This window comes from Hylobates moloch, unplaced genomic scaffold, assembly GCF_009828535.3.
Source record: "Hylobates moloch isolate HMO894 unplaced genomic scaffold, HMol_V3 SCAFFOLD_15, whole genome shotgun sequence".
In the NCBI taxonomy this organism is placed as follows: Eukaryota; Metazoa; Chordata; class Mammalia; order Primates; family Hylobatidae; genus Hylobates; species Hylobates moloch.
This window is the reverse complement of record NW_026652290.1, coordinates 45,856,739-45,925,165: the sequence shown is the minus strand read 5'-3', so window position 1 is coordinate 45,925,165 and position 68,427 is coordinate 45,856,739. Positions and strand designations below refer to the sequence as shown.

At 48.5% G+C, this 68,427-nt stretch overlaps 2 protein-coding genes, 1 long non-coding RNA gene and 1 pseudogene across 6 annotated transcripts in view; 2 read left to right on the top strand and 2 right to left on the bottom strand.

The window, feature by feature from the left end:
• Positions 1-12,343: 12,343 nt before the first annotated feature.
• NEURL3 (neuralized E3 ubiquitin protein ligase 3) lies at positions 12,344-36,637 on the bottom strand. 3 transcript variants are annotated; one of them, XM_032177513.1, is made up of 4 exons: positions 36,539-36,637; positions 31,837-32,322; positions 30,782-30,853; positions 29,052-29,850 (listed from the first exon to the last, which is right to left on the bottom strand). In XM_032177513.1, the coding sequence occupies exons 1-4, from the start codon at positions 36,564-36,566 to the stop codon at positions 29,648-29,650; spliced, it is 789 nt and encodes a 262-aa protein (XP_032033404.1). In that variant the 5' UTR covers positions 36,567-36,637; the 3' UTR covers positions 29,052-29,647. The 3 variants fall into 3 exon arrangements, 2 of the variants coding, with proteins under 2 accessions (XP_032033404.1, XP_058284130.1); XM_058428147.1 differs by lacking the exon at positions 36,539-36,637 and adding an exon at positions 30,594-30,678 and having other exon boundaries at positions 29,661-29,850; positions 31,837-32,012; XR_009209912.1 differs by lacking the exons at positions 29,052-29,850; positions 36,539-36,637 and adding an exon at positions 12,344-12,611 and having other exon boundaries at positions 31,837-31,862.
• Positions 36,638-58,333: 21,696 nt separating this feature from the next.
• On the bottom strand, positions 58,334-62,699 carry LOC116483174 (uncharacterized). Its single transcript, XR_004252202.1, has 3 exons — positions 62,620-62,699; positions 60,120-60,235; positions 58,334-58,577 (listed from the first exon to the last, which is right to left on the bottom strand). It is a non-coding gene; the product is annotated as an uncharacterized LOC116483174 (long non-coding RNA).
• A 4,432-nt stretch (positions 62,700-67,131) lies between these two features.
• Positions 67,132-68,427, top strand: part of ARID5A (AT-rich interaction domain 5A) — a 15,729-nt gene continuing 14,433 nt past the window's right edge. The window contains exon 1 of one of the 2 annotated variants that reach the window (XM_032177250.2): positions 67,132-67,210. In XM_032177250.2, the coding sequence (XP_032033141.1) occupies positions 67,207-67,210 (4 nt within the window). In that variant the 5' untranslated portion in view covers positions 67,132-67,206. The remainder of the gene's footprint in view (positions 67,211-68,427) is intronic. The other variant, XM_032177253.2, reaches the window with a different exon arrangement.
• LOC116483312 (collagen alpha-2(I) chain-like) overlaps positions 67,479-68,427 on the top strand; it is a 2,580-nt pseudogene continuing 1,631 nt past the window's right edge.

Here is a 68,427-nt window from a genome sequence, read left to right as displayed (position 1 = left end):
CTGGCTTATTTCACTTAGTATAATGTCCTCGAGGCTTACCCATGTTGTTGCTGCCAATGGCAAAATTTCCTGCTTTTTAATGCTGAATAACATTCTGCCTTATATTCTAGATATATCTCACATTAGCTTTATCCACTCACCTGTTGACAGACAGTTGGTTGTTTCCACATCTTGGCTCTTGTGAATAATGCTGCACTAAACATGGAGTGCAGATATTCCTTCACGATACTGATTTCATTTCCTTTGGGTATCTTCCGAGACGTGGGATTGCTGGATCATATGGTAGTTCTATTTTTACTTGTTTGAGAAACATTACATTCCCAAGAGCAGTGTACAAGGGTTCACTTTTCTCCACATTCTGACCAACCATTGTTATCTCCTGTCCTTTTGATAATAGCCATCCTAACAAGGGAAGCCTTGCTTCTCAGTGCTCTCTGCTCACAGTACAAGGAAACATGCATATTCTCACAAGGATACAGACTCCTGGAACATGTGTCTAAATTAAGGTAAGCATGAGTCTCACTGATGTCTTCGGCTCTAACCCATTAGCGTATGGATCATTCTAGCTTCTCTTCTCATCTGCGACTTCTCACTCCAGCAGTGAGAAACCAGGCTCACACCCATCTGCCACGTATTTAATTCATTGTGCAATTCCGCACTAGAGGTAGAGGGGCTTCAGAACTGTTAACTGTTACCCTTGTGGGAACTTTCTAAAAGAGACGGCACCATTTATGGACAGTTTCCTTTGCCTTTAGCTTTCTGGATCTCCGTCATTTCCAAAGTCACTTTGGTCAGCACCTTTCCCCCACCATCAGAGGTACGTTTGTTTCATACATTTGTGACACGGTTAGGTTCTTTGTCACGTTCTGCATTCCATCCGGACATCCTCTAACCTCCTCAGTGATTTATGTTAATTTGCATACCTTACTATATATTCTTTGGGTTGTAACCTTCTATGGGTTTTGATGAATGCATAATAGCAGGTGTCCACCATTAAAGCATCATAAAGAATGTTCCTTTTCAAGCTCCCTGCCCCCAAAACCCCTGGCAACCACTGATCTGTTTACCCTCTCTGCAGTTTTGCCTTTTCCAGACCGTCGTGTAAATAGGATCATACAGTGCATAGCCTCATCAGACCGACTCATTTACTTAGCGATATAGATAGAGTTGAGTTCATCCATATCTTTGCATGGGTTGATAACTGGTTTTTTTTCTATCGCTTCATTGCATGGATGTAGCCTGGTTTGCTTATCCATTCATCTATTGAAGTGCATCCTGATTTATTCCAGTCTTTGACCATTGTGAAGAGAGCTGCTGTATATATTTATGTGCTGCTTTTTGTGTGCACATAAGCTTTTTAAAAGTTGACTGAATAAGCAGGAGTGTGATTTGCTGGATCATAGAATGAGATTATATTTAGCTTTGGGGGGAGACTGTCAGAATGTCTTCCATAGTGTCTGTACTGCACTTCTAAGTATACATACATCCAAAAGAATTGAAAGCAGAGACTCAAACAAGTATTTGTACACTCATGTTCACAGCAGCGTCACTCATAATAGGCCAAATGTGGACATAACCCAAGGGTCTGTCTGCAGATGAGCGGGTAAACAAAACGTGGTACAGTAGTCCCCCTTATCGGCACATGACAGTTCCATGACCCCCGGTGGATGCCAGAAACCATGGATAGCATTGAACCCTACCTACATATGCCAAGGGTTTTTTTTCCCCCTTTTCCGTGTGTGTGTGTGTGTGTGTGTGTGTGTGAGACAGGGTTCTCACTCTATTGCCCAGACTGGTCTCAAACTCCTGGGCTCAAGAGGTCCTCCCACTTCCACCTCCCTAAGTGCTTTTCAGGATTACAGGCCTGAGCTACAAGGCCCAGCCCTGTTTATTTCATATACATACATCCCTATGATAAAGTTTGATTTATGAATTAGGCACAGTAAGACATTAACAATAACGAATCATAAATAGAACAGTTAAGTAAAATAAAGATTGCTTGTACACAAATGCTGCAATACTGAGATCGCCAATATGATAACCAAGCTGGGTACTAAGTGACTAACAGGCGGTGGCATAGATGCGGGAAATTTTGTCACACTACTCACAGCAGTGAGAAATTTAAAACTCAAGAATTGTTTATTTCTGGAATCTTCTGTTTAATATTTTCCGACTGCAGTTGACCCCAGGTAACTTAAACCATGGAAGAAGAAACCCCAAAAAAGGGGGAACTGTTGTATATACATACAGTGGAGTATTATTCAGCCTTAAAAAGGAATGAAATTCCGACACATGTTATAAACATGGACAGACCTTGAAGATATTATACTAAAAAATAAGCCAGACACAAAAGAACAAATATTGTATGACTTCACGTATATGAAATATCTAGAATAGGTAAATTCACAGAGACAGAATCATAGTTGCTAGGGATTGGGGGGTGGGGGGTATAGGGAATTATTTAATGGGTACAGGGTTTCAGTTTGGGGAGGTGAAAAAGTTCTAGAAACGGATCGTGGTGAACTACGATATGAATATATTCGTACTACAATATGAATATATTTAATGCCACTGAATTTTATACTTAGAAATGGTTAAAATGGTAATTTTTACATTATATATATTTTACCACAATAGAAAAGAGAACTAGCCATTTAAATAAAAATATTAACAGGTCGGGCACGGTGGCTCACACCTGTAATCCCAACACTTTGGGAGGCTGAGACAGGTGGCTCGCTTGAGCTCAGGAGCTCGAGACCAGCCTGGGCAACATAGTAAGACCTTGTTTCTACTAAAAATAAAAATAAAAAACTAGCCAGGTATGGTGGCACATGGCTGTAGTCCTAGCTTTTGGAGCAGGGGTGAATGTGTACATGGTGCCCAGGGCTGCACACGTACAAGGTGCCTGTCTTGCAGCTGGCTGCCACCCGAGGGTGCACACACGCAGCAGTGGATCCCACCATGGGGCTTCAGAGAGGAGGCAGGGGGCTGAGAGTGGCATCAAGACCCTGCTCAGGGTATCAGCTCATTTCATCCACAGGAGGGCTGTTTCTGCCTTAAGAGAGGCCAGGCCGTGCGCGGTGGCTCACACCTGTAATTCCAGCACTCTAGGAGGCCAAGGCAGGTGGATCACTTGAGCTCAGGGGTTGGAGACCAGCATGGGCAACATAGCAAAAGATGTGGTGGCGCTGTGGTCGCAGCTCCTTGGGAGGCTGAAGTAGGAGGATCATCGAGCCCAGGAGGTTGAGGCTGCAGTAAGCGGTGATTGTGCCATTGCACTCCAGCCTGGACAACAAAGCGAGACACTGTCTCAAAAAAAAAAAAAAAAGATACTAACAATGAAAAGAAGCCATTTTTATTGCCTTTTCTGTGTCTTAGTGTCATGAAAGAGATTTTGCATTGCAGATTAAATGATTTCTAAAATTTACATAAACTTCTGCAAAAAAGAAATGATTTATTGACTCCTGGAGTCTACATTTTATTATACATTGGTTGGGTTAATCATATCAGTCAATGGTGTCATAGTCACTAGGTTAAATATTATGAACTGTAACAATTATAGTTAACTCCAAAATACAAACAGTTTTCTATAACATGTTAACCCTTACCTTTTCCTTTTATAAACCTACATTATAAACACCTTAAGATAACTGTTTTGGGTTAAGCGTGTCAAAAGACAAAATTACAACTAACTTAGTTATGGATCTAATTGGCTTTTTGAGATTCATGAATTGCAGCAGCCTACATTCTACAAACTAGTATGAGAGCTCCCACTGGGTGATGGCGGGTGGAACGGTGGGTTTTGTAAGATGGGAACAAGGAAATAGGATTTTAAAAAGCTAATTGGTTATCAGGTTACTTTTTTGTGAGAGTTAAAACAGAGGAGACTCCCTTATTAGCCTGGCTCAGGTAGACTGAAATCTCCTGTTTTCAGAAAAAACTGTTCTGGTTGGTGATCTATCTATCTGCTTCCTTAAAGTTTCGATTAGATTATGTGACATTTAGCATGAGTGACTCCATTTTGGTTAAGTTTGGCCTTTTAGGGCCTAGTGCAGCAGCTCAGTCCAAAACAATAGCTTCCCATAATATTTGTTTAACAGAGGTTACATCTGATAAGAGATTAACAATAAATCTTTCTTATTGACCAATTTATCATTGTTGTCCAATGCAAAGTTCTTCCCTTGTTTTATTTATATTTTAAATTATATATATATATATATATATATATTTTTTTTTTTTTTTTTTTTTTGAGTGGTGCAATCATGGCTCACTGCAGCCTCTGCCTCTTGGGTTCCAGCAATCCTCCCACCTCAGCCTCCTGAGGAGCTAGAACTACAGGTGCCCACCACCACACCCAGATAATTTTTATATTTTTTGTAGAGACAGTCTTTTGCCATATTGCCTGGGCTGGTCTCGAACTCCTGTACTCAAACAATCCATCCTCCTCAGCCTCCAAAGTGTTGGGATTATAGGCATGAGACACCATGCCTGGCCCTTTATTAATATATTTATTTGCATTTACCCCAACTCCTTTTCCATCCTCCCCATAGGCAACTGCTCCAGTGTCTTTAATGTGCATCCTTTTGCATGTTTTCTAGCCAGTGTTTTGTGTACATGCATTTTTAATTTATGACAATAACATTGCACTATATAACTCTGCTTCTTTTTTTTTTCCTCCAGCAGCATGTTTTCAAGACCCATTTATGTTTTTCTGTGCATGTCTAATCTGGGGGCTGTCCACCCTCCCCCAGCAATGCCTAGAGATTCCTACATCCCTACAACCCCAACAATAATTTCATGATTCAGCTTTCTAATTTTTGCCAGTTTGTAGGTGTAGGGTAATTTCCTCATTGTTATTTTAATTTGCCCTTTTCTGGCCAGGCGCGGTGGCTCATGCCTGTAATCCCAGCACTTTGGGAGGCTGAGGCAGGCAGATCACCTGAGGTCAGGGGTTCAAGACCAGCCTGGCCAACATGGTGAAATCCCGTCTCTACTAAAAATACAAAACTGTGCTGGGCGTGGTGGCACATACCTGTAATCCCAGCTACTTGGGAGGCTGAGGAAGGAGGATTGCTTGAACCCTGGAGGCAGAGGTTGCAATGAGCCAAGATTGTGCCATTGCACTCCAGCTTGGGCAACAGGAGTGAAACTCTGTCTCAAAAAAAAAAAAAGAAGATGAAGAAGAGGAGGAGGAGGAGGAGGAAGAGGAAAAGGAAGAAGAAGAAGAAGAAAGCAAAGAAGAAGAGGAGGAAGAAATTGCCCTTTTCTGATTAAACTAGTGAGTTTGAGCATATCTTTTTATATTTACTAGTCTTTAGAGTTTTCTCTTGGATTGCTGGATATATCCTTTGCCTATCTTTCTGTTGTGATTTCTATCGTGTTCTTGATGATTTGTAAGAGTTCCTTTATGTTCTAGACCTGCACTGTCCAATAGGGTAATCACTAGGCAAATATGGCTATTTATGGTTAAATTAATAAAAATGTAGTTCCTAGTTCACAGTAGCCACATTTCACGTGCTCAGTAGCTGCATGCAGCTGGTGGACCGAGCAGCCATAGAACACTTCCCTCACTGCAGAGAGCTCCACCAGACAGCACTGGTCTAGACTAATGTTCTAGATATCAGCCACTAGAAATTACAAATATCTTCCCCCAGTCTGCACCAATCTTAAATTTGTCCATAGAGCCCTTGGTTGAACATAAATTTTTATATTTGATGTAACCAAAATTATCATTTTTTCCTTATAACTTCTGCTTCTGAAAGTTTGGTTAAGTCCTTCCATAGCCTTAAGTCTCAAAAGATGTTCTTTTACATTTCTATTAGTTTTATAGCTTTAAATCTTTATTCCGTGTGAAGTACAGCATTTTTCCATGGTGTTAGGTAGAGATTTGACTTTTTTTTCTTTTCTTTTTTTTTTTTTTTCCATTTTCTGAGTCCCTTTCTCAACACCAAATACTAGACAGTCAGTGCTGAATGCTCATGAATATAGAGGTCTGCCTCCAGTGTCTCTATTCTGGTCCATGCCCTGGTTGACTGTTCTTGTTCCAGCACTGCACTCTTCTTAGTTGTATATTTGGTAGGGTGTTTTAGATACTTGTGGATCTTTCATCTCCTAGATAAATTTCAGAGGGAGAGCCCTAGTGCTGCTGTAATGAGCTACCACAAACGTGGTGGCTCAAACCAATGGAAATGTATTCTCTGCATTCCAGAGGCCAGAATTCTGAAATCAAGGTGTTGGCAGGGCCATGCTCTCTCCAGCCCCAGGAAGAACCCTTCCCCACCTCCTCCTGGCTTCTGGGGACCTTGGCATTCCTTGGCATTTTTTAGGTTGCAGCTGTATTGCTTCCATCTCTGCCTCGGTCTTCACACAGCTTTCTTAGAAGGACACCAGCAGCAGTATGACCTCATCTTAACTAATTACATCTGCAAAGACCCTATTTCTTAAAAAGGTCACATACCCATGTTTTGGGTCTGCATGAATTTCAGGGGGAAACTACTTAACCTAACACAGCAAGTTTATCAACTTAAAAAAAATTCAACTCAAATTTGCTTTGGAATTGTATTGAATTTACAGATTAATTGGTAAGAATTGATATCTTGTCATATTAAACCATCCCATTCAAGAGTATGTCTGTCTCTTCATTCATTGAGATCATCCTTATTACAGTCTCCGACTTATAATGGTTTGACTTATAATTTCTCAACTTTATGATGGCGGAAAAGCTATATGCACCCAGTGTAACCTATACTTTGAATTTTGAGTTTTGATCTTTCCCTGGGCTAGCAAATTGCAGCGTGATACTCTCTAGTGACGCTGGGCAGCAGCCGTGGGCACAGCTCCCAGTCAGCCTCGCAATCACAAGGGTGAACACCGATGCTGTGCTCTCCAGTGTACATATTCAGTGAATTATACAAGATATTCAACACTTTATTATAAATAGGCTTAGTAGGCTTTGTGTTACATGATTTTGTCCAACTATAGGCTAATGTAAGTGTTCTGAGCACATTTAAGGTAGACTAGGCTACCTTATGATAGCCTAGTCTATCTTATGATAGACTTATGATAGCCTAGATGATGATATTCAGTAGGTTGGGTGTATTAAATGCATATTTTCGACTTATGATGGGTTTATAAGGACATAACCCCAGCATAAGTCAGGGAGCATGTGCAAATGTCTTTTATTAAAGTTTTATTTTCCATACACATCTCATATATTCTTAGTTAATTCTTTGATACTTCATGGTTTTGTAAATGTTAAAAATTGTATCTTGTTTTTTATTAAAACTTTTAATTGACTATTGCCAGCACTGGTTGATCTTGAATCCAGCAAACTTAATAGCTGCTAAAGATTCTTCCTGATCTGAAAGTTTGTCTGTTGATTTTTTTTCCCTAGGGAGATGTCATACCATTTAAAAATAATGATAGTTTATTCTCTTTCCCTTCAATTCTTATCAATTTTATTTATTTTACTTTTCTTATTAATGCTGTTGGTCAAAATAGTTTCCGATCCTTATGAAAATCCATGTAAAATTTCTCTACTACGTATATTAATCTATGTCTTGTTATTTCTTCCTATATTTTATTTGTATCTTCTGTTTTTCTTGGTCAGTCTTGCCAAAAACATTATTAGTCTTTCTAAAGACTAATAATGTTTTAAATTTGTACTATCCTTCCCTATTTCATTGTTTTCAGCCCCTATTTTTATTATTTCCATCATTTTTCTTTCTTTAGTATGCTTTGATGTTCTTTTCCAATTTATTGAATTGAACATTTAGCTCACTTTTTTTAACCTTTCCTACTTCCTAATGAACATATTTTAAAGTTACTATTGCCTTCTGTGCACAGCTTTAGCGGTGTCCCATAAACTTTGAAACGCAGTGTATGATTTCTTTCTGTTCGTTTCATTCAGTTCTAATACTTCTTTTATAATTTCCTTTCTAACCTAAAGGTTATTTAGAAATATGTCGTTTAGTTTCCAAATAGAGAGATCCCACCATAACTATTTTGAACATTTTTAAACATGCAGAAAAGTTGAAACAATGGGACAATGAATGCTTATACAGCTTACACTTTCAAAAATTGTCCATATTTTCCCACTTTTACTTTGTCACTATTCCTATCTCTCTCTTTTCCCTTCCCTTTCCTTCGTCTCTTATATTATCTCCCTCCCACTTTCTATCCTTTGTTTGTTAGTGAGCCTTTAAAGGTTAGTTGCAGACATGATGACATTTCACCTCAAAATATACTGGCATGAATCTCCTAAGAATAAGGATATTCATTTAGGAATTTTTAAAGCTAACCTTTCCCCCCAATTACATTGCAGTCTAGCTGGGTGCTGTCCTCTAAATCAGGTAATCCTTCTATCTGATGGAAATGTCTGCAATGATGAAAATGCTCTTCACTTCCTAATGTGGTAACTGGTGGATACAAATAGTTATTGAGCATGTAAAATTCAACTAGTGTCACCCAGGAACTGGATTGTGATTTGTAATTAATTTTAATTTAATTTAGACAACAACATGCAGCTAGTGGCTACTATAGTGGATGGCACAGTTCTGAAGGGTATTGATCTTTTGGAATTTATTGAACCTTCGTTTATGGCCTAACACGGTCTATTCTTGTAAATGTTCTACAAATGCTTCAAAGAATGTAAATTTTCGGCCTGGCACCGTGGCTCACGCTTGTAATCCCAGCACTTTGGGAGGCTGAGGGGGGCGGATCACGAGGTCAGGAGATCGAGACCACGGTGAAACCCTGTCTCTACTAAAAATACAAAAAAAAAAAAAAAAAAATAGCTGGGCGTGGTGGCGGGCGCCTGTAGTCCCAGCTACTTGGAGAGTCTGAGGCAGGAGAATGGGGTGAGCCGGGGAGGCGGAGCTTGCAGTGAGCCGAGATCACACCACTGCACTCCAGCCTGGGCGACAGAGACTCTGTCTCAAAAAAAAAAAAAAAGAATGTAAATTTTCTTAGTGGCTGTTGAATAATAAGAGTTACCTACATATGACAGCTTGAGCTTATTAGTAAAATTGTTTCAATCTTGTGTTCTTTGATTTTTGTTTGTTTGCTCTGCCAGTTTCTGAGAGGGGTGTGTTAAAATCTCTAATCATAGATACTGATCTCCTTGCTATGGTTCTTTCACTTGTCGCTTGGTATATTTTAAGAGTATATTCTTAGGTGTATTTAGGTTTATAATGGTTTGGCTTCTTGTTCTAATGCTTTTATTTTCTACCATTATATAACTTCCTTATTTGCCTCAAATTCTATTTTATTATATATTAAGATTGCTACCTCAGCTTCTTACTTATCTGGTGTATATTTTTCTACCATTTTACTTTAAAATTTTTCATGTCTTTTTGTTTTAATTGTGTTGTTTGTAGTTCATCCTTCCTTTTTCTGGGTGAATTATCTTCAATTGTCTATACCACATCTTCTTGATCCATTCATCAGTTGACGGACATTTGTGTTGTTTCCATCTTTTGGCTGCTGTGGGTGGTGCTGCTATGAACATTCATCTACAAGTATTAGTTTGAGTACCTGTTTCCAATTCCTTGGAGTAGCTATCTAGGAGTAGAATTGCCAGGTCATAGGGTAATTTTTAATTTTTGAGGAGCCACCGTACTATTTTCCACAATGGCTGTACCATTTTACATTTCCACCAGTAATGCATAAGGGTTCCAATTTCTCCGCATCCTCACCAACACTTGTTATTTCATTTTTGTTTTGTTTTGTTATGGCCAAGCTAGTGTATATAAAATGATATCTCATTGTGGCTTTGCTTTTCTCTAATGACTAACAAGGTTGAACATCTTTTCATGTCCTTTGCCCATTTGTGTGTGTGTGTGTGTGTGTGTGTGTGTGTAGTTTCACTCTCTGTTGCCCAGGCTGGAGTGCAGTGGCACAATCTCGGCTCACTGCAACCTCCACCTCCCGGGTTCAAGCGATTCTCCTGTCTCAGCCTCCTGAGTAGCTGGGATTACAGGCACCTGCCACCAAGTCCAGCTAATTTTTGTATTTTTAGTAGAGATAGGGTTTCACCATGTTGGCCAGGCTGGTCTTGAACTCCTGACCTCAGGTGATCCACCCGCCTCGGCCTCCCAAAGTGCTGGGATTACAAGCGTGAGCCACTGCGCCCCGCACCCGTTTTTTATTTTTTTAAGAGACGGTATCTTGCTCTGTCACCCAGGCTGGTGCACAGTGATGTCATCATAGCTCATTGCAACCTTGAACTCCTGGACTCAAGTAGTCGTCCCCCACAGTCTTGTCAGTAGCTAGGACTGCAGGGACACAACATCAAAACCAGCTTCCTTTGCCCATTTTAAAACTGGGTTGTTTGGCTTTTTTTTTTTTTTAATTGAGTTGTAGGAGTTCTTAATATATTATTGACACTAGACTCTTATCAGATATATAATTTGCAAATATTTTCCCTCATTTTGTGGGTTTATCTCTTCACTATATGGGTAGTGTCTTTTGGTGATCAAAAATGTTTAATTTTGATGAAATCCAGTTTATCTTGTCTTTTTTTTCTGTTGTTTTTGCTTTTGTTGTCATACACACACACACACACACACACACACACACACACATATATATATATATTTTTTTTTAATCCTGAGACAGGGCCTCGCTCTGTCACCCAGGCTGGAGTGCAGTGGTGTGATCTCGGGCTCACTGCAACCTCTGTCTCCTGAGTTCAAACTATTCTCCTGCCTCAGCCTCCAAGTAGCTGAGACTACAGGCATGGGCCACCACACCCAGCTAATTTTGTGTCATATCTAAGAAACCATTCTCTAATCCAAGTCATGAAGATTTACCCCCATGCTTTTTCTAAGAGTTTCATAGTTTTAGCTCTTACACTGAAGTCTTTGATTTATTTTGAGTTAATTTTTGTATGTGTTTTTGCGTATGTACGGCTCCAAATTCATTCTTTTGTATGTGGCTATCCAGTTGTCCCAGCACCATTTGAAGAGACCCTTCCTTTCTCTATTGAATTGTTTTGGCACCCTTGTCAAAAATCAATTGATCATAAACGTAACAGTTTATTTCTGGATTCTCAATTTTATTCCATCAGACAATATGACTATCCTTGTGCCATTACCATGCAGTTGTGATTACTATAGCTTTATAATAAGTTTTGAAATCAAGAAGTGTGAGTACTCTAACTTAGTTTTTTCTTCTCAAGATTATTTCAGCTATTTTGGATCACTTGAATATCTATTTGAATTTTAGAATCAACTTCTTGATTTCTGCAAAATAGACAGGTGGGAAATTTGGTGAATCTGTAGATCAATTTTGGGGAATATTGCCATCGTAGCAATATTAGGTTTTCCAATTCATAAACACAGATATCTCTCCACTTATTTAGCTTTTCTTTAATTTATTTTAGTTATTTTTTGGGTAGTTTTTAGAGTATAATTCTTGCACTTTTTTGTTAAATTTATTCCTAAATATTTTATTCTTTGATGCTATTGTAAATGGAATTTTTTAAAATATCATATTCAGATAGTTCACTGCTAGTGTATACAAATACAAATGATTTTTATTACAACCAATTTTTTATATTGAGCTTATATCCTGTGACTTTGCTGAATTCTCATATTAGTTTTTAAGAGCTTTTTTGGTAGATTCCTTAGGATTTTATACATAATCAGGTTGTCTGAGGAAAAAAGACAGTTTTGTTATTTTTCCAATATCTCTGCTTTTCCTTTGTTTTCTCTTTCTTTTCTCTTTTTCTATTTTTCCTTTGCTGGGAGGACCTTCTTGCATAAGTTAGGACTCTCCCAGAACAATGTTGAATAGAAGTGATCTTTTAATCTTTAACTATTCACTGGGATGTTAGCTATAGATTTTTTTCAGAGATATCCTTATCCAATTGAAGTTTCTCTTTCTAATATTCTGAGAGTTGTTTTTTTTTTTTTTAATTATGAACGCAGCCAGGCATGGTGGCTCATGCCTGTAATCCTAGCACTTTGGGAGGCTGAGGCGGGCTGATCACTTGAGGTCAGGAATTCGAGACTAGCGTGGTCAACATGGTGAAACCCTGTCTCTACTAAAAATACAAAAATTAGCCGGGCTTGGTGGCACATGCCTTTAATCCCAGCTACTTGGGAGGCTGAGGCCGGAGAATCTCTTGAACCTAGGAAGCAGAGGTTGCAGTGAGCTGAGATCATGCCACTGCACTCCAGCCTGGGCGACAGAGCAAGATTCTGTCTCAAAAAAAAAGAAAAAATTATGAACACACATTGGAATTTGTGAAGCATGTTTTGTGCATGTATTGAGATGACCACTGCTGCTTATGAAAGTGCTGCTCTAGGTAACTGGGCATCCTTGTTTGTTTGGTAGGGAGATGGATGTGGTGACAAAACTGTGCGTGAGAGAGAAGGGATACTGAGGTTAGTGGAGGGAAAACCATGGTGCCGCAGCCTGGAGCCGGCAAAAGTGATGGATGCCTGGGGGAAAGGGAAGAGATAGATCCCCTAGAGGGTGGCACAGCCAAGCAGAGGGACATGACAGCGCCATGGGGCGAGGTGAAGGGCGTGCAGAACGCTCCACGCGTGCCGGCCTCTCCAATCGCATGTGCTCCTCTCACCGACGCTCTGGGGCCGGATTTTTTTCTGGAAGAATAAGAAAAAGTTATGAATCCTGCTTCAAAGTAGGTGTGGAATAAAAACAGAGGTTACCTGAGGGACACCCACTTGTTTCACAGATATGGGACCCTCCCTCCTCACAAGTATTTTAAGTGAAATGGCACCCAATACAGATGTGCGTTGTTGCTCAGGATAAAGCATCTCACCTGCTTCCCCGCTGACCTTCCATCTGGGCTTCATTTATATTTTATCAGAACTTGGTTAAGGTTGGATCTGGGAATTTCTTGAGATAAGGATATAAAGCAAATAACGTTTTTACTCTAAAGTAATGTGCTAAATTTCTGCTATTCCAGAGTGAACACACAGACCCAGGAAGCCTTACGGAAGTGGCCCTGCTGATTTCCAGAAGATAGCCTTCTTCTTGGTCTTTCCAGTCAGTGCAGCACATTCGATCAAGAAGGGCTGTCGTGAACGTCCCCAGGGAGTGCCCCAAAGACAGATGGCCTGGTTTCTAGTCACCAGGCAGGAATCAAAATTTCATCTGGAAGGCTGGGCCCACTGGCTCACACCTGTGATCCCAGCACTTTGGGAGGCCAAGGTGAATGGATCACTTGAGGCCAGGAGTTCGAGATCAGCCTGGCCAACATGGTGAAACCCCATCTCCAGGCCGGGTGCCGTGGCTCACGCCTGTAATCTCAGCACTTCCGGAGGCTGAGGCAGGCGGATCACTTGAGGTCAGGAGTTTGAGACCAGCCTGGTTAACATGGTGAAACTCTGACTCTACAAAAGATACAAAAATTAGCTGGGCGTGATGGCGCATGCCTGTAATCCCAGCTACTTGGGAGGCTGAGGCAGGAGAATTCCTTGAACCTGGGAGGCGGAGGCTGCAGTGAGCCGAGATTGTGCCACTGCACTCCAGTCTGGGCAACAGAGCGAGACTCTGTCTCGAAAGAAAGAAAGAAAGAGAGAAAGAGAGAAGGAAGGAAGGAGAGAAGGAAGGAAGGAAGGAAGGAAGGAAGGAAGGAAGGAAGGAAGGAAGGAAAAGAGAAAGAACGAAAGAGAAGAAAGAAGAAAGAAGGAAAGAAAGAAAGAGAGAGAGAAAGAAAAAGAAAGAAAGAAAAGGAAGGAAGAAAGGAAGGAAAGGAAGGAAAGAGAAAGAAAGAGAGGAAAGAAAGAAAGAAAGAAAGAAAGAAAGAAAGAAAGAAAGAAAGAAAGAAAGAAAGAAAGAAACCCATCTCTACTAAACATACAAAAATTAGCTGGGCGTGGTGGCATGCGCCTGTAGTCCCACCTACTCAGGAAGCAGCTGAGGCATAAGAATCACTTGAACCCGGAAGGCAGAGGTCGCAGTGAGCCAAGATCGCACCACTGCACTCCAGTCAGGGCGAGAGAGCGAGACTCGGTTTCAAAGAAAAAAACTTTTCACCTAGAGCCAGATGGACCTGAGTTCCGTGGTGGCTCCTCCTCTTCCAGTAACCTCGGTTTTCCTCCAGAAAAGGGGACAGTTGTGAGGATGAAACAAGAGCTTGAATGGAAAGGGCCCAGCACACAGTAGCTGCTGTGTTGCCATTTCTCCCTGTTGGCTCCCAGCCTCGAGGATAGGCACAGGTGGTCCTCAGCCCACCTGGCAGCCTCGCCTCCTGGCCCTGGGCAGCCTCTTCATTCCCCACCCAGAAAGCACACAAACAAGCCCTCCTGGCCACTGGGAGGCCTGGTGCCTCTAATGTAACTCAGCTAAAGAATTCATGACTAGGTTATGCCCCTCCCAGACACTCCATCTCTTCCCATGACCCTTTCCCAGCTTTTGTTGGCATGAAGGACCTTAAAGCCAGAGAAAACCATGAGCAAGATACGGACACTACAACAATAGCAATTAAATATCTAAGGAAGATGTGGCCTTCCAGACAGGAAAATAAAATCAACCAGGAAATACAAATAACGGCGATGAAAGAAGCTAGCGATACAGCAGGAGCGACACTCAATGTTTTGCACTTGTTTAATGCTCACAGTATCATCCGATGAAGGAGGCATTATTGTCATCCCCATCTTACAGATGAGGAAATCAAGGCACAGTGAGGTGATTTATCTCGATATTTTCATCTGCAAAGTGGGGATGATGCTGAGTGTTGGTGTGTGCATCAAATGCATAACTACACGTAAAGTGCTTAGAGCAGCTGGTGGGTTGGCAGCAGGGATCTATCTGAAGCCCCCTTCTGTGATGTGGTTTTTCCAGTTAAACATGATATTTTTGAGATTTGTCTATGTGACACTCATAGCTCTAGCTTATTCACTGCATGACCACACAGCACTTCATCCATTCTTTTGTTGGACACTGTAGAAGTTGGGTCTTCCCAGAAGCAGATACCAAGACAAAGTTGGACATATGAGACACTGACTGGGGGAAATGCCTTTGAAGGAGACAGGGGGGTGAGCTGGAGAATGTTGCACTCAGATGCCTGGGAAAGGAGAGGGGAAGGAAAGAGGCTGGACAGGAAGAGTCTAGGGCTGCAGGGCCATTCTGGGAATTGCTGGCCCAGGCTGATAAGGAGTCCTCTAAACAATGTCACCATTACAGGCATCCCACATCCCCCAGGAAAGGGGATGCCCAGCTACCGCCTCCCTGTACTTCTATCTGGTGCTCCCACATCAAAGACTGGAAGCAGCACCGGGAAGCATGGCGTCAGGAAGGATGAAGCGGAGGGAAGCTCACGACAGGCTGAGTCTGTCAACTGCCCTCCTTACGGCAGGAGTCTGAGCAGGGCCTTTCTACAGCTGCCATGGGCATGTGGGCTGTTTCACACTTCTCTCGGCTTTACCCCAAGGAGTAGGGGTGACAGCTGCTCTCACTGCGTGCTGACAGCATCGAATTTCTGGGCCTCATACATTCACTGGGGGTGAAAAAGCCAGCCTCGGGCCTCTCAGAGGCCAGGCCCCAGTCTATTCCCCAGGAGGACACACACTTCCTGACATCTCCTTGTGACTGGGAGAACATACATTTGCTACACAGGTATGGGACCCTCTCTCCTCACAAATGTTTTAAAAGGGTTCTACCTTAGGGTAACCCAAGGGCCTGCCTCCTCCCGTTTTAGCCAATGGTCATATCCTCTTAGTCTCCATTTAGGGAAAGGATGGGCAGTCTATTCCCTCCAATATAATACTTGCTGCTATGGTTGAATGTCCCCTCCAAAACTCATGTTGAAATGTAATTACCATTGTGAAGACCTTAAGAGATGGGTGATTAGGCCATGAAGACTCTGCCCTCGTGAGTGAAATAATATTGTTATTGCAGGAGTGAGCTAGTCACTGAGGGAGTGGGTTCCTGATAAAAGGGTGAAGTTCAGTCTCCATCTTCCCTCCAGCACTCTGCCTTCCACCTTGGGATAACTCAATATGAAGGCTCTCGCTAGATGCCAGTGCCATGGCCTTGGACTTCACAGAGCTATGAACCAAATAAATCCTTCTCTTTATAAATTGCCCAGTCTGTGGTGTTCTAACAGTAAAAAAACAAAACAAACAAACAAAGAAAAAAACGGAATAAGACACTTGGGCTCCTCCTTCCAAGTCCCTGTCAGCCCCAGGACTGCACATGCTCTTGGGGGGAGACAGGCAAGGAACCAAAATGTATTTGATCTTTTAAGTCAGCGGAATCCAAGAGCATTTGAGGGAGTCAGGAGGGGTCCTGAACAGAAAGCCAGGAAGACTTTTAGGGCCAGAAACGGGGATTAGGAGGTGCGCTCCTCTCGTGGTCGGTCTCCATCTCAATCACTGTGTCCAAGTTGGCCCTTTTTTTGTTGAGAACTTTGTGGGGAATGGGGACTATTCAGGTGATCTGCCTCCATGTCAAGCCATAAATGGCTCATCTTGAGGCAGAAGGGAGTCTTGGCTGGGATTCAGCGATTCCAGATCTGGTCCCAACCATACCATGGGCTGCTGTGTGGCTGCAGGCAAGTCACACAAAGCCTCTGAGCCTCAGTTTCCTGGCTGTAAGATGAGAATGTCACCCCCTGCTGTGCCCCTCCCACTTCACGCAGATCTGAGAAAAACAGCCTGGCTGCGCCAGAAAACCACAGAGGCACCACCTCCAGATTTATGTGGGGACCCTACCACCCATTCCTTCAAAGGAAGGGACTGGGGAGCAGGGCAGCTGGCAGCAGACGCTAATCTGCTGTGCAGGTCTGTGGAGGAAGGGACCGTGCGCGGTTCTCTTCCCTCTGCCTCCAGGCTTTAGGAGTCATCCCCCACACGGGAGACTCCCAGTCCCCACTGTAGACTTCTTCCAAGTGGAATTTCTTCAACAGTTGATCAGCAGGCAGGAGGTCAGGGCGTGCAGTGCAGGGGTGGGGGTGGGGGTTGCGAGAGGAGTGCAATCAGGGAGTAATGCTGGCGAGGCCTCATGAGGACAGCACGCTGGGGCCCTGTGTGCGATGGGGGCCAGGGGCAGGTGACATGGTGGACCCGGTCTCCCCCGTCCCTCTCCAGTTGATCTAACAGAAACCCTGATGTGAAAGTCTGGACAAGGGAATTTTCCCATGTCTCCAGGAAAGCCCCGTAGCAGGTCCCTGGAGCCAGCCCGGGCAGGCCTCCGCTTACAGGGTGCTAAAGATCCCTGGTTGCAGTTCTACTTTCCTTTTACTGAGTGTATTCTGCCCCTGTGATAATGATTCATTACACGCTTCCTACATTGTTTTACTCCAGTGACCTCACGTCAAGGGAACCTGTGATCTCAGGCTTCTAGGAAAGCGAAACTTAGCCACAGCCTGCCTCTCTCCCAGCCTGCCTTACAAGCACTGTGCGCTGCTGGCTGACGGGGGCCCTGGCAGATCAGCCCTCCTGCAGCCCCAGGGCTGGGACGGGCACCGCCACTTACGCAGCCGGTAGAGCGCTCCTGGGGCAGGCCCACCTCTCTTCCCCTTCGCCTCTGCCCTCTCCTTTTGCTTGGGCCAATCCGACCTCCTCATAGCTCCCCCAGCACACCCTGCCTTTGCCATCTCTGCATGTGCCGCGCCTGCTGTCTGGAAGACCCGCATCCGTTCCCCTCTGCCTTCCAAACTCTCCCTGTAGGACCAGCTCAAAAGGCATCTCCTCTTCAGCTGTCCCTGCTCCCAGGGCTAATATCGCCTTCCTCTTTTTCCCCCACTAGCAATTCTTTGTCTATTTCGGAGAGGTTTTGTTTTGGATCACTTTTTAATTGAGATGTAACTCACATTATCATAATATTCATCTTTTTAAAATGCACAGTTCAATGGTTTTTAGTACTCTATTCACAAAGTTGTGCAACTATCAGCATAATTAATTTTATGATATTTTCCTCACCCTAAAAAGAAACTCCGTACCCCTTAGTTGTCACTCCCCATTCCTGCCTCTCCCCAGCTCCTGAAACCCACTAATCTACTCTCTGTTTCTGGATTTGCCTATTGTGGACATTTCATATGTATGGAATCATGCATATATGGCCTTCGGTGACTAGTTTCCTTCTCTTAGCATAACGTTTTCAAGGCTCATCATGATGTAGCCTGAATCAGTATTTCATTCCTTTTTAAGGATCAAATAATATTCGTTTCCACCTTGGGGCCATTATGAATAATTCTTCTATCAACATTTGTGTACAAATTGTGTGTGGAAGTGTTTCCAATCCCCTTGGGTATATATGTAGGAGTGGAATCTCTGGCTCATACAGTCCTTCTGTGTTTAAGTTTTTGAGGAGCCACCACTGTTTTCCAAAGCAACTGTTTCTGGCTTTTTAACCAATATATAAGCTCATTCTCTTGTTAGAAAAAAAAAAAAAAAAGTCCCCACATGCCAGTGAAATGTTCAAGTCCTCCCAATCACATCCCCATCCCAGTCCTTTTCCAGGGTCACTTCTCTTACCTTCCTGGACCCTTTGCCATTCATATACCAACACACACACACATTATTTTATGCATTTTTAGATTCATGACGTTTACTGTATGCTACATCCTGTATGTCAGAAACATAATGATAACATATTCCTTGGGCTGGATGCAGTGGCTCACACCTGCCATCCCAGCACTTTGGGAGGCTGAAGTAGGAGGATTGATTGAGCCCAAGGAGTTCAGGACCAGCCTGGGCAACACAGCAAGACCCTGTCTCTACAAAAAATTTAAAAAATTACCCGGGTGTGGTGATGCCCACCTGTGGTCCCAGCTACTTGGGAGGCTGAGGTGGGAGGATTGTGTGAGCCCAGGAGGTGGAGGCTATAGTGAGCTATAATCACGCCACTGCACTCCAGTCTGGGTGACAGAGTGAGACCCTAGTTCCAGACAAAATGAAGTAAAAAAATCAAAAAACAAAAACTTATTCCTTGGAACCACAGCACAGTGTTCTGTAATACTGATAAACCATGGTTGATATGACCACTTTCCTGCTGTTAAATATATAAAGTCTGTTTCCAAGTGTTTTCCTGTCACAAGAATTGCTGCCAGGTCATTCTTGCAAGCAGTGAGTGACTTTCTGGAGTAGACACTGGTGGGCAATAGTGTATGAATAGTTTAAATTTTAGTAGATAATGCCTCCAATGTTTTGTGTAATTGATTTCTTTTTTGTTTGTTTTTATTTTGTTTTGAACAAGGTCTCACTCTGCCATCCAGGCTGGAGTGCAGTGGCATGATCATAGCTCTCTGCAGCCTCAATCTCCTAGGCTCAGGCGATCCTCCCACCTCAGCCTCCCCAGTAGCTGGGACCACAGGCACAGGCCACCACACCTGGCCAATTTTTATAATTTTTTTTATAGACACAAGGTCTCCCTATGTTGCCCAGATTGGACTTGAACTCCTGGGCTTAAGTAATCCTCCTGTCTCAGCCTCCCAAAGTGCTGGGATTATAGGCCTGTGCCACCTTGCCAGGCAGTGGAAAAGCTTTCTAACTGAAATGTTGTACCCTTTCACCATTTCACCATCCAACCAAGTTCTATTTTGTTGGCATCTTGTTGCTGTCTTAATTTGCACTTCGCAGGCTCTCGCAAAGTTTATTCTCATGTTTATTGACCCCATAAGTGATTGGATTGATTTCTCCATATGTGATCTTGGACACTCACTGTGAGCTATCCGTGCTTTTCTTATTGATTGAGGAGTAAGTGTTTTGTAAGTTTCAACATCACTCCATTCTGTTATATGTGTTGAAAGTCTCTACTTCCCAACTATTATCTTGCTTCTTAGTTTTATTCATGGTATCTTTTGTCACACAGAAGCTTTCAAAAAACATCCTGTGTAATCAAATTTATCAATCTCTCCTTTATGGCTTTAAAAAATACATGTGGCCAGCCGGGCGCGGTGTCTCACGCTTGTAATCCCAGCACTTTGGGAGGCCGAGGCGGGCGGATCACGAGGTCAGGAGATCGAGACCACGGTGAAACCCCGTCTCTATTTAAAAATACAAAAAATTAGCCGGGCGTGGTGGCGGGCGCCTGTAGTCCCAGCTACTCGGAGAGGCTGAGGCAGGAGAATGGCATGAACCCGGGAGGCGGAGCTTGCAGTGAGCCGAGATCGCGCCACTGCACTCCAGCCTGGGCAACAGAGCGAGACTCCGTCTCAAAAAAAAAAAAAAAAAATACATGTGGCCAGGCGTGGTGTCTCACACCTGTAATCCTAGGATTTTGGGAGGCTGAGGCAGGAGGATCACCTGAGGTCAGGAGTTCAAGACCAGCCTGGCCAACATGGTGAAACCCTGTCTCTACCAAAAATACAAAAATTAGCCAGATGTGGTGGCAGGCGCCTGCAATCCCAGCTACTCAGGAGGCTGAGGCAGGAGAATCGCTTGAACCCAGGAGACAGAGGTTGCAGCGAGCCGAGATCATGCCACTGCACTCCAGCCTGGCCAACAGAGCAAGACTTTGACTAAAAAAATATATATATATATGTGTGTGTGTGTGTGTGTATATATATGTGTGTGTGTGTATATGTGTGTGTGTGTATATGTGTGTGTGTGTGTCTTTACTTCATTCTGCTCTGTTGAGCTATGATTGACAGATAAATTGTATATACTTAAGGTATACGATATGTTTTGATAAATGTATATATGATATATGTGTATATTGTGAAGTGATTACCATAATCAAGCTAATTAACACATCCGTCATCTCATATAGTTACAATTTTGGAGGTGTGGTGAGAACATTTAAGATCCACTGTCCTAGCAAATTTCAAGTATACAATACCTTATTATTATTTACTATAGTGGCCATGTTATACATTTAGGTCTTCAGAACTTATTCATCTTATAACTGAAAGTTTGTGCCCTTTGACCAGCATCTCCCCATTTTCCCCACCACCATCTCCTAGTAACCACCCTTCTACTCTGTTTCTATGAGTTCAGCTTTTTCTGTGTCTAGCTTATTTCTTTTGGCCTAATGTCCTCTGAGTTCAACCATGTTGTTGTAAATGATGGGATTTCCTTTTTTTAAGGCTGAAAAATAAATACATATATATAACATTTTCTTTATCCATTCATCTATCAATGGACACTTAGGTTGTTTCCATATCTTGACTATTGTGAATAATGCTAGAGTGAACACAGCAGGGCAGCCATCTCTTCAAGATCCTGCTTCTATTTCCTTCAGATACATACTCAGAAGTGAGACCGTTGGATCATATGATAGCTCTATTCTTAATTTTTTGAGGAACCTGCATACTGTTTTCCTATTTTTTAAGCTATGCAATTGGAAATGCACCGTTTTTCACAATGACTGTACCAGTCTGTATCCCCACCAGCAGTATAGAAGGGTTCTTGTTTCTTCATATCCTCACAACCACTTGTTATCTTTTGACTTTCTGACATTAGACATTCTAACAGGTGTGAGGTGATATCTCATTGTGGTTTTTATTTGCAGTTTTCCTGATGATTAGTGTTATTGAGCACCTTTTAATATATGCATTGGCCATTGTTATGTATTTTTTGGAGAAATGTCTGTTCAGGTCTTTTGCCCAGTTTTAAATCAAGTTGGTTTTCTAATATTGAGTTGTATGAGTCCCTTATATATTTTGGATATTAACCCCTTATTGTATATATGGCTTGCAAATATTATCTACTGTGGCCTTTTCATTTTGTTGATTGCTTCCTTTGCTATGCAGAAGCTTTTTAGTTTGATGCAGTCCCACTTGCTTTTGCTTTTGTTACTTGTGTTTTGGATGTCATATCCATAAAACGATTCTTTTAGGAGTTTTACAGTTTCAGGTCTTACATTTAAGGCTAATCCATTTTCTGTTGACTTTTGTGCATAGTGTAAGACAGGGTCCAATTTTATTCTTTTTCATGTGGATATCCAGTTTTCTCCATACCATTGATTGAAAAGACTGTTGTTTCTCTATTGTGTATTCTTGGTGCTTTGTCGAAGATAAGTTGATCATATATGCATGGGTTTATTTCTGGGATCCTTATTCTGTTTTATGGAACTATTTTTCTGTTTTTATGCCAGTACCATACTATATTGATTACTATAGCTTTGTAGTATAATTTGAAATCAGAAAGTGTGCTGTTTCAGCAGGTGCAGTGGCTTACACCTATAATCCTAGCTATTTGGGAGGCTGAAGTCAAAGGATCACTTGAGGTTAAGAGTTTGAGACCAGCCTAGGCAACATATTGAGACTCAGTCTCTACAAATAAAAATAAAAAATAAAATAAAATAAAAAGCCAGGCATGGTAGCACATGCCTGGATTACCAGCTACTTGGGAGGCTGAGGCAAGAGCATAGCTCAAGCCCAGGAATTTGAGGCTGCAGTGAGCTATGATTGTGCCAGCCTGGATGACAGGGCTAGACTATATACATCTTTAAAAATCCTTTTATCGTCTTTCCTGACTTTTGTTGGGCTGCAGGAATTGAAGTTCTATTATTTTTCGCATGATTTTGAATGTATATATTTTATTTGTAGTTCTACATTTTGTTTGTATGTTCTTCACCATACAAACTAAACTTATTTTTTTCTCATTTCTATTGTTAAAAATAACTTCTTCCTGGCCAGGTGTGGTAGCTCACACCTGTAATCCCTGCACTTTGGGAGGCTGAGGCGGACAAATCACCTGAGGTCAGGAGTTCAAGACTAGCCTGGCCAACATGGTGAAACCTTGTCTGCTAAAGATACAAAAATTAGCCAGGCATGGTGGCAGGCACCTGTAGTCCTAGCTACTCAGGAGGCTGAGGCAGGAGAATCGCTTGAACCCAGGAGGCAGAGGTTGCAGTGAGCCAAGATCGTAACATTACACTCCAGCCTGGGCAACAAGAGCAAGACTCTGTCTCAAAAAAATTTTAAAAATTGTGAAAACCCTCTTCCTGATGAGAAAAGAACCTTAGCATGTTTTTATTTTTGTCACTCCACCCATGTTGATATCATCTGTGGTTTTCATTTCAAATTATTATTAATTTTTTACAATTAACATTTACTTCGATTCAACTTTTTTTTGCCTTTAATGGTTACAATCATACTAATTTTTCTTGTTTTTTTCTTTTTTCTGAAGTGATTCTTCTAATAATTTGTTTGTAAAGTATCTGTTAAATGATAAACTTTGAGTCTTTTTATATCTGAATATTTCTTCGTTTTACTCTCACATTTGAATGAGAGAGTTGCTGCCTGTAGAATTTTAGATTTCAAAATTATTTCCTCATCAAAATGGGGACTTAAGATCTGTGCATAGGCCAGGCACCGTGGCTCGTGCCTATAATCTCGGTACTTTGGGAAGCCAACACAAGTGGATCACTTGGGCCCAGGAGTTCAAGACCACCCTGGACAACATTGCAAGATCTCATCTGTACTAAATATTGAAAAATTAGTCAGGTGTGGTGGCATGTGCCTGTAGTCCCGGCTTACTCTGAAGGCTGAGGTGGGAGGATCACCTGAGGCCAGGGAGGTGGAGGCTGCAGTGAGCCATGATCGTGCCACTGCACTCCAGTCTGGACGACAGAGTGAGACCTTGTCTCAAAAAGAAAAGAAAAGATATGTGCATATCATTATAGTAAATATGCTTCAATTAAAGAAAATCCCCCTGAACTTTGAAGATACTGTTCTATTGTCATTCTGTACCAAGTATTGCTGAGAAAGAGCCTATTGATAATGTGATTCTAATTCTTTTGTGTGTGATCTGTTTTGGGGTGTTTTTTTTTTTCTTCTTCGGTTTTCTCTTTATCCCTGGTACTCTGAAATGTCACCAGTATGTGTCAAAATGAAAGTCTTTTTTTCACTTATTCTATTTGGCAACTGGGGGGCTTTTTCAATCTGAAAAGCTATATCATTATTCAATTCTGAGAAACTGTTCTTTTATTTTTATTTTTGGTAGAGATGGGAGTCTTATATGTTGGCCAGGCTGGTCTTGAACTCCTGGCCACAAGGGATCCTCCCACCTTGGCCTCCCAAAGCACTGGGATTATAGGCATGAGCCACCATGCCCAGCTCTAATCTTTCTTTGAGTATTCTCTTTTGTCCATTTTCTCTATTTTTTTCTTCCGGAATTCATATTGGATGGTTATTTGAACTTCATCTATTCTGTTTATTCTCTTTTTATGTATTTCATCTCTTGTTAATTTTGGAATGCATTTTGGTTGATTCCAGATCATTAATACATTTTTCAGCTACATACTTTCTGCTACTCACTCTATCAAATACATTTTTTAAATTTTAATAGTCAAGCTTCTAATTCCAAAGGTATCTAGGTTTTTCAGTACAATATCATTTCATATCTGATTATAGTTATCCTAAAGCCCAGGTTTGTATGCTTTATTAACCCTATTTTTTCAGGTATGAACTCCTTTCGTTGTCAGTCCTTTCCCTCATGATACTCACTTTTTTCAAATATTTGGCTTTTCTTGGCTGTGAGTTCACCTTTGGATCTGAAATTCCTCGTTAGCCTAAGTGGCCTGCTTACAGAAAGGTGTAGGACATGCAGCCATGACTTGGTGCACCTGTGTAAAGTGGAATGAAGGGATGGGATGTGCTGCTGGGCAGGATGAGCCAACGGTGGACCTTCTAGATGTGGAAGCTTCCTGTTATCCTTGGGAGCTGTTAATCTCTGGGGCTTTGTCTTGCCTCACACCCACTTGTCCATCTCTCACTTCTCCTGCCCATGGGAAGACACCTCTGTGACTCACTGTATGGCCTGAGGTGAACATTCCTGGCTGTCTATTCTGCGAGCCTCTACCTGTCATGGTCAGTTGATCATGGACCACCTCTGGTTCCCAGTTCTCAAGTTCTGAGTTTGAAGCATTCCTAGAGCTGCTCTCACCTTTTGCGGCAGTCCTCTCCTCTGGCACGGTTTCCATATTTAGTCTGATCCCACCTGTTTTCCACCTTTTATTGTGGTTTTGGTTCACCAGATTTTCCCTATATTGTTTTATAGGGAAGAAATATATTTGTTTAAATCATTCTGAGCAATGTATAGAGACTTGGAATAAAAGGAAACAACTACATGTGCTCAGTCTATCATCTTGAAACGGAAGTTGAAAAGCTCTTAGTATAGGCTATTTTTTTTTTTTTTTTTGACAGAGTCTCACTCTTTTGCCCAGGCTGGAGTGCAATGGCATGATCTCGGCTCACTGCAACCTCTGCCTCTCAGGTTCAAGCGAGTCTTCTGCCTCAGCTTCCCGAGTAGCTGGGACTACAGGTGTGCGCCACCACACCTGGCTAATTTTTGTATTTTTAGTAGAGACAGGGTTTCACCATATTGGCCAGGCTGGTCTCACACTCCTGACCTTGTGATCTGCCCGCCTCAGCCTCCCAAAGTGCTGAGATTACAGGCGTGAACCACCGCACCAGGCCAGTATAGGCTGTTCTAACACTTACCCCATTGAATATAATTATTTATTCCCCAGTGTTGCTCCCAAGGACATAGGCAAGTCTGTGCTCATACTAAGATGCCTTCTAGAATCAGATGTTTCAGTGTTCTTGGAATTAATTTGATGAACGAAGAAAGGATTGCATCAGTGTGGTTATAACGAGGATCTAATTCTTATCCCATCATTTATAAGATTATTCCTTCTACCTGCCCCGAGTTTTCATATCTATAAAATTAGAGAGATGTTAGAGATCATTCCTTTCATTTCAGTCTTAAAGAATCCCATATTTCTTGTAGAGCACATGTACTAGTAAAGAATTCTCTGTTTTTGTTTATCTGGGAATATCTTAATTTCTTCTTCACTTTTGAAGGACAATTTTGCTGGATACAGAATTTTTGGTTCACAGTCCTTTTCCTCCAGTACTTATATCATTCCACTGTCTTCTGGTCCCCATGATTTCTGATGAGAAGTTAGTTGTTATTGAGGATAACTTGTGTGCAATTAAGAGTTTTTGTTTGTTTGTTTGTTTTTGTTTTGTTTTGTTTTTTGCTGCTTTAAAGATACCATTGTCTTTGGTTTTTGACAATTTGACTACGATATACCTCAGTGTGGATCTCTTTCAGTTTATCCTTCTTAGGGTGGAGGCAGAGTAGCACATTAGAGTGAGGACCAGCCTTTAAGTAATCCAACTTGGAATTCATTGAGCTTCTTGGATGTATAGATTAATATTTTTGGAAAATTGGCCAGGCGCGGTGGCTAATGCCTGTAATTCCAACACTTTGGGAGGCTGAGGTTGGTGAATTACCTGAGGTCAGGAGTTCAAGACCAGCTGGGCCAACATGGTGAAACCCCATCTCTACTAAAAATACAAAAATTAACTGGGCCTGGTGGTGCACACCTGTAATCCCAGCTACTTGGGAGGCTGAGGCAGGAGAATTGCTTGAACCCGGGAGGCAGAGGATGCAGTAAGCTGAGCTCTCACTACTGCACTCCCACTTGGGTGACAGAGTGAGATTCTGTCTCAAATATATATATATATATATATATTTTTTTTTTCTAGAAAATTTGAAAACTCTTTGGACTTTACTTATAATTTCTTTCTTCCCCCTTATCTTCCTGTTCTCCTTCTGGTACTCCCTTTACATGTATGTTGGTGCATTTGACAATGTCTCATAGGTCTCTGGGGCTTTGCTCATTCTTCTTTTTTTCCTTCTATACCTCAGACTAAATCATAATCATCTCTGTTAACCTGTCTTCAAGTTCATTGATCCTTTCTTCTGCCAGCCTAAATCTGCTATTGGACCCTGCTAGTATTAGTGAATTTTTTTTCAAGTATTGTACTTTCCAACTCCAGAATTTCTATTTGGTTGGTTTTTTAATAATTTTTATCTTTCTGATAGATTGATATTCTGTATTTGGTGAGACATCATTGACATACTTAAAAAAATTTTTTTAGACATGGCTTCCTTTAGCTCTCAGAACATATTCATAATAGCTGATTTAAAGGTTTTGTCTAGAAAAACTAACGTCAAGGGTCTCTCAGGGACAGTTTCTAGTGACTGGCTTTTTCCTGTGCATAGGCCATACTTTCTTATTTCTTTGCAGATCTCATAATTTTTCTTTAAAAACTAGAGCTTTTTAGGTAATATAATTTGGAAGCCCTGATCATCAGACACTCACTCTTCCAGGGCTTGTTGTCATTGCCAGTTTGTTGCTGCTGTTTCTGTGGGGCTTTTGTTGTTGTTGTTTTTCTGTGTTTTTTGCTCACTTTCCTGGACTAATTCTGTAAAGTCTACATTCCTTGTAATGTGTAGCCAACTGAAGTCTCTGCTCAGTTAGATTAGTGGTCAGCTAATGATCAGACAGAGATTTCCTTAAATGCCTTGAGCTAGTAAATCTTCCACCTTTTGACAAAGAGCTCTGTTTGTGGGTTGGGGCATACCTTCAGTGCTCAGGAAGTTTCTAACTCTGTCTTACCCTTCACTTCCTACTTTCAGAGGGCGTCAAGGTCAGCCAAAGTGAGAGATTAGGGTCCTCTTAGTCTTTCCTGAGTGTGTACACAGCCTTGTAGATCCCCAGGAGTATATCGTAACTTTTCAAAGTTCCCTACGGACGTCTCACTTCACAGATCTTCCTTTTAAATCTCTGGCCAGGCTCTTGTTTAACTTGGCTAGTATCACAGACTTAGGCAGCTGTAATGTTAAACAATTGAAACTGATTGTGCTTGGCAAATGTCCCAGGGATAGGGGTTTCCCATGGAGAGGGCCCCAAGTAGGGTTAAAGAAAGACAACACCCTGTAAATGAAACTTTTCCGGAGAACGAAGATGTAGGTCAGATAGTGACAATAGTCTAGGGATGGAGCTTCCCAAGGAGCTCCCAACTGAGTCTGTCCATCCACCCTGAGTGGCTTCAAGGCTGCTGGTTTTCAAGACTATGGTGGAGCTACAGGCAGAGGGATGGGTGGAGTTAATACCACAAACACCACTGTTCTTACCAAAGTACAGCAGTTTATCTCAGATAAGCACCCTTCAGATTATTGTTAGCCTCTGGTTAATTTCTAGAGTTCCGAAAAAGTTGATTTTGGTAATTTTCCCAGTATTTTTGTTGTTTTTACGGAAGAATGGGTTTACAGAGGTCCCTACTCCACCACTCCAGAAGGCCCACCTCTGGTTAGAGATCTTTTCTAAAATCAGGCTTTCTAGATGTTACCTAATAAGGTAGTGTTCGCTGGGATTAGGATTAAAGTACTGCCCTCACCCTGAAGCTATCTGGGCATAGAGGAGAAAAATAAGACATTTAAAGGATGAAAATGCTTGCTTTAGGATCCATAGAAATCATTCCAAAGTATTGGGGTGATTGGAGGCCCTTGGTAAAAGTCAGTGGGCTACTGGGACTCACCCGAGGCCCCTGACAACCATTCCAGTGCACTCTTGGGAACTTCCCCTGGGAGATGCCTTTTCCAGGGAAAGGGAGCTGCCATTTTTGAGTCCTTCTTCTAAGTTAGAAGTTGCATATTCATGCTCCTCACAACATGCCAACAAGAAAATTATCCTATTTCCATTTTACAGATGATGAAACTGAGGCTCACAGAGGTCAACTCACATGCTCCAGGTCAGAGCACTTGTGGGTGGTAGTGAGGGGATCCCACTCCAGAGTGAAAGGTACTCAGGTGTCATCAAATCCAGCATCCTGACCCTCTGTTTGGCTATGCGGTGGGCAGAAAGGCAGTGTGTGGAGGTGCCCATACTTTCCATTTTGGGCACAATAGATTCGGATTCCCTTCATATAACCCTCTCCGCCAGGAGTGGCCTCCCCAGCAGCCACAGAGCAGGGAACAACAGCAAAGTCACAGGCACAGCTTGGCCCTGCCAGACACCTGCTGAGGTGGGCTCCCAGGCCGGCCAACTCCTGCCTTCAGTTGGGGCCAGAGCCTCCAGGCAGTGCCCCAAAATCAAAGGTGGCAAGGGCAAAAAGTCTGGTTGGGACTTGAGGACTGGGATTATAAGACTACCCCCTTCATGTGCTCAGTCCGTGGGCCCGAGTGCCCAGAGGCCCACCCAGGCCACCTACAAGCCCAGATTGTGGGGAAGACGGAATGGCATGTCTCCAAATGCTGCATCATCCTGAGCAGCCCACAGCTCCTACCCCACTCCCAGACTGCAAGCAAGAGGATACAGGCACTACGAAATCATTCAGGAAACACAAACTTTATTTTGATATCTCAGAAACTGGCAAGGAAATTACCACAGTAACAACAATACACTTTCATGTTTTAAATCATCTTCAGATGCATGGTCTCGCTGGGACCTCGTGACCACCCTGAAAGGGAGGCAGGGCGGGTAACTACAGATCCACTCTACTGGGGACTTGTGGGAGGCAACCCAGCCTCCATGTGGAACTTTACACATTCCATGCAGATACCTCCTGCTTCGAGTCCAGGTTCTTCAATACCCAGGAGGTACAGGGCTTCACCAGACACAACAGATACCTGAACTCCCTCAGCTGTAAAGCTGATTGGGGATTGGGCCACCCCATCTCTAAACAAAGCACCCCATCAGAAGGATAGTTCTGGCATGGACAGAAAGAGGGATTTTTCCTTGCTATCCTGTCAGGGAACAGGTGGAGGCAGCAGACAGCACCTCCCTGCCTTCCTCTCTCTGCCGCACCTCTTGCTAATCAGCCCTTCTGACTCTTCCCCAGAAAGAAGGTAGGGCTGCACCTCCTTCCTCTGCAGAGGCCAGACTCAGATCTAGGCCCGGGCTGCCACTCATACTGGGAAGCCTCCTCTCATGAGCCTTCCTCAACCCTCAGAGCAGGAGGGCCCTGCACAGGGGCTACCGCCTCTATCTGCCAGCGGCACACAGGGCACTTGGCCGTATCGCTGAAGACCCGCCAGGCACAGTATCTGCAGAAGTATGTGTGGCCGCAGGGCACAAGGCGGGTGTTGGCAGCGTGATAGAAGCAGATGGCACACTCCTCTCCTGGTGTGGCTGGAAGAGGGAACAACACAGGTCAGGGCACATTAGGGAAGGGGTGGGCAACCCGCTCACAATGTGACCACAGAGAATGACAGAGAAACATGTAGCTCTATTTTGAAGAATGTTACCTAGTGAGGAAATGCTTACAGTGTAATCAAGTGAAAAAAAGGGGGGAAGAAAACATATATATATATATATATATTCAAATTCCAATTTAGAGAGAAGGAAAACAAAGCACAGACAAGTCCCTATATATACACGTCTATATCAATGACCGAAAATACTGGGAGGAAATCCACCCAAGAGGTAATGGGTGATTTTTTTTAACTTTCCTCTTTATCCTTTAATCTTTTTTTTTTTTTAGAGACAGTCTCACTCTGTCATCCAGGCTGGAGTGCAGTGGTGTGATCACAGCTCACTGCAGCCTCAGCCAGCTGGGCTCAAGCGATCCTTCCACCTCAGCCTCCTGAGTAGCTGGGACCACAGGCATGCACCACCACACTCAGCTAATTTTTGTACTTTTTGTAGAGACAGGGTTTCGCCATGTTGCCCAGGCTGGTCTCAAACTCCTGGGTTCAAGCGATCCTCCTACTTTGGCCTCCCAAAGTATAGGGATTACAGGTGTGAGCCAATGCACCCCACCTATCCTTTCATCTTTATTTCCATCAGCAAAGCATTTACAATGAATGTGGACGACTTTTTAAAGCAAGAACAAAATAACACTGACTGTTCATAAAAGTGCTCTTATAACTGACAGAGTAGGCCAATGCTCTCGAAGGCAGAGATGCCAGGTTGCTTTTAGGTTTCCAGTAGGCAGAGCCAAATCTTTTGGCCCAAAGCCTGTGAGAGACTTGAATGAACAACCAGTAGGACGTGGGGCTTCTCCCTCCACTCCCAGGTGCTGGATTCCCGGGGAGTCCCTGGTGCTTTGGAAGGTACTCACCTTTGGGCTCAGGCACAGCCTTGTCGCTGAGGTCCCATGGCATGGCTGTTGGGAGCCGGCTGGCTGTGGGATCTGAGGCAGAGAGAGAAACTCAGGTCCAGGACGGCAAGCCCAGGTGCCCCTATCTCCCCTCCTGGCCCCGCAGCAAAGTGTCCGGTCTCCTTTCTTTCCTGGGTTACAATGCTGAGCCTCCATCCCCAAATTTTAAGACCCTGTCCTGGCCATCCCTTCCCCAGCTTAACTCAGCTGAGAATCCGAGAATCCCTGGGGCTGGAGATTCCTCCTCCTGAGCCACCTTCCTTCAGGCCCCTCTTCTTTGCCCTCCAGCTGCTGCCTGAGTGGAGACCCTCGGCCAAGCCACATTCCCAACCCAGATGAGCATCAACATCTCCCAAGAGCCTGGACAAACACAGGTTCAGGGCTCCACTCCAAACCCAGCAAATGAGGCGCTTCAGGTGTGAGGCGCTGGCAGCTGTGACAAACGGTTTTAACAAATGTGCTGGCAGGAGGTGGGGAGTGGATCATCACCCAGCCCAGGAATGCCAGTATTTCTTGTTATGGGTATTACTGCCTCTCTGTGCTCCCCTGAAATCTTCTGGGGTGGCTAAAGGGCCGGCTTTCTTTTCCCCACCCACTGACTGAGAGGCTCAGCTTTCTCCCTGCAGGCACTCTCCATGCGCACCTCTAGCCTCACCTGTGTGTTCCCTTTGCTTGCCACCTTTGTATCTAGTGAACTCCTATTTAGAGCTGCAAAGCCAGCCCAAATGTTTCTTCCTTTGTAAAAGGAGATGGGCACTCTAACAGGTGTTTGGGTCAACAGATGGTGTGAGTGCTGGTCCTAACTGCTTATCATTCTTTAGGGACAAGACTGCCCTCCCTACGACTGAGCCTTGTCTATCTGGCGTCTCCACTGCCCATTTTCACAGCTAACACTGGGCAAGGGCTGTTGGAATAACTGAATGTGAACGTTCTTCCTGTGGCTCTGGATCGGTGCGGGGTGCCACTGGAGCCCCCATCTCCCCACCTCCCCTGCGGGGTCCCCATGGTCGCCTTACCCAGCAGCTCGATGGCCTTAGTGGTCCCGTACACGTCCATCACAGCCCAGAGCGGGGCGCCGACGGGCACGCCCTCACGCAGCAGAAGCCGGCAGCCGGCGTTGACCTTGGCAAAGAGGCGGCCTCGGCGGTCCACCCAGAAGCGGACCACGTCCCCCGTGAGCGCGCAGCCCTCAGGCAGCACAGCCGCCCACGTCGGGCTCTGCTCCTCCAGGTCGGGGCACACGAAGGGCGGCAGGCAGGGCACGGACACGCACGCGGGGTCCAGGCGCGTGAAGCCCACGCGGAGGCCGCCGCACCAGCCGCTCTCCTGCCGCAGCACTCGCAGCGCCACGCGCTCGCCCAGGCGCACCGGCCGCTGGCTGAACACGATGCCGTCGTGGAACGTGGCGCGCCTGTGCGCGATGCAGCCACGCGTGTCCAGACGCACCTGTGAGCCCTTGGCCTCGGCATGGAAGCGAAGTGCCTCTCGGGGCGCCTTGGCGTCTGTGGGTTGAGGATGGGGAGTGTCAGTGCTAGCCGGATCTGGACCCACCAGCTCCCCAAAGACCCCCCAGTATCCCAGAGTCCCTCACACCTGGGAGCCACCTTGACCTTCCCCTAGGGACAATTTCCACCTCTCTCGGTTCCGGCAGGGGTGTTATGAAAACTACAGGAACTGATGTCTCTTTGTGCTCTTCCTGCGACCAATCTAGTAATGGTTATTATTGTTCAAGAGAAAGTAGAGTTAGTCAGGCATAAATATCTATACGTTTGTTATACACGGTTTTTTTGTTTGTTTTGTTTTATTTTGTTTTCAGAGATGAGTTCTTGCTGTGTTGCCCAGGCTGGTCTTGAAGTCTTGGCCTCAAGTGATCCTCCTGCCTCTGCCTCCCAAAGTGCTAGGATTACAGGCATGAGCCACTGCACCCAGCCCATACATTTATTCTATATGCACCTGAAAATGACGGAAGAGGAGACAGACAGATTCGCTGACTGTGGTCTGCTCCAGGAGGCCGTCTGCTATTCCCTCTCTGCTTGTCTCACTCGTTTTCCCATGGGGAACTGCATCACTTGTAAAGACCATGGCACCCAGCAATGGTGACATCCTTGTCCTGGGAGAGAAAGGGGCCTGGCTGCTCCCCACAGGGTATGGGTGCAGGCTGGAGAGGGAGTCCCAGGTTAGCCCCTCAGAATCCTGGGTGGGGTCCAGCCTGGCTCTGGCGTGGGCTCTGAAACCAGGGGACTTCCCACAGGACTCTGCCTGGTGGTCAGGAGGGGAAAGCACCTCACTGGGCAGCCCTTCCTCTCCACTCAGCCTGCAGGAAGCTGGTGGGGCTTCCTACCCCAGAACTGCCTTAGCCGGCCTTGCCCCTCCCCTCCTGGTCCTGCTCTTTCTGAGCTGGGGGAGGGAGGCTGGCTGGCTGTTTGCCGTTGAAGATAAAAGGTGAATTCAATCAGAACTTAAGCCAGACTCCATCCTAAGGAGCAATGCCACTCCCCTCCCAGATCAGGTCACACTCCCCTGGCAAGGCAGGTACTCTGACCACACACAGGTTTACACCCTCTAGCGAAGCCCAGGGCCAGGAGGCTCCATCTGGTCAGGCACCAGGACACCTCTGCGGTGACAGTGACTCTGTCCCTGACTTCCACAGGCCAAAGGTAAGCCTACCTGCAGTGATCTTTCCCCAGCATTAAGGACCAGTGCTCACCGTGGCCTTGGGGCTCTCACAGAGCCCTGTGTATCCGCATTCACCCCTCGCCCACGCCCCGCCCGTGCCTTCCCATGATGCACTCATCCCTTCCTGTGAATCCCGGCAGGACTGCCCAGCTCCCCGTGCCTCAAGGCTGCACCTAAGCAAGGAGAAGTCCCAGAGCCAGCACACATGGAGAGCCGGAGCTGGGCTGGGGGCCCTGACATCAGTGAACCTGACCTCGTGCCCATGGTTGAGGCTGCTCCATGGAGTGCAGTGGGACACCGGCTGGGCCATGGCTAACACCCCCATTCCAGACCTGCCCTGCTGCTGGCCCAGACAGGTCACTGTCCTCCAGGGCCCAGCCTCCTCACCCTCAAACGGCAGTGAGGTGCATGTCCAGCAAGGCCAGGAGTCTCGGGACACCTGTCTGGAGTCCTGTTTACTGCCTACCTGGCCAAGCATGGGGCTGGGGGTGCCAGGGCAAGCAGGGGCTCTTGGCACAACCAGCCACAATCTAGCAGGGCAGAGGCCAGCGCTTCGGCTGGGTCACTGCCCATCCCTGAGGTGGGAACTGGAGAGAAACCCTGGAGTGGGTTCGGCAAGAGGCTGGAGCAACGGCCCTGGATGAGGGGCAGTGCCGGAGATGGTGGCCGGCATCTGAGCCCTCTCTACAAACTGCCACACCCAATCCTGCTGCCATCCTAAGAGGCAGAGAGTGGCTAAGAGGCAAGTGGCTGGCCCCGCCCCACAGCAATCAGGGCCAGAACTAGGGTTGATGAGGAGTTCTCCCAGCCTCACCCAGTGCAGCCCCCACAGGGAAAAGGGAACCCCTGGCATCAGGGGAGCTGGAGCCCTGTCACGCTCTGCTCAGCACCATGAGCCTAGATGAGAACCAGCAGAGATGAGCCCATCCTCGTTGGGGATGGAGTTTCCATCCCACCCTCTAGGCAAGTGCCTGGGACAGAGGCTGGCTCCATGCAGGACTGGCTCTGGGGGCAGGCAGGGGTGGAGGACGGGAGGTGACCTCACTGCTCCATCCACTTCCTGGAGGGAGTAGGGAACTGGCTGGCTGGAGGCAGTCCAGGGAGGAGGGGAACTCCCCGGAATGGCCTTGAGGGTGCATAAGGCCCTGGGAGCCCATGAGAAGCAGGCCTTGCCCTGGAGGATAATTTGACAGTTTGCAAAGCTCCCCGATCCCTGCCTCAGGAGCCTTCTCAGCAGCCCTGTATGGAGCTAAGTCCTCATGTCACCAGGGCTAGTGGGTGCCGAGGGGACGTGGTGGCTGCACAGGTCACTCGGCAGCCGGGGCACCTAAGCAGCCTCCTCTGTGCTGCTCACTCAGGCTCCGCCCCCTACCTCGGGCAGCCCCCTGGGACCTGGCAGGGCAGCAAAAGGTCCCTTAGCGCACAGCCTCTCATCTATGAAGACTCTTGGTCTGTCTGCATGGTCATGTCAGCTATTCACTGTGCACCACCAAGGCTGAGTGGGGCTGAAACCCACCCCCACCCTGCCAGCCTGGCAAGGGCCCACAGATCGTGTCCACCTACTTCACACAGGGCTCTGTGCCTGGGTCTGGAGCAGGGTCGGGGTGGCCTGATGGGTGTGATCACCACCTCCACTCCACCTGCCTCCTCCCACGAGGCCTGCAGGGGTCCTCCCACACTTTGACCCAGGCAGCCCAGGACACCCTACTCCCAGGGTGGGAAGTGGCAGAGGTGGGCATAGGCTACATGTGGCTCTACAAGCAGACCTGTCCCCAGTGGCTGGGCTGGCACAGGGTTCAGATCATCCCGGTGCCCAAGCACCCTCACACCTAGAGGCAGCTGCTCTTTCTATAGGTCATGTTTTCCGGCAGGACCCTGAGCTCAGAGAAGATGTGTGCCCTGCCCATGGGCGATCTCTCCAATTACACCACCTGCCCCGAGGTCCCCACTGCTGAGGGGGTGGACTGCCTGCGGGCAAAGCAGGGCCTCTGGGGTGTCTCTACTCCAGGACAGGTAGAGTCAGATTCCAGATCCTCTAAGGTCTTGGAATTTGAGTGGGGCAGGGGCGGCCCCTTGCTCAGCGAGATCCTCCAGGGATCTCCATCCTCACCACTCCTCCAGGTGTCAAGCCTTTCGGGGTGTCAAGCACCCATAAGCACTTTGCAGCCTCTTTTTCTCCTCACCCCGCCTCGGGGGAAGCCCTCAGAGCTTGAGAAGGCTGTGCTAGTCATCTCTGTTTTTGCAGCCAGAAAGTGGGGGATCCCAGCCCTGCTCCTGGCCACGGCACTCCCATGCCACCTCCTTTAAGGCCCGTCATTTCCCTGCCAAACACCATTACTGTGACAGCAGCAGTGGCTCTTGGCACAGCCAACTACTAGTCTGTGAGCCTGTGGTGCCACCAGGGGACCGAGGGCCCTGAGCCCAGGCTCCCAGCTCTTTACCCGGAAGGGTAGGTCCAGAGATGCACAACCCCAATCGCTGGTGCTAAAAGACCAGGTCCTGAAGGCCAGGCTCAGTGGCTCATGCCTGTAATCCCAGCACTTTATGAGGCTGAGGCGGGTGGATCACGAGGTCAGGAGATCGCGACCATCCTACTGTACTAAAAAACCAAAAAAAAATTACCGGCATGGTGACGGGCCTATATCCCACTACTCGGAGGCTGAGGCAGGAGAAGGCTGAACCAAAAAAAAAGACCAGGTCCTCTATCTCCCCCGCATATAGCCCTTCTACTACTAGACACCTGTGGCCTCAGGTGAGGCTTGCAGGGAATCTTTGTGCCTGTCACTCTTTTGATTTGTGTGTTTGAGTTTATAAAGTAAGCCAGCAGGCATTGTCCCCAACCTGGAGATGTAGAAACTGAGGCTCAGGGACAAAGTGACTTACTCAAGGTCCCACAGCTCAACTCGGCAGAACCGGGACCCCACCAGCCCTCTAAACTTTACACTGACCACATCTCTACTCCAGCAATGACACAGAGCACCCTCCGCTACCTGTACCCCCAGTCCAGAGACCAAGCTCAGGGCTTGCAGGAGGTCTACTTACTGGCCTCAAAGCAGAGCTGGGCACCCATCAGTCTAAGGTCCTCGGGCACAGGTCCCCAGGTCTAGAAGGAACTGCCTGGAGAAGGCCAGTGAACAGGTTACCAAAGATTCAGCAGGTCTGCTTTTTATGGGCCAGAGATCACGTTACAAAGTTGATGATTAATTCGATGGTGCTGTCATGTGTTACTATATCCAGGGGATTTCCCAGTGATTTCTCCTGACTTGCAGCCTGACCTGCTGGAGCTGGCTGGCCTAAAAGAAGGAAGCAGGAATGGGGGACTGGCCTGGGTAGGTCTTATGGTAGCCTTCTTTCTCACTTCTGACCAATCTCAAGCTGGCTGTGCATTGTAATGGTCCAAGCATGTTAATAAATACCTATGTCCAGCCCCGCCCCCAAAGACCCCAGTTCCACTGGCCTGGGGTGGAACCCAGGCATCGGGAGTTTACAGAGCAACCCAGATGATTCTAATGTACAGCCGGGGTGGAGATTCACTGCAGCAGACCCTGGCACACAGAAGGAACTCAATCTATGTTGCTGAAGCAGGTTGAATTGCATTTTCTGTATCCCAGGGCCTGTGAAATTGTGCACATCCAACAGAGAGGAGGGGTAAAGCAGACAGAAGAGGAGAGAAGCTGATGATCCCTCCAGCCTTTCCCACTGGAATTTCTGGGAATTCCACTTCCCCAGAACTGCCACAAAATGCAAATAGCCCTACAGACGGTCACTCCAAAGGTCTGGCTCCCAATGTGTTAGCACTGGAAAAGAAGCCAAAGGTATTCTAGCCCCTCAATATTTATTTCGGTTAGGAAAACTGAGGCTTATGGAGGGAAGGTGGCTTACTCTAACCTAGTGCTTCTCACTCACATTGCAACATACTCTCAAATCTCCTGGGGATCTTGTTAAAATGCAGATTGACTCAGAAAGCCTGAGGCCCTACCTGAGATATGTGGACTCAACTTTTTTTTTTTCTTTTTGGACAGGGTCTCACTGTCATTCAGGCTGGAGTGCAGTGGTGTGATCATGGCTCACTACAACCTCAAACTCCCAAGCTTAAGTGATCCTCCCACCTCAGCCTCCTGAGTAGCTGGGACCACAGTCGCACCCCACCATGCCCAGCTAATATTTTTGATATTGTGAAGACAGTTCTAGCTATGTGGCCCAGGCTGGTCTCTAACTTCTGGCCTCAAGCAATCCTCCCATCTTGGCATCCCCAAGTGCTGAGATTACAGGCATGAGCCACCACACCTGGCCAAGTGGACCCCACTTTAGGTGGCAAGGGCCCCACTTTAGGTGGTTTGGAGCCTTGTGAATGCCCTGACCCTCAACCTGTGGGCTAAGCCCCTCCCAAGACCCCAGATCAAGGCCACAATCAGTGACTGGTCGGCTAAGGGATGGCTAGCGCCAGGTACGTGCTCCACCCTAGTGCAGGCTGCCTTGGGTGGTTCCCCAGAGCGCTGGAGCCGTGCACCTTGTTAATAAATCACACTCTCATGAGAGGTATGTATGGCATCTTATCAGGGAAGTCAACTCTGAGCTTCAGACTGTCTGGAAAGTTACCTGGCAAGCTATGGCCCTCAGGCCACCCAAAGCCGGCAGGCTGGGGTGGTATAGTCGCATCAGCGGGACCTTGGGCCATGAGGCAGCTGGGGGGCAGAGGGGGTCATTCTGAGGAGCTAAAGCCTGCCTAAAGCCTCCCATCCAGGGGACAGGCATACCCGCCACACACTCTGTGTTTGTTTATTGAAGAAACTGCCAGGGTTCAGGACATGCCACCCCAAAATATGGCACCTTGGCATTTAAGAAAACAGCAGAAGCAGGAAGGCCTCGCTCACCTTCCCTTTGCCCTAATCCCCTGAAGTAGGGCCATGAGGCCATAAGACCCATCCTTACCTCTGAAGACACAGGGACAGAGAGAAGAATCTGAACAGGCCTGGCCGACTCTCCCCGGTTTATTAGCCCTTCCCCCTTTAGCCAATCACTTCTCCACGATGCCCACTCTTCATGAAACCAACGCATAAAAATACATGTCCCCATTTCTTTGGGTCTTCATTTCTGAAGGCCCCTGTGTCATGTAAAATTTACACGAAATAAATTTGTGTGCTTTTCTCTTGTTGACCTGTCTTTTATTATAGGTGTCCTAGCCACGAACCCAGCAATGGGTGAGGAGATTCTACTTTTCTACTTTTCCTCCCCTGCAGAATGCTACCGTTTTGTTGTTGTTGTTGTTGTTGTTGTTGTTGTTTTTGACACGGAGTCTCACTCTGTGGCCCAGAGTGGGGTGCAGTGGCACGATCTCGGCTCACTGCAACCTCTGCCTCCCAGGTTCAAGCAACTCTCCTGCCTCAGCCTCCCAAGTAGCTGGGACTGTGGCGCGCTCCACGATGCCCAGTTAATTTTTGTATTTTTAGTAGAGATGAGGTTTCACCATGTTGGCCAGGATGGTCTCGATCTACTGACCTCGTGACCCAACCGCCTCGGCCTCCCAAAGTGCTGGGATTACAGGCGTGAGCCACCGCGCCTGGCCCGGAATGCTACCGTTCTTTTTTTTTTTTTTTGAGACGGAGTCTCGCTCTGTCGCCCAGGCTGGAGTGCAGTGGCGCGACCTCGGCTCACTGCAAGCTCCGCCTCCCGGGTTCACGCCATTCTCCTGCCTCAGCCTCCCGAGTAGCTGAGACTACAGGCGCCTGCCACCGCGCCTGGCTAATTTTTTTTTTTGTATTTGTAGTAGAGACGGGGTTTCACCGTGTTAGCCAGGATGGTCTCTCTCGATCTCCTGACCTCGTGATCCACCCGTCTCGGCCTCCCAAAGGGCTGGGATTACAGGCGTGAGCCACCACGCCCGGCCGGAATGCTACCGTTCTAAGTCCAGAACTTACCTGATAGTCCTCATGGCAACTCCTCAAAAAGGTCCTGTTTATTGTAATCATTTCCATTATACACTTGGGGAAACTGAGGCACACGACAGTTACGCAGCTTGTTCAGCTCACTAGGCATGACGTGACAGGCTGGGATTCGGCCCAGGTATCGTGGCTGGAGATCGTGTGCCTTGCCCCCCTCCACGGCCACTCGCCACGGAGACTTGGCCCCTTGGAAGTGCCCCCTAATTAGGAATATCTCCCCCATTGGACTGCACGGGCATAGAGCAGGAGCTTTGTAGATAGGGCTAACTGGCTGCTGAGTGTGAGGTGGAGGCTGCCCCGCAGTAGATGTAACCCGCCAGCCCCGCCGCAAACGTTTGCTCTCAGAGGGGCGGGCCTGGGCCCTGGAGCTCGGGCGGCTTCCGATAGGCCGAGACTGCGGCGGCCCCTGCTGGCGGCGGTCAGTACTGCAGGAGGCACCGAGGGCCCGGGAGCCTCCAAAGCCGGAATGGGCGCCCCAAAGGGAGGTCAGCGGCGCCGAGGCTCACTATACCGCAGCTCCCACACGCCCGTCTCCCAGGGTAGGCGGTAGCCTCACTGGGACCCCTCTGTTGCAGTCGGCCCCGCTTGCCCAGAGCCCCATCACTACACATGTCTTCACGCAGGTTATCTCTCAAGACCAGCCCGCGCTCCGGGAAGAGCCTGGCACACGAGGAAGCCACTGCGGCCCCGCGCCCATGCCAGCCTGCGGCCCAGGGGGACCGGGAGCCCAGCCCAACCTGGGGCACTGTCAGGCAGCCCGGTCCCTCGTGGGCCCTGCCATTAAGGCCCTGGGACGCCTACCTATGACACTTGCCAGCCCTCATCCGTTCCCCGCCAGGCCAAAATCTCAGAGGGCAGGGCCTGCCCTGCCTAGAAACCAGCCCCAGAACATCAGGGCCGCAGGCGCTGTGGGCAGTACGCCAGGGCGCGCAGGGGCCAAACAGGGCAGCGTTGGGAGCTTTTGCACAAGGCACCCCTCTGCCAGCCTCATGACCCAGCCGTGCCACCCCCGTGAACCAAGTGTGCTGGCCCATAGCAGCGCTCTGCACAACAGCCCCAGCATGGAAACAAGTGAATGTCCACTGCTGTCCACCTCACACTCAGCTGGGGGAGTTGAACTGTTCAGATCCCCAGGAATGCAGGGCCCATTCCCCGGAGGCCAAAGCCAGTGTCCCACCCACACCCAGTCCAGGCCTATGCTTCCCCGGGTCTGCCGCCTAAGCAGCCTGTCCCTGATCTCTGTCTCAGAGGCTGCTCCCGGCCCAGCTTCCCACAACCATCAGCAGGACCTAAACTGCCACATATGCGCGCCATGGAATACTGTGCCACTGAAAACAAATTACTGCTACCTGCAACGACGTAGATAAACCTCACAGACATGAGGCTGATGTAAGGGAAGACCCAAAGAGCACCGCGTGCTGCCATTCATAGGAAGTTCAGGCAAAACCCATCCGTGGTGTTCGAAGCAGGACAAGGCTCCCTTTGGGAGTTAGTGATCGGCAGGGATACGGGAAACCTCTGGGGAGCTGGAAACGTCCTGCACCTTGATCGTGGTCACACAGGTGTGTAGATGTACAAAAAAATCCTTCCAGTCGGACCCGCAAATCATACATAAATTGCGTCTTCGTGTTATGTTGGCTAAGCCCTTCCAGCCCTAACAATGTCATTCTGGCGCAGCTGGTGAGTCAGGGAGCATCCACCCGCCTGGGAAGACCGGCTCTGGAGGCTGGAGGGCTTGACCAGCACTGCCGCCCAGTGGCCGGCAGCGGAACTGACCACGGGCCTGGTGCCCTGGAGGGAATGGGCCACAAAGGCTCCGCCAGCACTGCACCTGTGTCCTAGGCGCCGCCCTCAGCCACCAAGTCGGCCTGCCCTACGAGCACCCAACAACTCCACCAAGCCCTCTGGGCCAATAGCTGCAATCCCCACGGGGCCTTGGGGATGGGAGGGAGGAGAGGGAGGCCAGCCTGTAGCACAGTACCAGCCCAGAGTTATTAATAGGTCTGTGCTGTCACTTCCGCCCTGTCGCGGTCCTCCTGGGTCCTGATTCTGCCAGGCGCCTCCACGGCCTTCTTCCCTCCTGGTTCTCCCCGCCAGCACGGGAGCGCCCACTGGGCATGAATGGGGAGCCTGACAGAGAGGGGAGCTGGGGGAGAGAGGCACAGCTTCCAGGCCTGGCGTGGCTGCTCATGCCTGTGGGTGAGGGAAAGGTGTGCCCTCTCTTCTTTTGGGCAGAAAATGGAAGCATGCATGGTGGGGAAGGGAACTGTGAGAAGTTAATAAGGGCACGAGGCAGGGAAGGGCACCCCAGAAGAGCCAAGGCTAAGCCTGGCAACAGTGGTAGGTGATGCCAGGGTCCCAGGGAGGGACACAGATCTACTGAGGGTAGTCTGGGAGGAAAACAGTACTAGCAGATAGTTGTGTCTGAGGCAGCTGTTAGCCATCAAGTCAGGTGGCTCAAAGGCAACTGAGAATCCAAGCGGAAGCTCAGGAGAGAGAACAGTGCTGGGAACATAGATGTGGAAGCCACCAGTCATACAGTGGTGGATGGGATCAGCCAGGCCAGGATCCAGTCGTTCAGCTGGAGGACTCTGATGGATCTTTCGGAGTTACTGGGGAAGGAGAACAATGGAGTGACCAAGTGCATAAATTTTGAAGCCAGAGCTGCGTTCAAATCCAGACTTCACCACTTAATAGCCATAAGCCTGTGGGCTGGCTGACAACACTTTCTAAGCCTTAATTTTCTCATGTGCGAAATGGGAATAAAGAGGCCTTCTGTGCGGGATGATAGGAGGGCTGAATGAGTAATGAGTAGCACATTCCCACACAGGGAATTGCACTAACCAGTAAATACCCACTTTCACCAGTAAACCACCCCCCCCCCGCCCCCCACTTACTGAAGAGGACATCAGTGCCTTTCTTGGGGCCATTCACTGTGCCCAACAGTCCTCTCACTGCAAGGTGGGGCCCGTGGAGCCCTGTGTGGGATCGCTCAGGTGAGATCACAAGCACTGTGCCTCTCCAGGGCCCTGAGACCTCCAACCCAGCATGGCTAGGGCAGCCCCTGGCTCTGCCAAAACTCCTGGACAGGGGCATCTGCAGCCCCAGACAGATGGGTCAAGAGAAGTGTTATGCCTCCTGCCAGCAGGGAAAAGCGGCCAGAGCGGGCCATGGCATGTCCCTTTCCTTAAAGGGCAGAGCCAGGAAGAGCACACATGGCCCAAACTTCAGCTTGAATCCCATTGGCCAAAACTTAGTTGTGTGGCCACATCCAGCTGCAAGGAACTGGAAAGTGTAGGCTTTATTCTGGGCAATCATGTGCCCAGCTAGACAGAAACCGGAGTGTCCCAATATTACAATAGAGAAGGAGAGAATGGATATTGAGGGAAAACAGCAGCCGTAGGGTGCAGGGAAAGAGAGGGCATGGCATCCAGGGTGCAGCCTGGTGGGAGGCTCTGAGGGCTGGGAGACCCCATGCACCTGGGACTCACATGTGCAGCTTGCACATCACCTGGCACCCAGCCCGCAGGAACTCCGCTGTGGGGGCACTGTGGGTGGGTGGGCAAGGGAGCTGTTGTAGCTGAGAACCACCGCTACTGGCCAGAACAACAAATAGCCAACTTCTCCAGTGGAATTTTTCCAGATCCCTGGAGGTCCTTCTGGTCCCTCACCAAAGCCAAAATAGCGCGGAGAGGAAGAAAATCTCTTCCTCCCACTCCTCTGAGATTTTGCCCATTGTCAAAGTTCATTGCAGCCATTGTCATTGTCTCTATGCCCAGGCCTTGGGCATGGTCCGTCCTCCACAGGCAGGGATTGACCATTCCCTAGGTCTCCTGACACCCCCTCCACCCTGTCAGAGCTAGGGCCAAATGTTCCCTGCTGGAGTGGAGGGGACTCCAGCCCATTCTGTATTAAGGAGCCTCTCCTCTCCCAACTTGAGCGTTGTTTTTTTTTTTTTTACGAGGTCTCGCTCTCCCACCAGGCTGGAGTACAGTGGCATGATCTCGGCTCACTGCAGCCTCTGCCTCCCAGGTTCAAGCAATCCTCCCACCTCAGCCTCCTGAGTAGCTGGGATTACAGAGGCATGCTGCCATGCCAGGCTAGTTTTTTTGCAATTTTAGTAGAGATGGGGTTTCACCATGTTGGCCAGGCTCGTCTTGAACTCCTGACCTCAGGTGATCTGCCTGACTCGGCCTCCCAAAGTGCTGGGATTACAGGCGTGAGCCACCATGCCCAGCCCCCGACTTGAGCTTTGAGAAGCAAGCTAAGAGTCAACTCTTCCCTTGGAAGCGAAGCACTACCTCTGCCCTGACTGGGCTGCTGCTGCCTCTCTCTGCTCCTCCTTGTGTGTGAAGATATTCGGTGGAGGGAAGAAAGACAGGGTCCTCAAATCCTGTCAGTGTATCTGAGTTGTCTTGGCTTGGGTTAGGCTCTGGGTCTTCCGGCAGCTAACCTGGAGCATGGGTCCCCGGCGCCACATGTGCATGCACACCGTCCTTGTGCTTTCATTCCTTCCATTGTGACTGGACGAGTACTTACCTTCTGGTTTGTGCCTCCATGGGGGACTTTAGTGTCTCATCAATCCTTTCAGCCATACACTCAGCACACACTGGGGCCCATGATGTGCCAGGCCTTTGCAAGTACCATGAAATAGCCTAGCACAGTCAGCAGCACGGAGTGGGGACTCTGCCACCCACTGTGGCTGTGGGACTTGGGTGTATTACAGATGGGGACTGGGGCTCAGAAAGACTGAGTGACTCGTATAGGTCAAACCAGGACTGACCCCAGAGTTCTCCACCATTTTGTTAATTCTAAAATAAAGATGAGGCCAAGCATGGTGGCTCATGCCTCTAATCCCAGCACTTTGGGAGGCGCCAGGTGGGTGGATTGCTTGAGGCCAGGAATTTGAGACCAGCCTGGACAACAGGGTAAAACCCTGTCTCTACAAAAAAAATGCAAAGATTAGCTGGGTGTGATGGTGGCACACGACTGTAATGCCAGCTACTCGGGAGGCTGAGACACGAGAATCGCTGGAAGCCAGGAGGCAGAGGCTGCAGTGAGCCGAGTTCATGCGGCTGCACTCCAGCTTGGGTGACAGAGCAAGACTCTATTTCAAAAATAAAATAAAAAATAAGGCTCAGGCCTGCAATCCCAGCACTTTGGGAGGCTGAGGCAGGCGGATCACCTGAGGTTGGGAGTTTGAGACCAGCCTGGCCAACATGGCAAAACCCCATCTCTACTAAAAACATAAAAATTAGCCTGGCTTGGTGGTGCACACCTGTAATCCCAGCTACTCAGGAGGCTGAGGAAGGAGAATCACTTGAAACCTGGGAGGCGGAGGTTGCAGTGAGCCAAGATCAGGCCACTGCACTCCAGCCTGGGCGACAGAGACTCCATCTCAAAAAAAATAAAAATAAATAAAAATAAAATAAAGATCAGGCTCCTGAGTGAAATCTCACATGTCCTTTGAAAATGTGCAAAAGTACAGTACATGTACTGGGCAACATGTATCATTTTTAAGCCACACTTCCTTGTTCTCAGGTTTGTTCTGGATCATCCAGGTGGCTAAGTCAGAGGCTACTGGGCGGGTGTGGGGCTGCAGGCTTTGGATGGAACTGCAGACATAGCATGCATGTTTGCAGGAGTCACTCCAAGTGGAGGCTGCAGGTGAGTGCATTAGCTGAGGGTAGTGCACTATTTATTTGAGCTGAAGTAAGGAGACTGCCTGGATCCTCTGGATCCTCTTTCTCCATTCAGAGAGAAGCCCACTGCCTCCTGCTCAAGGGCTCCAGGGACTCCAGGGTGGGTGGGGTAAGCAAGGCTCCATTTTCATGCTGCTGATAAAGACATACCCGAGACTGGACAATTTCCAAAAGAAAGAGGTTTATTGGACTTATGGTTCCACATGGCTGGGGAGGCCTCACAATCATGGTGGAAGGCAAGGAGGAGCAAGTCACATCTTACATGGATGGCACCAGGCAAAGGAGAAAGCTTGTGCAGAGCAACTCCCGTTTTAAAAACCATTACATCTTGTGAGACCCATTCACTATCACGAGAACAGTACGGGAAAGATCCCCCACACCATGATTCAATCATCTCCCACTAGGTACCTCCCATAACACGTGGAAATTATGGGAGCTACAAGATGAGATCTGGGTGGGGACACAGAGCCAAACCATATCACTCCCCTGACAGGTCCCCTGGCTCCTCCTTGCCCCGTTTCTTCCTTCTCCAAATTTTCCTTCTCCTTGTCTCCTTTCCTGTGGATGTTTTCTTCCCTGCAGCCCAGTGCACCCAGGTAGCCTCTTTCCCCTTGATTTTACTCAGGTGGCACTGACACAGACATTTGTGAGCAGCAACTTTTACTGAAGGTTTAGGGTCACACAGTGTGAGCAGGGAGGCAAGGCTTACAGTGCAGCTCACAGCACAGAGAACCAAGTTAAACTGAATCTCAGGCAACCATTATTTATTTTCTCTGTCTCTTTCTTTCTTTTAGAGACCCGGTCTTTCTCTATCACCCAGGCTGGAGAGCAGTGGTGCAATCATAGCTCACTGCAGCCTCGAACTCCAGGGCTCAAGTGATCCTCCTGCCTCAGCCTTCTGAGTAGCTGGGACTACAGACACCTGCCACCATGCCTGATAAATTTTTTTAAAAACTTTTCTGAAGATGGGGTCTCACCATATTGCCCAAGCTGGTCTTGAACTTCTGGGCTCAAGCAATCCTCCTGCCTAGCCTTCCAAAGTCCTGGGATTCCGGCTGTGAGCCACCATGCACCCTCAATCACTATTTTCAAGAGCCCTGCAATATTTCTGCCAGCATGACGTCACACTGTTCATTCTTCATAAGCCAGAGCCTTCCTCCACCTCCAGCCCCCTCATTCTCCCTCTCTTGGAGCCAATTCAAATCTCCTCACCCCCAAATCTATTTCTCATGCAAAGCATGAACTAATATTATCCCCAGGCCTAACTTTGCATGCCCCCAAATCTCCCTGAGGTGCTCTGCTAAACATCAAGATCACTGACTTCAGATTCTGGCAACATCACGGACTCAGCTAATGTTGATGCCACACTGAGAAACTCAGAACCAAATATAAGTGAAAGATGTTAGAACCACATTGGAACTTGAAAAAGGAGTGGAGAAGCAGCGAGGTGTCGGGTGTACAGAGAGAACTTAGAGCCAGATTTGGGCTTTAACCCAGGGGGCCCAGTGAGAAACTGGACATGGACGGGGGCCCCACCAACAGGAGCTGAGGGTTCAACACCCACTAGGATCCAGAGGTGTGGCCTTATGGAGAACTGGAACTGAGACCCCTGTATAAAGCAAGAACCCTGGAAGGATGGCCCCTCAGAAAAGAATTACCCACAAAACTAGGAGGTGACACATGAATTTTGTCTTTGCCCAGGCCTCTGGGTGGGAGAAAAGTTTCCTGGGAAAAATCAAAACTGAAAACCAAAACTATTCATGAAGGTGGCAGCCAAATTTATGATATCCATATGGCAAAGAATTCCCAAGCTGAAAAATTACACAAAAATGCTCCCCCATGAGCCCTTGGGAGCAGTTGGCAGAAACAAATACAAAACATCTCTGAGGCCATTTTCACAATCCAGAACATATAGGACTCCCACGGAACAAAACAACTCCACTGCAGATGAGTTCACAAACAACAGTTACAAATCACATGAGGAAACCATCTGCCATGAAGGAGAGCCAGCAGGCACAACATACAAGAAAATCGTTACCTCCAGCAGGACGCGGTGGCTCATGCCTGTAATCCCAGCACTTTGGGAGGCTGAGGCGGGCGGATCACAAGGTCAGGAGATCGAGACCATCCTGGCTAACACAGTGGAACCCCGTCTCTACTAAAAATACAAAAAAAATTAGCCAGGCGTGGTGGCGGGCACCTGTAGTCCCAGCTACGGGAGTCTGAGGCAGGAGAATGGCATGAACCCGGGAGGCAGTGCTTACAGTGAGCCGAGATCGCGGCACTGCACTCCAGCCTGGACTACAGAACCAGACACTGTCTCAAAAAAAAAAAAAAGAAAGGAAAACATTACCTCTAAGAACCTGAAATAATAGGACAAGCCAAAAGAGATATAAAATTAGCATATTAAAATGTTAAAATACAAAGGAAGGAATAAAAATGATAAAGAACAGGATACTGTGTAAAACAACAGATTTGGAAAAGAACCACAGAGATGAAAGAATATGGTTATTGAATTTGCAAACACAATATACTGGCAAGCCAGCATATTAGACACAGTTGAATTGAGAATAGGTGTACTGGAAGGCAGATCTGCAGAAATTCACCAGAACTCTGGCAAAGCGAATATTTGAAAGAAAAGCTAAAAGACATGGATAATAAAATGAGAAAGTCCAATATACCACTAATAGGAGTTCCAGAAGAAAAAGTCAAAATGAATCAGAAAGTGACAATATTTGCCACATTCAAACAAATAATGCATGAAGTTTTTCTAGAACAAGAAATAGCCATGAATCTTCAGATTGAAGAGGCACATTGATTACTGAGCATGATGAAAATAAATATACAAATAGACATTGCAGAACACCAAAGGTAGATCTTAAAAGCAACTAGGGAGAAAATACAGCTTACTTTAAAAGGATCAATAATTAGATTGGAGACAACTTTTCTTAATAATATCTACCATAAAACAATAAACATAAATATATTCAATGTGCTGAGGGAAGACAACCAGGAACTTCAAGTTCCAGACCCGTGAAAATTATTATTTAAGAGTAAGGGGGAAAAGATATTTGCAGACAAAAACAAGTTTTATCACTCAAGATCCTCACTGAAATAATTACTGTAGGAACTGTAGGATATATATTGGTAAGATGGAAATGGAACCCACAGGAAATATATGCAATTGAAGTGTCCCAGTTATTTTTTGGGGGTATAACAAGCCACCCCAAATTTAGTGAAGTAAAAGAACAGTCATTTTATTATGCTCACAGGTTTTGTGGGTTAGGAACTAAAACAGATACAGCAAGGATGGCTCAACTTTTTTCTTTTTTTTTGAGATGGCGTTTCGCTCTTGTTGCCCAGGCTGGAGTGCAATGACGCAATCTCAGTTCACTGAAACCTCCACCTCCTGGGTTCAAGTGATTCTCCTGCCTCAGCCTCCCAAGTAGCTGGGATTACAGGCGTGCACAACCACGACCGGCTAATTCTTGCATTTTTAGTAGAGACGGGGTTTCACCATGTTGGTCAGGCTGGTGTCGGACTCCTGAGCTCAAAGTGATCCACCCACCTCGGCCTCCCAAAGTGCTGGGATTACAGGCATGAGCCACCAAGTCCAGCCAGCTCAACTTTTTAAATGATGTCTGGGGCTCCACCTGGAAAGTCCTGAATGGTTCATGTGGCTGAGGGCTGGAAGCATCTGGAGGCCCCTTCACTCACATATCTAGCATCTGAGCTAAGATTATTCAAAGACCATGCTGAGTGAAGACTGTTGACCGTAACATCTACAAATGGCCTCTACATGGGAGTGTCCAGAGAGCAAGTGCTCCAAAGAACTAGGAAAGATGCGTCTAATCTTTCCTAGTTCTAATCTGGTCTCAGAAATCACACACCACATTCTACTGACTAAAACAAGTCACTAAGGTCATCCCAAATTCAAAAGGAGAAGAAATAGATTCCATCTCTTGATGGGGGGTGTCAAGGTCATATTGCAGAAGACCATGTGAGATGGGAGCTATGGTTGCTTCTATCTTTAAAAAATACAAACTGCCACAGTAAACAAAAAGAAGTTATCCATTATAAACCTAAGTAGTCGTTGAGCTGGGCCTGGTGACTTGAACCTGTAATCTCAGCTACTCAGGAGGCCGATGCTGGGAATTACTTAAGGGCAGGAGTTTGAGACCAGCCTGGGCAACATAACAAGACCCTGGATCTCTACAAAAACATTAAAAAAAAAAATGCTGAGCATGGTGGCACGTGCCTACAGTCCTAGGAGGCTGAGGTGTGCGGATCGCTTGAGCCCAGGAGTTGGAAGCTGCAGTGAACTATCATCGTGCCACTGCACTCCAGCCTGGGCAACAGAGAGAGACCCCCATCTCTAAAAAGAAAAAAAAGTCATTGATTTATACCAACAACAACAAAAATGAATAATTTGGGATGCTAAAAATAAGACTAAAATAAAACATTAGATAATAATACATGGAAAATGGAAGGTGTGTAATTGGAGTTGAAGCTTTTAAGATCTTTGCTTGGGAGGGGCATAAAGATATAGGCCAGGTAGAGTGGCTCATGTTTGTAATCCAGCGCTTGGAAGGCTAAGACAGGAGAACCTCTTGAGGTTAAGAGTTCCAGACCAGACTGGGCAACATAGCAAGACTCTGCCTCTACAAAAAAAGTTTTCTAAACTTAGCTAGGCATGGTGGTATGCACCTATAGTCCTAGCTACTTGGGAGGCTGAGGTGGGAGGATCCCTTGAGCCCAAGAGTTTGAGGCTACAGTGAGCTATGATCATGCCACTGTACTCCAGCCTGAGTGACAGAGCAAGATCCCACCTCTTAAAAAATAAAATTATATTAAATATATTGACTAATTTATCCCTTGTTAAATCAAATACACATGATAGAAAGATAAGTTAACTACTAAAAGAATCAAAATACAATGTATAATTTTCAAACCAGTATAAGGAAAGGGGGTGGAGATAAAGAAAATTTGATCAATATAATAGACAGTAGCAGGCCAGGCATGGTGGCTCACCCTTTGGGAGGCCAAGGTGGGTGGATCATCTGAGGTCAGGAGTTCAAGACCAGCCTGGCCAAAATGGTGAAACCCCATCTCTACTAAAAGTACAAAAATTAGCTGGGCATGGTGGTGTGCACCTGTAGTCCCAGCTACTCTGGAGGCTGAGGCATGAGAATTGCTTGAATCCGAGAGGAGGAGACTGCAGTGAGCCAAGATTGCATGACTGCACTCCAGCCTGGATGACAGAGCAAGACTCTGTCTCAAAAAAAAAAAAGATACTAGCAAAGGGAGGAAAGAAGCAAAGCAAAATCATGGTAAATATAGGCCAGGCACAGTGGCTCACACCTGTAATCCCAGCACTTTGGGAGGCCAAGGCTGGCGGATCACTTGAGGCCAGGAGTTTGAGACTGGCCTGGCCAACATGTTGAAACTCTATCTCTACCAAAAATACAAAAATTAGCCAGGTGTGGTGGCACATGCCTGTAGTCCCAGCTACTCAGGAGGCTGAGGCAGGTGAATCACTTGAATCCGGGAGGCAGAAGTTGCAGTGAGCCGAGACTGCACCACTGCATTCCAGCCTGGGCAACAGAGCGAGACTCCATCTCAAAAAAAAAAAGAAAAGAAAAGAAAAGGTAAATATAAAATAAGTAAAATTGCAGAATTAAATCCAAATATATAATAATAATAAATGCAAATGGACTTGATTTTTCATTTAAATAACAGATTCTCAGATTATATTTTTAAAATTCTAGCTATATGCTATTTATAAGAGATACACCTAAAACATAATGACACAGAAATATTGGGAATATTTCTATACTAAGCAGATGCTAACCAAAAGAAAGATGGTGTAGCAATATTAGTATTAGGCAAAATAGACTTTAATGCAAAAGCCATCACTAAGAAAAAGGTGTCATTATATAATGATAAAAGGAATAATTCATCGATAGGATAAAACAATGTTGAACCTGCTTGCAACTAATAGGTCTAAAATATATACAGCAAACAGTTACAGAATTACAAGAAAAAAACTGTCAAAGTCACCATCATACTGAGAGATTTTAAACAAAGGGTTATCAACTCCAGGCCTCCATGTTAGAATCACGGATGCTTTAAGATTACAATCGTTCCTTTAATGTGATCTAATTCCAGACATGATTTCTTCACCTGCCAGTCTGTGTAAACTGAAGGAGGCAGTACAGAGGTTTGTCTTTATGCTGGCTGAATAATTGCACACTTGTCAGGCAGCAGAAATGTGCATAGCCAGATGTTTTTTACTAAAATAATCATTTTTTTTTCTGCCATAAATACATGAGAGTGGCAGCTGTCCTAAATTGATTTATTTTAAATCTACTGGTGCACCTACTTTACACTGAGGGTGGCTGTGCGCCTTAAGACACTAGGTTACAGTAATCTGAGTTTTTGTCAATTAAATCATATTTCTCAACCCATTCACGGATGCTTGTATGTGTATTGTATGTTCACATATTACAAACTAGCAAAGTAGAATGCTTAAAAATGTTTTTATCTCATTCAACCTCTGGTTTACAGATAAGGAAACAGATCCAGAGACAGTAATGAGTTTCCAAGAGCCTGAAACTCCTGTTTAAGCACCTGCCGCCTGATTCCACCTCAGCCTCACTCCACCTTACCAGAAGAAGAAAAAAGGAAGTGACAACAAGGAAGGGGTGAGGCTTACACCAGGAAAGTCTAACTCCCAGAAATCCCCAACTAACTTCTATTTACATCTCATTGGCCAGTACTGGATCCTAAGCCTACCCCTAGCTGCAAGGGATGATGGGAAGTATAATTTGTTTGCCAATCCCATCAAAATCAGGGTTCTGCCACATACTTAAATAACAACAAATTAACCTACAGTTGTTAACTGGCTACCGTTTTAAGGACGTGGCTCAAGTCTTTACCTCCAGATACCTCCAGATTAGGGATACTTCCCCCTAATGTTGGCCTTGCTGCATTGTGTCACAGTTATTCACAACATTCTCCAGTAACTAAATGATAAGCTTTTTGAAGTCAGGGACTATCGTGGCAAGGATGAAAAGCTAGTGTAGGAAAGCGCTTGTGAAATTTTCTGTGCTGTACATACACAAAGTGATATTTTCATTATCAATAGCAGGAATGCTTTTTGCACAATCTCCCCCATCCCAGCTGCTATGGTTTGAATGTGTTCCCCCAAAATTCACGGGTTGGAAGCTTGTCCTCATTCTGATGGTATTAAGAGGTGAAACATTTAAGAGATGATTAGGTCATGAGGGCTCTGTCCTCATGAATGAATTAATGCTATTATGCAAGAGTGAGTGAAGTGTTATCGCTGAGGGGTGGGCTCCTGATAAAAAGGATTAATTCAGCTGATTTCCTCTCTCTGTCTCTCCTGCCCTTGCTTTCACCTTCTGCCTTTTGCCACAGAGTGGCCCTCGCCAGATGCTGGCACCATGCTCTTGAACTTCCCAGCCTCCAAAACAGTAAGCCAAATAGATTTTCATTCATTATGTAAGTTACCCAGTCTGTGGTATTCTGTTACAGGAGCAGAAAATGAACTAAGAGGCCAGTGGCACTGTCTCTGCACACAGTATGTGCTCAGCATGTGTGCACTCTATGGTTCAATACAACGTTTATACATCCTCCTGCCCCCCTCCCACCCTCCAGCTTCTGCTGGGTGTGCAGGAGCTCAGGCACCATGGTGGGCCTCTATGTGCCCCAGGATGCTGTCTCCAGGTGGACAAAAGTGAGTCTAAGGGGAGTGGGACATCAAAGCAAGAACTTCCTCATCCCATTGCAGGCCCTGTGCCAGCGTGGCAGGTCTCCGTATGAAGGCTGGGGGCCTGGGGCAGGCTGTGGCGAGGAAGAAAGAGAAGTGGAGAAGCAGGGACAGACTGAGCTGGAGGGAGAACGAGGAGGGACTGCATACAGATGAGGTCTAGAGATAGCCTTTGCCCCCATCCCAGAAACCAAATCCTGCAATGCTCCACCCTCAGTCTGCAAGGCTCTGCCCAGTCCAGCACCAGGTGCCCCTCTCAGCAGCCCTGAGCAAAGGGCAGGAGGCAGGTTGTAAGCCTAGAGACTGCACCAGGCTGACTTTTCACACACTAGTCTCATTGCATCTTCACATCATCACCCAAAGGTAAGTATTTCCATTTTACAGTTAAGGAGAGTGAGGCCCAGAGATCTAAGTGGGCTGCCCAAGGCCACCCAGTAAGGGACAGGGCTGGGGTTGATCTGACTCTGAACTCCATGCCCTTTCACAGGACTGTACCTCTGACGCAGGGCACCAGCAGGCACCCAGGCCTCATCCCTGGGCAGATAGAGCTACACCTGTGGGGGCAAGGCAGCGGCCCTGCAGGGGAGGTGCCTGGTTGCCACCCTCCCCATCTGTGGCTGCTTCCTCCCCCTCCACAGCCAGCAGGAGCAGTTTCATGGAGCTGGGAGTCCCGTGGGCTCCCCACTTCCAGGCAGCTCCTCAACTCTTCAATCTGGATCTATCTGGGGGTGGGTCAGAAAAGGCTGCCTCTTGGACCGGGCGCAGTGACTCACAGCTGTAATCCCAGCACTTTGGGAGGCCAAGGTGGGCCGATCACTTGAGGTCAGGAGTTTGAGACCAGCCTGGCCAACATGGTAAAACCCCATCTCTACTAAAAATATACAAAAAAAAAAAAAAAAAATTAGCCGAGTGTGGTGGCGCACGCTTCTGCAGTGGCAGCTACTCAGGAGGCTGAGGCACGAGGATCACTTGAACCTAGGAGGCAGAGGCTGCAGTGAGCCAAGATCGCACCACTGCACTCCAGCCTGGACAACAGAGTGAGACTCCATCAAAAAAAAAAAAAGGGAAGGAAGGAAGGAAGGGAGGAACGAAGAGGAAGGAAGGAGGGAAGGAGGGAAGGAGGGAAGGAAGGAAGGAAGGGAGGGAAGAAAGGGTTTCCTAGAATGCACCAGGCCAAGACTAAGACCCAGGCCCCTCCCCAGCCATTCCAATCTCCCTATGGTTGCTGGGGATCCAGAGCCTGTCCTGCTCTCCCCCAGCCCAGGGTGCCCTTCCTGCCTTCTCAGTGGCTGGGGTGCCCCTTTCCCTGTCTTTTTCCTGGCCTGCCCTCTGGCAAGGGAGTGGGTCCAGAGCTGTGTGCATGGGGCATGCGTGACACAGAGTGGGGTGGAACAGAATCCCAGGAAGGCTGAGCCCAGGCCCTGCCCTTCATCCTCTGGCCCTTTCCCAGAGGAGGCACAACAAACTCAAAGAGAACGTATGGGCTCCAGACCAAAGGTCCTTGGTTCATTGCATGCAGCTCCCACGGCTGCAGCAGCTTTTATGAGAAAGCAGCAAATCATAAGAAAACTATCTCCTTGGGAGGACTTAATTGGGACAGAAACTGCAGATGGATGCCAGATGTGCAACGGCAACCAAACCAGAGTCCCAAATCCCCACAAAGATCCTCAGTCGACTTTCCCGATCCTTTGACCAGGTAATAAGAGTCCTAACAGCAGTAGCAGTGGCTTCATTTCTAAAGCACACACGGTATGCTATGCACTGCTTTTATTTCTAGTTCCTTTCATTACCTAGAGAGGCATTGCTCTGCACATTTTACAGATAAGGAAACTGAGGTTACTGAGGTTAGGTAACTCGACCAAGGTCACGTATTTAGAAAGTGGTGGAACTTTTCAAAATACTAAGTTGGGGAAATGCTCATCATTTGTAGAAAAATTTTCAATAAGGCATAAGAACACAGGTTTCCAGTTAACCCTCAGTTACCCAGAAAAGTAAATTCCCCAGAACGTCCTGCACATCGTGTATGCCTGTGTACGTGCATGCACTTGAATATTCTGATTAGCAGAGCTCGTGATAAACAGGCCAGACTACAGGGGGAAAAAATGTACAGAAACCAGCAACCATATTCTCCGAATTCATCGCGTGCTTGGAGATCCCCAGGTAAAAAGTTAGCAAAACATACCTTGTTCAAAGCAACTGGCCAAGGACGGGGTGTGAAGCAGCCACTGCTGCTAGGGGCACAGCATCCATTGGATTCCCCTCCCCACCCCTAACTGCCCGCGGGCAGCAGATCCAGTGTTGCCCAGCCACCTCCCTCTCCTGACTGCAGTATGGGAAGAAACGCAGGACGCTGGCAGGCACCAGACCATGCCCCGCCCCTGATCCACAGTGTGGCCTTGAGCACACCACTTTCCCTCTCTGGGCCTTGGTTTTCCCATCTGTAAAATCAGGGCACAGTGAACTGTAAAGGGCTCTGAGGGAAATTTCATGGATTGGTTGATGATCCCAGGCTGCCACCCTTTAGGAGAGCTCCTCCCTCCAGAGGGCTCTTGGACCTTGGGGATCCCAGGTGGGAGCCTTCATGGGAAGCGGAAGTGATCCCAGAGACCTCTGCAGGCTTCTCTCCTACCTCTGAAAGACTGAGCAGGCAGCCTGGTGTCTCAGACACTCCTCATTTCCCTACTTCCCTTCAACAGGGTTAGAGTTCCTACGAAAGCTTCACTGCTATGCAAGAAGGCAGAATGCTCTCCCACACGGAGGCGCACCCAGACAGTCCACCGGACACATGTGCTCATAAGCCCGAGTGTGCTCAAGCCCCTCCACACCACCAGCATGGCACTATGGCACTCTAAGCAGGAGCTCAGAGGCCTTCTGGGCCAGACCTAGGGCAGCCCTTGCCACTCCTGAGTGACAGACCTATGTCTGGGTACCAGGGCAGTGAGGACTCCCAGAATGTACACAATATGGCAGGACCCACTCTGCTTCTTGTCCTTCCTCTAAGTGCCCATTCAGCATCTTAAAATGGAGATGTAGCCTGGTGCCGTGGCTCATGCCTATAATCCCAGCACTTTGGGGGGCCAAAGTGGGTGGATCACTTGAGCCCAGGAGTTCAAGACCAGTCTGGGCAACATAGTGAGATCCCACCTCCATAAAAAATTTTAAAAGATTAGACAGGCATGGTGGTGCATGCCTATGGTCTTGGCTGCCTGGGAGGCTGAGGTGCAAGAATCACTTGAGCCCCGGAGTCCAAGGCTGCAGTGAGCTGAGACTGCACCACTGCACTCAGCCTGACCCTGTCTCAAAAAAAAAAAAAAAAAAAGAGATGCTCCCAGCTTTCTTCCGGGAGCGAGGTGTTCCCTTCACCCCTTGGGATTAACAGTCAACACCGCCCCCTCTAAGCCATTTATTATGATATTGACATACTTCAGTGTCAGTACTAGGGACTGCTCCAAGTCCCAGCATGGCTGGGACCACCCTGGTGCCTTCCCCCTCTTCAGACTCCCCAGCAACGTGACAACTGAGTGGGGGGTGACATTAGGTCCTCTGGTAGGTCAGGAGCTGTAATGACCCAGTCCTGCCGGGCCACCCCGTAGTATCACGCTGTGGCAGGGAGGCAAGGATTGCAGGCACCTGAGTCCTCCTCACACGCTCAGCTGACCCCGCAGGTCCCTGACCTTGGCTGTGTTCGGTGCCTGTCCTTGCGTGTGGCGGGCAGCAGCCAGGCTTTTTGTGCAGCACTGTGTCACAGCCATCTTGCTGCCTGCAGGACTGTTGCCAGTGACAGCAGCTATGTGCCTGGCCCTTCCTGGGAGCTCAGGAGGGTCCTGCTTACAGGGCGAATTTTGTGCTGAGACAGCTGAGAGGCCAGGTGTTCTGGGTGGCCCAGGAAAACCAGCCATCAGCATCTCCTGCCCACACCTGTCCTGAGGTCAGAACGAACTTGAGTCCAGCAGGCTCCCAAAGCCACAGAGCTTCTGCACCTGCAAAGCCGGGGTCCCTGCTTCAGACTGAAGGGAGTGGGGACCTGAAGAGAATGCACACACGTACTTCAGACTGGACACAGGGGTTGCAGGGGGAGCGGAGGGGAGCCCCTGGGTCCACCCCACCCACGCCACCCTGGTAATTCAGCTTGAAACAAATGATTAGCCTCTCTGTATAGATCCATGTTTCTCTCCTGGGCATGTCAGTTCAGTAAAACCCCGTTCATTTGGGCCTCACTGTGACCTCTAGGGCGCTGGCCAAAGGGCAAGCACCGCCAGGCCAAGGGGCCTGGGAGTGAAATCGTGGGTGGGGATAGGTGACAGGGGTGTTGAATCGGCCCGAGTGGTTCTTTCTTTTCGAGTTAATTTCGCATTGGTCTCTGGAATGCAAGTTTGTCCAACGTGTGGCCCACGGGCGGCATGGGACCGAGGAAGGTTTTGAATGCGGCCCAAATTCATAAAGCTTTCTTAAAACACTGAGGTATTTTCGCGATTTTTTCTTTTAGCTCACCGGCTGTCGGTAGTGTTAGTGTATTTTATGTATGGTCCAAGACAATTCTTCAACTTCAAAAGACGGAACGCCCCTGCAATGGGACGCTAGACACCTCTAAGAGTGGGTGTAGGTCTCCAAAAGTGTCCACATGATACTTCCAGAAAAACTTCACATGCGGAGGTGTGCAGGAATGTGCGTGCTGCTAGAAAAGAGGCCTAAGGGGTCTGCCAACGTCCTGAGAACCCAGGAGAGCAGGGCCCGCTGGGACAGGCAGGGGAAGGCCTCGGGAGGGACACGATGGTCAGGCAGCAGAGCCTGCGGGGCTGGAGGAGGCGCCCTCCTCTCAGCTGCTCTTCCTGCCCCTTTCGGTGGCGGGGCTGTGTGGGGCCCGGGGCTTTCGGCGGGGCCGGAGGGGCCGGCGAGGCTGCGGCCCTGGAGCCCCCTGCCTGGCAGCCATTTGGGCCCCATTTGGGCCCCAGGGAAATATCGGCGCTTTGGCTAACCGAATTATTCTTTCGGTTTGAGCCATCTCCCCTTTTTGAGTCAGATCCGGCGGCAGAGCCAGAAAAGCGCTTTCTGAAACTCCAGCGCGGTCCTGGGTGGGGGTGGGGTGGGGGGCGCGTCCAAGCCGCTGGGCGCCCTCCCCGCCCTCCCCCCTCCCCACCCAGTCCTTCCCTCCCTGCCCCTCCCCAAGCCCGGTGTCGCCCCCTCCGCCCCCAGCCGCAGCCCCAGAGCCGGTGCCCAGAGGGGCCAGGCAGCCCGCAGGGGTCGCTCACCGCTGGTGCAGGGGCTTGGTCCACCACGCTAGTGCTTAGGGCACCAAAATAGAAAAAGAATAATGCTTGGAAAGAATTTGATGTTTCCCAAGGAGCATCGAAAATCGCCGTTACGGGAAAAGTCAAACTCTTGAGGGACTTCCTTACACTAATTTAACTGTCCCGGGTTGTTTTTATTTCTAATTATGCTGGGGGGATGGGCATCATGATCTGTTTTCAGGGCTTAATGCCCCCTCCACGGTCCCTGGGGGACCTCGGGCCTTGGTGCCTCTCCAGGACATCCCGATGTCTCGGAGGTCCCATTTCAACTCCCTGGGGTCCCGGGTTGCCCAGCTGTTATTTTGCAGAATTTCTCTCCCACAGTGTCACCAGTAGTTCTGCTTATCGCTCCTGCCACTGAGTCACAAGGGGAGGAGGGGATTTCTGAGCTGTTTCAACACTTACCCAGAATATTAGGGGTTTCATGCAGCCCTTGTTTATTTAAAAAAAAAAAAAAAAGAAAAGAAAGCCCCAAAGCCAACAAAATATGACACACATGTACAGAAGGAGGGAAGGCAAGGGGGTGGGGGTCTTGCAGAACCAAACGGCCTATCTGCTGAGCTGGGGCTGGAGCTGGAAGTCAGGTTTCCTGTCCCCACTCCCCCAGCCTGGGCCCACCCCGTGCCTTCTGTTTCACCCAGGGCTGTGGAAACCAGCTAATGTTTATGGAGCACTTCCTCCCGCCAGCGGGCACAGTTCTAAGCCCTTTATAAGAAATAGCTCATCCAATGCCCGTAATTGCACCCGGAGGCGTGAGGGCTGTTATTGTGCCTGCCAGCCTGTTTCATAGATAGGAGACAGCATGGAGAGCTCAACTGCACTGGGGTACTTGGGTTTTCTGTGGAGAAAAATTTGCCCATCGCTTTGGCACAGAATCTGTGCCAAGGCAGATTCTCCTCAGCCAAGGCAGGCCTCAGAGTCCCCAGAGTCTAGCTACAGGATGCCCAGAAACTCCCTCCAGCTGAGACAAGCTGGCCAGGGGCTTGGGACCTCTGAGCTCCTTGGGGAGCTGAGGGGGCGCTGTCCTGGAGTCCAATACCTGGGCTGTGTTCATACCCCTGGCCAGGATTCAGCAGCAACACGGATACCCAGGAACGGGGCTGTGCCCTGAGCAGCCAGCCTGCAGCCATAGGGAGGGTGTGACTCCAGCGAAACTTCAGCGAGAAGGGAGCATGTGAGGTCAAGGCCCCAGTATCTAGAATGTGCTGCCCTTGACAACTAGGAAGCACTAACCCCTGGGGAAGGAAGGGCAGATGGTGCCTGTGATGGAGGGAGATGTGGGATAGGGGTGGAGGTGGGTGCATGGCCTCTTCCTCCTCCCTCTCCTCCGTGCCCTTCATTCTCCTTTTGTGGATCTTCATTGAGCACCTACTGTGCACCTGCCCTCAGTGGCCTCTCACTTCCTCCTCTTCCTTCCCAATTCCTTTACCAACTGTGAGATCTTTTGAAGCAACTGTGAGACCTTGGATAAGTCCCTTCCCACTTAGACCCTCAGTTTCCTCTTCTGGAGGAGCAGCGGCCGGGGCTCTGCCGCCCTGTCAGCAGTGTAGTGTGGGCAGATAGTAAAGACCACTCCTAGCTGGAGACGAGAGGCTCAGGAGCTGCTGGCCAGTCACACAATGGCATGGGGCTGACCACAGGAGCACGATGTGGCACATGCCCTGGTGGAGGTGTGTGCTGAGACCCCTGAGTATCTGCCTCAGGTGGGCCCTTGAAGGATGAGCAGAAGCTCACTAGGTAGATATGGTGGGAACTGCCAAGCCCGGGAAGGTTCCTCCAGGCCAGAGGGTACAGCCCATGCACACACACAGCTCCAGGAACAGCACGAGGCACTGGGGCAAAGCCCTCCCAGTGTGGCTATATTGCCATATTTGCCAGAGAGGGGGGATGCCAACCTACCTCCATGTCCAAAGCTGCCTTTACCCAGGCCCAAGGCCCAGCCCTCTGCCTTCAGCCTCCACGCAGCCCTCTGCCTTCAGCCGTGGCCACTACCACTCAGGAAGATCTGGAAGAGCCTGCTGAGGCCAAGGCAGAGAGAGAGAAGGCAGTTTTGACAAAGCAAAGTCCCTCAGGCCGGCCCCATGGCTGAAGACACCATGGCATAGGTGGGCAGCTGGGGTGAGTGAGGGGGCTGGACAACGCTGTGCCCTCTTCTAGGAGTCCAGGGCAGGCTAGGGTGACCCAGATGTGGGGAAGAAAAAGCTTCAGGGGCTTCTCGCAGGCTCTCTGGTGAGTTAGTGTATACATATGTTTGTGTGATCCTATGTGTGAGCTGTGGGCTCCTGGCATGCAAGACCCATGCACAGATGCACAGGCGTGTGTACACAGCTTTGCACATTAGTATCTGGGTGTGCAGCAGCAGAAAGGATGCACAGCAGGTGCGGGGAGAATGAGAGAGCTCTTGGGGTGTAGACAGGACCACTTAGACCTGGGTTCACCTTGGGTTCTCCCTGCCAGGTACTGTTTCCAACAAAGGTAGTTGAGATGTCAGGCAGGGAGGGTAGCCCTGCCTGTGGCAGGTGCTGGGTGGATGATACCACGATGATGAAAGCAGGGGCCTGGGCTTCAGGTCAGGGCTGCGTATGGGGGAGCCACAGCAACAGTATGAAACCTCTGAGGGATCTGAGTTCTTGGAGCCAGCTGACCCCAGGTCATTGCAAGGCTGAAAGCTTTAGTTTTCATATTCGCAAAGTCCCGTGAGTTCATCTGGGGAAGAGGAATTAGAGCAGTCCCTCCCACAAAAGTCTGGGCTTCCAGTATTGAAGGGGTTAGTGGGGCCCACTCAGATTGGAGATGAGTCACTGACTTCCCCCACAATTCTTCCCTTCATGCCCGCATCCTGGCCAGAACCTAGGACCCCACCAGGAACCTAGGGGGGCTTTGCAGCTGCTACCTGAAGACCTAGAAAGCCCGACAGGGAGTGGGGTCTCAGGGCCAAGCCCCAGGTCATCAGGGCAAGGCCTGAAGAGCACGGAATCCACCCTGCAGAAGTTCTAATGCTACCGGTGAAGGAGGCTGTTCTCATGTAGCTGCCACAATAGAATGACCAGTTGTTGAAGGCTTATGTTATTTCTCAGCCTCACAGTAATCTTGCAAACTAGGTATTGCTAACACCATTTCACACAGGAAAACTAAGGGTTGGAGACAGTGAATAACCCATCCCAGGTCATACCATCTGCAAGGGAGGGTACCCAGATTGCAAACCAGTCCACCTGACTCCAGAGCCGGGGAGGTTTCTGTTCTCTGGACTGGCTGAGAAGCTCCCAGGGAGGCATGGACCTCTCCTAGCCTGTCGCTGCAGGAGTCAGCGTGTGGTGAGAGCCTGTGTCAAGTGTTTGGGGCCCGCCACCATAAACCTGAGTGATTCCACACTGCCTAGGAATGGCTGGGAGGCCATTAGGAAGTCTCTGGGCCTCTTTAGGGCTACAGAGGGTGAGATGACGTCTGTGTCCTGCTCACAGCTGAGACCCAATTCACATTGTGGGTCCTGGCTCAGAGGGTAGGCGTTATAATGAGACTGAGGGCAGCTTTTTTTTTTTTTTATGTTGGGGTCTCACTCTGTCGCCCAGGCTAGAGTGCCCTGGCGCGATCACAGCTCACTGTAGCCTTGAACTCCTGGCTCAAGAGATCCCCCTCCCACCTCAGCTCCGGAGTCACTGGGACCACAGACTTGCGCCACTGCCTCCCACAAGGGTCAGCTTCATGATCAGCAGCTCTCCCCAGGTCATCATAATCCTGCCCCCAGGATGTGGAAAGTGGCGCTGGCAGTCACCACCACCTCCGTAAGTCTGGCAGATTCCCAGCCCTGTGTTCTCCAAATACAGGGCAACTAAAGGGAAAAGGGGGAAATAGAAATTAAGGCATCACCCCTCACCACTTTCCAGTTAGTCTAGGGGGAAATCGGCACCTCTCCAGAGGTTTGGGGACCCCTCTTTCCATTCCCTGTGTCCCCAGGCCAATCCCCAGCCCTTTACTCCAACGGTAGACCTGAAGCTGTCGTGATATCAACTCAACATCTTTGGAGGGAGGGGAGACACTGAAGGAAAAAAAAAAAAAAACAGCTGCCCCCAGGAGGAACAACGATTCTCCCAAAAGCAGGCAGTCCCAAACTTCTCCCAGCACCCTGAACAACGAGGTAAACTAAGGTGTGGCGGGCCGCTCCCCGCTCCCCCTACCCCCGCCAGCTGGATGCCAGCCCCCACCGCAAGCCCAGGGCTCAGCTGGCAGGGCCCCGCATGCAGCCCCCGCCCAGGGCAGGGCTGAGTGGCAGAGCGCAACAGTCGCGCCCCCTTCCTGGCGGTGTTCCTGCCTGGGCCCCTGGAGCCTGCCTCTCCCACTCTGATGTAAGCTGATATTTTAATTCTCTTACAAGGAATGGTGTTTAGAGAAATGACTTAACCGGATTACTCATCGTCTCTAATGACTTGGCCCGACTCCGGCGCTATTCCTAGACGTGACGCTTGAGGCTTTGATTCTTTCTCTCTTTCCTTTTGCTCCTTTTTTTTTTTTTTTTTTTTTTTTTTAAATACCAAGAAATTACAGCCCTGCCTACGCGGAGGCCCAGCCCCTACACGCCCCCCTTGCATGGCATCCTGGGAGATGGAGTTCTGTCCTGGCCCCAGTCACGCGCCCATCCCCAGCCTAACTCCTCGCCTCTCTCCCGCCTCATCTTGGTGGGAGATGGGCAGGGTCTGGCTGGGCAGAAGTCATTTAACCTCTACACGCCTTGGTTTACTCTTCTGTCAAATGGAAGGGTCACCTGACATACAACAGAGAGTGGAAGGGTCAGTTGAGACCTTATTTTAAGTAAAAGTGTCACACAGACCCAGTGGTTTTAAGAGATATCTTGTCCAGTGCATTTTGTGCTGAGCGCCAGTCAAGACTCACCCAGAGTTACCCGGACCCCGGGACTTACCAGGGCCTGGCCCTCACCCAGCCCAAACTTACTCCTTCCTGTCTGTGGACGAGTCTGCGGGCTTGTCCAGCACTTACTCTCTGGTTCTCAATTGTAATAAGGGGATAGATATAGATACAGCGCCCACTTCAGAGGGCTAGAGTGACATTGAATGAAATACTCCATGCAAGATGGTGCAGTATGTGTTAGGGTCAGCCCTGGTCCAAGGCATTTTCACCCCTTTTAGCACAAGGCCTTCGCTGAGTAGCTGGAGCGGGGACTGATTCTTAGTAGCCTGTGAGGTTGGCAAGGGCCACATCTGCTCCACAAGGATACGGACTTCCTTCTGGTGATGGCTACATCCCCAGTCTAGCTCAGTGCTGGCACACAGTAGGACCACACAACACATGTTGGATGAGGGGATGACTGAGTAAGTGGAGCATTATCCTGCTTTCCAGGGGAGGGGCCTGAGGCCCTGAGAGGTTAAGTGACTTGTCCAAGGCCACACAGCTGGGCTGTGTCTGAGTGGGAATGAAACCCCCAATTTTCTCTCCTTGCCCTCTGTTCCCCTCCCCCAGGGGAATTCAGCTTCCACACTTCAGGCTCAGGAAGTTCAGAACCATGGGTTTCTACCCTGCTGGGACACAGTGGGGAGATGTGGGGTGGAGAGGGGAACCCAGCCCAGCCTTGGCCCAACACAGGAAATCTTTCCAGATTGGCTGGAGGTTGGAGGGAACCTAGAGCCAGGTGCAGATGCAGCTTCCAGTGTGGACAAAGCTCGGGAAGCTGGTTTACACGTGCCCTGGGGTACAGTGGCCAAAGCTCTTTCAGGCAGGAAGTTGGCCCTTGGTGATCTGGGACTCACAACCACCTCCCCACTCCTTCACCCCCAGCAGTTCCCCAAAGGCCGAAAGCTATTCTTGTCTTTTTCTAAAAGAGGCATTTGAAACCATGAGCCAATTTTTTCCATTCCTGAGCTTGGGTATCATCTATTTCGGGCATTTGTTGTTTTCCATGAGTTGCAAATGCTGCTGTGAAGCTGGCCTTTCCTGGACAGCTAGCACGGGGAAGGAGGAGTTAGGCAAGCAGGGCGGGGCCGCGTTAAAAATACTTCCCCCGCTTCATTTCTCCTTTGAAAACAAAGCCCTAGGGGCCTTTGGCAACTGCTGAGCCTGGGAACTGAGCTTCCCAGGATAGAAGACTGGCTGTGCATTCTGTTTCCTGAGGGCACTGGATGGGTTTGCGGGTCCCAGAAGAAACAAAAGCACTGCTTTTGCTGTGTGACTTTGGGCAGTTTGCTTAACCTCTCTGGGCCTGGTGGCCTCCTTTCTAAAATGAGACCAGGTGGACAGATGATCTTGAATGGTCCCTATATCTCTGAGAGCTCCAGGATGAGAACCACCCCCGGGGCCAGATTTTCTTCCTAGAAATGGGCTAACAAGAGGTGCTAGGACATGGAGGTGGGAGTTAGAAAGCAGCTTTTAGCTCAGTCTCTGGGAAACCTTTGTGAGCTCCTTAGCCCTGAAACTGTTCTAAGGGGGTCTATAATGTTCTCAGCAGGATTCATGTAATTGCAAAAAGATTAAACGCTATCAAGAGGAGATTAAATACACTGTGCTGGGCACACAGCCCAGCAGTTCTCAAAGAAGCAGATCTGTGTTCCAACAAGGAAAGTCTGTAAGATCTAGCAGTGATTGAAAAAGCAAGTTTCAGAATGGAGCAATGAGAATTGTATCGTTTCTTTAAACACACACATAAAACAAAGCTATCTATTTTTCTATACCATGGATACATATATAGTTTTGAAAATACACATAGGGAAAGTTCTGGAAGACTTCACCCAGTCTGATGGGTCTTTACCTCTGGGGCAGGGAGGGAACTGGATTTGGTGTAGCATCAGAGAGGGCTGATTTACTTGCATGTTTTTACAGGACGAATGTGTTTATTTATAAGTGATGGTTTGTTTTTCTTGTTATTAAGACACACAAAGAGACACCAGGACACTGAGGGGCTAGGTGACTCCCTCTGTAGGCACAGAGGCGTCCTGGCCTGGGATCCTGTGGTTGGAGGGTGCAGGAGGAGGGTGGCTTTGGGCCGGAGTGGAGGTGTGTGAGATGGAGGCTTGAGCAATGGAAGTGTTTATGCTTTTAGCCAGAGGAATGGAGATGTCTGTTTTCTGCAGGATTTACTGGCCATTGTAAATTACTTTCTATTGCAAACAGTTGCCTCAGGAAGCAATTAAATTTAGATCCTATCGTTCCCAGGCTGGCACAGGCAGGTGTTGACTTGCTGAGGATTTGCACAACAGCCCTTGTCTGTCAGAATGTGCCCAGCTGCCCGGATGGCAGAATAACCCTAACTCTTGGTGGGATGAGCTGCTGTCTTATAAGATAGTGAGTTCCTTGTCAGTAGGGGTATCCAACCCACAAGTGAGGGGTTGGCCTAGATTGTGACCCCGGGGGCTGCATCCAGAGCTCCATCCCCAGCCTTGGGCATAGTGCCTGCCAATCAATGCTTCCAGAATGGACAAAGGTGCTTCCTGATGTCATCATAGTGTCTTCCACCACAGCCTTAGCTTTCCTGGAGGGGAAAGTGGCTTGTAAACTTGGAAGTGGGATGCATTGTTATAATTACCATTATGATTGTTCTGGGTGTCTATTACCAATTCTACAGGTGCTGGCTCTTACAAGCCAACCCATTATGAGGTAGACAGGGGATTTATCCTGCAGAGCCCACAGCGTCGTCTGCTCTAGACTGAGCCTGCAGACGTCTTCCATCCCAGGGCCAAAGGGTAAGGGCCAGGGTTTCAGGTTCACCAAACTGCAACCCTGGTCCATTCGTTTAGTGTGAGGAGGGGCACCAGTATGATGAGTGGTTAGTAATGGGTGCAAAGCGGGTGGGGGGATGCCTGGGTATGAGGGCTCCTCTTCCTGGGTCTAGCTCTGGCTCCAACACCTACCAGCTGTGTTACTTGAGCTAATCTCTCAGACCTCAGTTTTACCCTATAAAATGAGGACAATGATGGTGTGAAGTGCATAGAGCTATTATGAGTATTAAAATTCATCAACAAAGATTTTTGTGCAGCTTCTATGTGCTAGGAACAGGGTTCCCGTCCTAGCTAGCCACCTGCTGGGACTGAAACCCTGAGCCTCCGTTTCTTCCTCTTTGGCCTGCACAAGTCCAGGTTGCTGCTATGGCTGACTGGGCACTTCCTCCTGCCTCCATTCACCCTAGGCCTCATTCCCACCTCCCACAGCCTGAACTCATGCCCCTTCTTTGGACTACTCAGCTTGTAGCTGCCACACTCTGTCTGCATGATGTATGTGGACATTGACTATTACTGGCAGGCCTGGCCACAGAGCCTAGGCCAAGGATTTATTAGTTTGGTCCTTGTCTAGCTCACACTAACCACTTCTCCTTTTTTTTTTTTTTTTTTTTGAGGCAGGGTCTCCGTCTGTTGCCCAGGATCCAGGATAGAGTGCAGTGGTGTGATCAAAACACAAAACACACTGCAGCCTCGACCTTCTGGGCTCAAGTGATCCTCCCGCCTCCACCTTCCAAAGCACAGGGATTCCAGGCCGCTCCCGGCCTCACCTGGCCTTCTTTGTTGGGCTAGGTGGGACTGGGAAATGCACAGGGCCACTTTCAAATCAAAGTCAGAAGCACTTCTCTCACTCCACAGAGCCCTCAGTGCTCTGCTGAAAGCAAGGAGGCTTTTTCCAAGGCTCTAGTTTTGCCTCCAGGGAAACTGAGGCACAAGGCAGCAATGATTCCTGGGGGTCCTGCCTCCGCTCCTCTATGTGAGGAGCCTATTCCAGGGGCCCCACTCTGAAAGCCTAGAGGCGAGGGGCGCGCACTACAATTCCCAGAGGTCACCGGGCTCAAGGGCGGTCCCCGCCCCCACTTCCCCCGCACGACGAAGCCGGGCTCACCAATGGGAGCCCAGAGTGGGGCGAGCAGGGGCGGGACGGGGCGGGACTGCGGGGAGGCGGCAGGCGGGCGGCGCCGCGAGCCAGTATCCCAGAGAGCGCGGGGTCTGGACAGCCGCGCGCTGAGGGTCTCGGGGCGGGCGCCGCGGGGCCTCGCCGGACCATGGGTAAGCGGCTGTGCGGCGCGGCCCGGACCGGGGCTCGGCGGCCCTGCAGGGAGGGTCAAGGTGCCGGCGCCGGGTCCCCTCCAGCCCTCGTGGCAGTCGGTGCGCTGTACGGGGCGGAGAGGGGCCCGGGGTGGGCTTTGGGGCGCCGGTCATGGGGAGCGAGCCCGGCCCGCGGCTTCAGCGCTCCCCGGCCGGCGCGAAAGGGGTGAGGCTGGGCGTCCGCGCGCGCTTCGAGAAAAGGAAAGACAAAAAGTTTTGGCGGCCAGGGGCTTCCCGGGCGTTTATCTCGAAACTCTTTTCGCCGTCTCTTGCCTGAAATGTGCCGAGCTGGGTACGGCTCTGTTGTCCCACTTCCTGCTGCGGTTTCCACCTCGAGCTGGGCTCAGCTAATTTGTTGTGACAGCTGTCGGCAGCCGCCCCTCCGCCCCGTGACATCCTGCGGGTTTCAGAACCGCGGCGCCGCCGGGCACAGACTTCGGGTCCGGGGCGCGCGGTCCTTTCCTCTGCGGCCGCCGTTTCCTGAAAGGGGCTGCGCGGGTGTGAAGAACTTGCTCAATGCGCTTTGAAGGCTCCACTGTTCCTCTTTCTTCTGCGGGCTGCGCTGATGGTCCGGGGAGCCCGGCTTCTCGCCCCGTGCCCCTTCCTTCTCTTCCCTTCTCTCTTTTCTTCTCCTGTCTCTCCGCCCATCCGCCGCAGCCCCGCAGGAGAGGGGTCGCTTCCCTGGTTGCTCTCCTCTCCTGTCCCTTGTGTGTCCCCTTCTCTTCCCTCGGTCTGTAGAAGGGGCGAGGTGGCGGCTGGGGAGCGTCGGGGGAAGAGGGCAAGAGCGTGGGCTGCGAGCTTGCAGGTGATGCCCGGCTTCGCGCTCGGCCGGAGCTGCGGGCCAACCCGGGCCCGCGCTTAGTCCCTCCGCGGTGTCTAGGGGTCGCCCGGGCTGGGGTCGCGTCACCCTCCGCCCAGCGCCGTCGTGGTGGGGCTTGCGCGGTGCAGGACCCCCGAGGGCCCAGGGGGTCCCGAGGCGCTGTGGGTCCAGTGTCCCTTTGTTTGCAGAGTCTTGGGCCAGTAAGGAGGGCTCTGCGGGCCCCAGGGGAGGACAACAGGTGCCTCTTGCCCCACCCGGGCTCAGCTGGTGGGAGCCCACACGCACGGTGGCGTCACTGCGCCTACAGGCAACGCTAGAGCACAGGAGGGGTGGGAGATCGGGGCTCGAGGGCTTCACC

Bases quoted from the DNA above. Each gene is read 5' to 3' on its own strand.
- NEURL3 (XM_032177513.1), bottom strand. From the start codon at position 36,566: ATGGGTGCCCAGCTCTGCTTTGAGGCCA. The intron at 32,323-36,538 runs GTAAGTAGACCT...CTCAACCCACAG, and splicing joins CCAGCTCTGCTTTGAGGCCA to ACGCCAAGGCGCCCCGAGAG. The intron at 30,854-31,836 runs GTAAGGCGACCA...TCTCTGCCTCAG, and splicing joins TAAGGCCATCGAGCTGCTGG to ATCCCACAGCCAGCCGGCTC.